The 72,089-nt window shown below is 39.5% G+C and overlaps 1 protein-coding gene and 1 pseudogene across 1 annotated transcript; both read right to left on the bottom strand.

The window, feature by feature from the left end:
* Positions 1–8,284: 8,284 nt before the first annotated feature.
* Positions 8,285–9,353, bottom strand: LOC147892541 (uncharacterized; annotated as a pseudogene).
* Positions 9,354–25,769: 16,416 nt separating this feature from the next.
* On the bottom strand, positions 25,770–34,853 carry LOC147892540 (uncharacterized). Its single transcript, XM_087387432.1, has 6 exons — positions 34,636–34,853; positions 33,671–33,725; positions 32,737–32,829; positions 31,337–32,459; positions 29,283–29,570; positions 25,770–26,104 (listed from the first exon to the last, which is right to left on the bottom strand). The coding sequence occupies exons 1-6, from the start codon at positions 34,851–34,853 to the stop codon at positions 26,094–26,096; spliced, it is 1,788 nt and encodes a 595-aa protein (XP_087243558.1). The 3' UTR covers positions 25,770–26,093.
* Positions 34,854–72,089: the final 37,236 nt, after the last annotated feature.

The raw sequence follows: 72,089 nt of genomic DNA, 5'->3' as shown, positions 1-72,089 counted from the left end.
ACACTCTTTACGGCACAAAGTTTGTCAGAGAAATTTCTTCCAATAACCTCCTCCATAAAATTTATGTAGAAATCATGATAACATTAGAAAAATAAATGACTCATTTGTAAGTATTGCTTCATAATTACAAAATAGTCAAAAGATACATACCTTGTAGCTTTCACCCTTCGCTTCCTTGCTCCACCACCATATGCCAAGCTCTCCATTGGTTGCATGGGCTTGATCTTATGCTTGTAACCTAGAGGGGTTCTTTTTATCCTTTCTAATCTCTTGATCAATGTAGCAAGCTCTTGTTGGATACATCAAGTCTTTTTCAATAGTTTGTTCTTCTCATGTATTAATCTTGTGATTGTCTCTTGTGACCTCTCTTTTGCAATTTCTGAGTCAGCAAGTTTTTTTTGTTCTTGGGTTAGTTGTTCCTGGAGGTTATGCACAGTATCTCCAAGTATCTTTGTCTCTCCTTCCATTTTCAACAAGTGAACCTTTGCAAAGTGTGCTTCAACATTGGAATGGCCGATGCGTTTACAATATCCTGGTAAGCCTTGAAGACCATCTCCTATATATTGAATCAAACTCATCACATTTTCAAACAAAGGTGGAGCACATGTCAAAGGATCCATTGGATAAAGTCCACCAACACTCCATAAGCCGACATGCTTTGTTCCTTGTTGTCATAATTGATCTAGTGTATCTTTGCCAACAACATTGTGGCCATAACATTTACGAGTCGAGGCATACTCTGGTGCAACTTCGATATGCAAGGTGCTTTTTTGTGGCTTGTTGGTGTGATCTTCCAATGGAGCCATGAGAGGAGCATGAGAGGGATTTAGAAATAAGGCCTTGGATTAGTTCAAAGAATAGAATAGAATCAATGGAAACAAATTTGGGACAATGGAAAGATATAATAGGATCAATGGAAGCAATTTTGGGACAAAATGATGAGAAGAAATTGGATTTGGGTGTTGCAAAGTGCTTACGATAGAAGGAGTATGAATGTGGGATTGGAAGATGATTATGGTGAGAAGGAGTAGGATTTAGATGTTGAAAAGTGATTTAGGTGCATAGGCATAGCTTGGGGGAAGGTTTTGAAGAGTTTTGGGCCATTTTGGGCACTTTTGAAAAATTTCAAAATTTTGGGCTAGGGTTTACCCGACTTTTTGGGAATGTGGACCACCTAAAGGTTGTAAAGAGAGTTAACATTTTGAGAGTGGGGGGCCCTCTAACTAGGAGAGGGAGGTGCACATTCGGGGACCACCAAGGACCTAGGGAGATGTACTTTTTTGTCCCCATATGGGGTGATGGGACCCTTTGTAGGCCTTATTAGTTCTTAATCTATTTTGCTAATCCACTCATTATGAGGCCCTTTTTGAGTCCAAAATTCCCCTAATGGCCTATCCATTTAATCACTCCTTTTTTAAAGCCGTTGCAAATAACGTCTTTTTTAAGATGAAAGGATTTACAAAGCTTTAAATTGGTAACAAGTGTCCTCTCCTCCAGTCGTCTTTTTAATTTCTATGAAGCATTAGATGGGTGACAAGTGTCACTCCACTCCCCCACTCACTGTGCTTGGTTGTCATTATGTGGTCCTCTTAAAATCACCCCTTTTAATCGAATCATGCCTTTTTGAAGAAGCAGTTGTCAATGGCACATGTTATTACTAATAATTAGATAAAGGGTTGCTATAAAATCATGATGAGCATGTAAAAAAGTATAATACTTATACGCTTAGATCCATTTTTAAAATTTAGGGATCTTTTGATGTCCGTGGAGTCTCTCATCTCACTGGACCTAAAATCTTTATACTATCATATATAATTCTAAAACGTGTAATCACAAATTTATATTAGAGATTCTATTAGCCAAATGCTAAATATGAATCCATTATTGAAAACCCATAAGTTTTTCCTCAATTTGTATCACCATCAAAATTAAACTAAAATAAAGTAAATGTAAAATAAAACTTATCTCTAAAGTCATTCAAAAAGAATGTTACCAAAGACAAGAAATATCACTTTGCATATGCTTCTTCTGCATGTCATTGCATAGGATTCTATTGCATATGATGGTGAGTGGTATGCCATTTTTTTTTTGGGCAAAAAAAGTAGTTGTTTTTTATATTATGTCTCAATAGACTGATAATCACATAAAGCTCCAATTACAAATGGTTCCACTAGAACATCTGAGAAACCAAAGTAGAAAAAGGGAGAGAAAATGAAGATCATACATTAGATATAGACTGAGGGTCTATTGGTTTTGCTTTGAAGTCTTTGATCAATGCCTTGCCATCTTGGTAGACAGCCCATTTGCCTTTCTTTCTAGCCTCCTTCACCTTTGCAAGCTTTAAGGCTTTGCTCTTTAGCTGAGTTTTTGTAAGTTCCTCTGCAATCCACACTGGAAGTCCTTTCAACTTGTTAGATTGTCTAAGGATCTGTATTCTTTCCTCTCTTGTTCCAAACATGAGAATTGCATGAGCTCCTTCCTGTCCAATGTCAAATTCTACATCTCCCCACTCAATTCCTAGTAGTGGTATTCCAGTTTTGCCGTGCTCTTGTGCAAATGAACCTGGTTAAGAGCACTACAATTGGCGTTACCACCCAGAGGCCAATGCGATGGCAATAGGAAAGAATCAAGTCTTTAAAGTCAGAACCCTGAGCAGAAGACAAAGACATTTACAATGCACGATGAGACAATACCATACTTCCACCCATCGACAGCATGCACGACGTGATAGAATAAAACTTCTCTCTCTCTCTCTCTCTCTCTCTCTCAATTAAAGCTTATCTCGAAAGTCATCCAAAAATAATGTTACCAAAGACAAGAAGTATCACTTTGCAGATGATTCTTCAACAAGTCCTCTCATATGCTTCTATTGCATATGATGATGAGTGATATGCCAGTTGGCATGCTCTTGAGCAAATGAGCTTGGTCGAGCACCGCAATTGGCATTACCACCTAGAGGCCTATTCGATGGCAACAAGGAAGAATCAAGTCTTCAAAGCCCAAACCCTAAACACAAGATATTTACAATGCACGATGAGAAAATATCATATTGCCACCCATCGTCTCGGCAGCATGCAGCGAGACAATACCATACATTGCAAAATTCTTATCCCACCCTAAACTACAACCTGCAATCAAAAAACAAGAACACATTCAAAATACATCGGAGACATTCAAAACCCACAATTAGCATCATTGCCACAATTCACGAGTCACTATCCTCATCATGTTTGTCATCAATGTCCTCATCTTCAAACCCATGAGGAAGGCAAATATCATTTCCTTCATCTTCATCAAATTCATCCTCCTCATTGCTATCCTCCTCAGATGTTGCACCACTAGTCCTAGTTTCATCCTCTTCTTAGGGCTCTTGAATCTCCAATGATGGGACTACTTCAGGTTGGATAGCATCAAGCGGGTACGTTCTAGACCTCGAGTGGTGGAATATGAAGCTCAAAGAGATCCCAATTGGATAGCTCACAATCCATGCATATGAAGCCCAAAGAGATCCCAAGTGTTGTAACAAGTTAGCTCTATCGGTCAACTCTGACATCCATTGTTCAAATGAATCACAATGAAATGCCTCTATAAGAAAACTCCTATTTTTCACCAGGGATTGTAAAGTGTAGAAGTACATAGCAGATCTCGTGGTTTTGCTGGCAATTGCAACATGATAGAACTATCACAAGACATAAAGATTGCTTCGAGACATTTCTTTGATCGTATTAACTTCACGATGTCTTGAGCCTCACAAACAATCTCTTTGAACAATAGCACTTGTTTATACCAATCTTTCAATGCAAGATCTAAAGTATGCGTACAACACGCAAATGCATATAGATTGGTATACTACCTTTGCAATATTCTACCTACCTTTTTACAACTCTTGGCATTATCCATGACAACCTGCACAACCTTTTCAGGCCCTAACTCTCTTATAACCTTTCATAATACACTAGTCATATATGTCCCCGACTTCTTTACATGTGAGGCATCAATCAACTTGTGGAAGGCCTCCCCACATGGTGATATAACAATCACATTCAATAAAGCATGACGTTTTATGCTTGTCCACCCATCTAAGACAATTGTGCATCCGGTGTTATGCAATTGCTAAAAAATGCTATGATTTATGTGCTCTTTCTCTTTTGCATATGCCTTATCTAACAATGCTATACGCAATGTGTGGTAAGAAGGCGGCTTGAAGCATGGTCCATAGTTAGCAATGCAATTCCATGCAGCTCTCATGTCATCGTTACTAGACCATTCTCAGTGGATGTCCTGACCACAGGATTGACCTACCAAGTACATCTATGCATTTTCCAAATCTTGAATCTAGATTCTCTTAACTATCATGGGTTTCCTGAAGTTAGGAGTCATAGTTACTAATCTAGCTTCATGAGCCATAGGTGGAGATCTATCTTGCATGCTAGTGTCCACACAAGGAGTTCTAGCATGGGAGCTTGCAATACTTGTTCTTCCGTCACCATGTATGCTTACAGATTCTACTCCACTTACACCTTGACTTTCTCAAATTGATCTTCTTTGTATTTTTCCTGAAGATTGCAACTTCTTTGCTAAGGTGCAAGTTACTTCAGCAGCTCCTGGGGATGCACAACACTGAATGCTCTTTCTTGAGTCACCAAGCGATCCCTTATGCAAGGCGCTCCCCTAGATTTTTGTATTCCACAATACTTGCATTTCTACTCAACATAGTCACAAACATTAATGACAAAGTCCCATTCTAGACCATGTAGCTTACATTTCCCCCCCTTTGCATGTGGAATACCTCTTTGAGAAGATTGTGACACCTGCATAAATCCTCTCCTCGTATCTTGGTTAACAACCTCACAGGGTGGATCAAGTGTTGGGGTAGTGCCTATTTCAGCAATGAGATCCTCTTCTGAAACTCTTGTTCAACCCCGATAACATTTTCAGGCACGTATGAATACTGGCATGGCCATCACTTGATGCATCCATAGTTTGCCTAGTCACAACTCATCTTGAAGATTGTGGATGAGCATTTCTAGTTTCATGCATTTTTGATTGTGCATTCGTAGTCGCAACACATGCCCTATTTCTACTCAAATCATTGTCATCTTGCCTCCCCCTTCTCTTCATGCCTAAGGCCCTTAGCTTAATACTCCTCACTAACAATTGCATTCATTTTTGGCACTCATGATCGTGGTCCACAAGTTCCCCAAAATGCAAGGAGTCGGAGTGTAGACCACCCTCAAGAACACACAACAAACACTCACATCCACTAGCCCTCGTGTTTGTGGTCTATAATTTTTCCAAGACGCAAGGAATTAGAGGAGAAAATCATACCCACAAGTATAATGAATGCTGACTCACTCTCCCCCACTTAGCCTTACAACTATTCAGATCCAAATTGTGGTTCACTTTCTTTCCCAATTTACCAAAGGGTTTATCTGGATATGAACCACAATCGGATCGAATGATGAGTGTCTATTGCCATTTTCACCAATATATAGCATTGAGCTATGCGGGAAACTAGGAATCTGCAGTCCACACTATCGCCTGTAATTAAGATACTATCGGCGGTATTATTTAAAATACCTCCGATAATATAATATTACCGATGGTATAAATATTGATGGTAATATATACCGCTGGGATAATGAATATTACCACCGATAATGTGTTTACTACCATCGGTTATATAAGTACCACCGGTGGTAGCTTTATCTGGTTTCCAGGTGATTTTTTTGGGTAAACAACGTGATCATGTTGTTTTCATGCTAGTTTAAAGAGTAATTATCGAGTGCTAATAACCCATTAACGCAAATGTGAAAATGTGAATATAATCCTTGGTTCAATTCCATTTTGGCTCATGTGCCCACCAACAAAGCCACAAAGAAGTACTTGGCTGCTCGGTTATTGCAACAACATGATCAAATGTGCTTGATACAATGTCCCATACTTGGCACCCCTAGCCAAAAGCATAGAGCTCTTCTCAAATTTTCAACTCCCAAAGTGGTCTAAAAACTAGCATCGTCTAGCTGACCTGCCGAAATGAAACTCTTGGTCAGCTTAGACTCATGTCACACATTTTTCAAAACAAAAGTAGACCCATTTGCAAAAGAAAACTTTATGTCACCTGCTCCCACTATGTCAACTGAGAGTTAAAATGCCATAGGAAACCAAAATATCATGAACCGTATGGATAGAGATCTAGACAAAGCAGAAGCTATGATGATATAAATTTCAAGGAAAATGTAAGAAAACTTTGAACTAGGATAATCCTAAATTGCTAGTTGATATAAGTATAACTATTCATATTTCTAGTCTTTCAGATGTCTCTTAAAGATTTCAAAAATTCCAAACTCAAAAGCACATGTGATCATTGTAGACAATGTTACAATGTGCAAATTGAAAGCTTAGGGCTAGTTCTAATTAATAATGACTTAGAACAAACAAGGGTCATTAATGATGTTTTCCATGTGGCACATCTTACTAAGAATTTGTTATTAATTGATCAAATAAGTAACAATGAATATGTCTTATTCAATAAACGAGAAGTCTTCATTGCTAAGCATAGTAGCTCACATAGACTTGTATCCAAAGGAATCAAAGATGAGAGATTGCTCAAGTTTCTCAAAACTATGTCTTCTCAACAAGCAAATGATGTGATACATAATAATCCCGACTTTGTTAGTATATTTTGGAGATTTGAGCATCTCATTACGTAAATCAATTTTTGAATATGAATGTTGTATTCGAAAACATAAAATTAATTTTCCTTAGTTTGATGTAAGAACAACAATTGCTTATGGTGCTCATTTTCATAGACATAATAGCAACAAGTAGAAGACCATATTAGGAAAAATGGGAAAATCCCATGAAATTGGAACTCACCAATTTGGTTTTCAAAGATGAAAATGTGTTCTTTTTTGTCCAATGGAGCTCGCTTAAAATTCTCAAGTTTTGTTTTATGTTAGTGGCTTCTTGCATGTTTTCTCATGATTTGTGGAATATTTACAATCGAATTGGACTGAAGGATTTTGTGGCCAATATATGAGCTAAGGTCGATTTGTTTTGCATGCTTTCCATGTTTATGATGTGCTATATATGTTCAATGTGTTTATGATTTTGGGTACTTCCATTACAAAACATTGCACATGCATGTAATTATTTCCATGTGATGACTACAATGAGTCGTAGCTTTTTAAATCTCTAAGAAACTTCATTAACGTAGTTGACTACAAAGTTGTTATATATTGATTTTTTAATCAAGATAATTAAGAATAATAATTATTAATTGACTTAATTATTATTAATTAACATAATAAATAATAAATTTTAATTAAATACAATTCTTACTCAAAAATAGCTTTATAAAACAAGACCATGTTTGAATGAGTGAATATACAAATGTGGAATACAAAGATTGAGTCTAATTAACGTTCATAACACAAGATTGATTTTCAATGAGCAAGCATAAAAAAGAGCACCAAAATGAGGCTAAATGTATAAATTGCTTCATTAAAAACGACCAAGTACAAGAAGTAGATTGTAATGGTTGAGTACAATTAACATTCATGAAAGAAGATCATCCTATCTTTACAATTTGTCTTTGCCATGCATACATTATTATTTTGCTCAAAGGGACTGTATCTTTCTCTAATCATCCAAGAAATTGTCAACACACAAACCATCCTTCCCACTATTGTTCTCAAGCATTTGAAGATTCTCTTGTGCTTTCAAGATTGCATTTTGTGGTATTTTGACCTTACTTCTTTTATTTGGAATTTTGTTGTGCTCCAACTCCATACTATCAACATGCTCCATCCCCCCTATATCACCACTCTTTATTCTAGCAATTAGCATATCGTACTACATCACTACATCTTCCTCTATGGATAGGACTCCAATATTGCACAAATAGCTTCATATAATTTGTAGATGTCTTTTTAGTATCCACATTCAACAATGCAACGCCTAGCCAAATGGGGTATATATTGTCACTCGGCGTAACCAAAATGAAATCATTTTGTTTCACATCCACCTTTGGTTTAAATTCTTCTCTTGGCTTATTACATCCAGGGCCATAGTAATGGTTCTCTAGGTCTTCCAAACCCATAGTCTCAACATCTTCTACGTTCACTCCATCATTAGCCAAGCTATCTTTCCATTGGCTCTTTGGCCAAAAGTCATGACTTTCTCATGCTATATAGTGGGCTTCTCCATGCAAGAAATCAATGTCTCCCAATATTGAATGACAGGTCATATCCACTTTGAGTATGAATCCCCTCCTATGTTGTTACCAAGATGAGATCTCCAATATTCCACATGCTTCTTAATTCCCAAAATTATAACATCTTTATCATTCAAGTATGTTCGTATAGGAACAACATTGGGAATTCTGGATGGTAGCGTTGCTCTACTTTCTGCATCATGTTTCCATAATTGAATACCTTCTAGTGGCTTCCATTGACTTGATTTTGGGTGCATCATATATTGAAACACTGGATTACCATCATGCATGAAAATCTGAAACTACAATGGTTTTGAATGTCCCACTAAAGCCTCTTTTCCTTCGCACAAGTACCCCTTTACAAAATGTTTTGAAATTAGGAACCTCATGAATTACAAATGGACATGGACGAGAATTTTGGTATTCATTGAAGGATCGCATCAGATGAGGAAATGTGAAAGTAAAACTCGTTCTTAGTTTCTCTGAGAATCTATTAAACAATGTATCAATGTCCTCATGTGTATGTCCCACCATCAAGAACCCTAGTTGGATCATTTGAAAGACTCCACGTGCAACCCGCAAGGACAAGAATGCAAACAAGTATCTATTTTTATTCTCAAAACCATAGTTATCTACTTGTAAGAGTAGCACTCGTCGAAGTTGCTTGTACTCTCTAGTGGATGAAGTTATCCTTGAACTTGTTATAGCCTCAATGTCATATTTATTTAGTTCTCCTTTTAAAAGTCCATCTTCATGCATGTGGAAATCTAATGCATCTCTTGACATCAATGCAAAGAATAAATCTTGCCTTTTGCTACTGTGCTTGTTTGAAAGATCACCATACATGTGGTTGTCTAACCTCTCAAGGTTTTACAAACATAGTGACAATGAACCAATGGTGAAATTAGGGTCACTCTTCAATACTGTAAAGAGAAGTTTCCATATGCAAATTGCTCATGTCCATGAGTGAGCATCCCTATTAAGGCTACAGGAAGTTGCATGGTATGATTCAATGATTTTGGTATAGGTTGTAGCATTGGTATGCAAGTCTTCATTTGATCCATCTTGTCATGAATGATGCAAAGATTATGCTTCGGGTCAACCTCCATGCATAATATATGCTTCTGCAAGACATTTGCTGCAAACTATGTGCTCATCTCTTTAGTAGCAACCATTCCCTCTCACTTTCTATCTTCATTCTTTCTAGCTTCATTCTTTCTAGCTTCATTTTAAGTTCAGAGCAAATGTTGCACTTGGAGAATGTACTTGTCTTTGATAGACTAACTTGTTTGAATACAGTTTTCCATAATCTGCTGAATGTTGACCTTGACAAAGGCTTGCACTTAAACCTCTCCATTATTTTGTTGACTTCTCACCAAATATCCACTTGCTTGTATATGGACGGGATGACCATTTGTATCATCATTGTATGACTTTTATGGGGCATTTTATCTGCATTACACTCAACAAACAGTTGAATCACAACTTTCCCAACCTCCACATGCCTCATTTGATTTTGTATTATCTCCTTATTTCCATGCATAGCTTTTTGCGCTCAAAGATCATATTTTTTCTTATACCTATAGAAAGTAGTCTTTGGAATTCCCTATATTGTGTACCCATCCTTGCAACAAACATTCATGTTTCCTATGAAGAACACCAATCCACTCATATGGCTATCAACCCTCTTGGATGTTTGTAGGTTGTTGTAAATGTGATTCATGCGATTAGTAAAACATTGACCCTAGTAATCTTGTCGCACATTCAAAACCATTTCTCGATCAACAACTTAACAACAACGTTCCTTACAACAATCAATACTTGCAACCCTTTGGATAGCCTCTCGATAGCCTGTTGTGTTGTCTTCATGGCCAACCTTGTTTCGCTTTCATTATTTTCCTATTTATCATCCTATATGGTCATTTCTTTTTGAGACATTTGATGTTTGCCCCATGTAAGTCATCAGTAGAAGGGAAAAACTATGCAATATTGTCCTCATTTTTCAGGATGTTCTCTTAGCGGCAACCTACTACCATCCTCCAATGTAAGTTGTTCAATTGGCCATTTTAGCAACTTCACCTGAAGACCATCCTCTATAGACTGATTACTAGCACCATCTTGTATAAACACTTGAGAAGTGGCTATCCGTAGGTGATCATCCCCTAACTCTTTAAAATTGATTGCTTCATATTGATGGACAAGAAGTATGTGACCCTCCCCTCCCTAGTTTTGTTTCCAAATTCTGTGACCACAACAATACTTTTCTCTCCACCCAGTCATCTCTACTTTGCATATGCCCTTCCTCTAGTATCATGTTATAAGCATGTCGTTGCATAGGCCCTTAAGCAAGAGAAATGTTAAAAAAACCAGCCATTGAAGCTAACCACTTGTGATAAGAAACAGTTTATACATAATTCAATCCTTTATAATGAAAGTATGTGCATGCCCATAAACCTGAAGGTGGTGTCACTTGCTCAAGTACAACCTTTGGTATATGCATGCTATTGCCCGAGGTTGCCTCTGATAAGGGTTGCATGGCATTAGAGTGCCAACACACAATACTACTAGGTGCCTCTTTGACATGGGATGCACCCATGTTAGGGTACAGAAGCTCAACATCAAAAGTTGTACATCAAACATTAATAGAAACTAATATCATCCCATTCCCTAACGGTTGAAAGTGGAAAGAACATTTGAATCAATTGAAATAATTGTCCCTTCTGCTACCTTCAATCCATCCTTTAGTAGAGCAACTTTGAAATCTGGTTCAAATTGTGCCATGCCTATAAATGACAATACCCAAATTCATATACTTGGTTATTTTTTAAATATATATATCTCTCTCTCTCTCTCTCTCTTTGGGTCAAATTTTTAGGGGGAGGGATCCCTCACCACTCACTTGAACATGCTAACACATATGATGTAAACACTGCACTTCATGGATGCTGTTGATCTCTCTCTCTCTCTCTCTCACACACACACACACACACACACACACACACACACACACATACAAAAATGGACCTTAGTATGTGCATGCCCACAAACCTAAAGGTGGTGTCACTTGCTCAAGTACAACCTTTGGTATATGTGTGCTATTGCTCGAGGTTGCCTCTGATTAGGGTTGCATGGCATTAGAGTGCCAACACACAATACTACCAAGCATCTCTTTGACACGGGATGCACCCATGTTAGGGTACAAAATCTCAACATCAAAAGTTGTACATCAGACATCAATAGAAACTGATATCACCCATTATCTAATGGTTGAAAGTGGCAAGAACCATTTGGATCAGTTGAAATAATTGTCCCTTCTGCTACCTTCAATCCATTGTTTAGTAGAGCAACTTTGCAATCTGGTTCATATTGTGCCATGCCTACAAATGACAATACCCAAATCCATAGAATGGATATTTTTGAAAAATATATGTCCCTCTCTCTCTCTCTCTCTCTCTCTCTCTCTCTCTCTCTTTGGGTCAAATTTTTAGGGGGGGGGGGGTCCCTCACCACTCACTAGAATATGCTTGCATATATGATGTAAAAATATATCTACATGGATGCTAGTGATCTCTCTCTCTCTCTCACACACACACACACACACACACACACACACAAGCTAAACTCAAGCTTAAGGCAATTGAATTAGCTAAAGTCAGGGCTGCCAGAAAGGATGGAAAATGGGCAGTTTACCGTGAAGGCGTAGCACTAATCAGAGAGTTTAAATCAAAACCCAAAGACTCTCAATCTTAAATTAATGTATGGTTGTTTACTCTTCCAAAATATCATGTAGGTACTCTAAATAATTTGGGTTGCTTTTTGCACTCCTTGGATCTACCATGTGCCCTCCTTAAAGCAAACCTCAAGCAAACGTACTAGAGGATTTCTTGCTGTCCCATAGACCTTTTGGTCTCCAGTGGATGTTAATAGACTTTCTTTCTTTCTTTCTCTCTCTCTCTCTCACACACACACACACACACACACACACACACACACACACACACACACTCAGATATAAAAATGGACCTTAGTATGTGCATGCCCACAAACCTTAGGTTGACTTTGATGATCACTCACACACACAAACACCTTTTGAAGATGTTTTAAGTTTCCAAATGGACATTAGGTCAATTTGTGCTTCATGGATGTTGGTGATCTTTGTCTCTCACGTGGGCACAAAACTTTGCAAATGAACCCGAGTTCGATTTGATGATTACTCACACACACACACACACACACACACACACACACACATTCTTAGCCATCACTAAGACACACAAACATGCATCCTAAGACACACCCATACGAACTATAAAATTGACTTGGGGTCGATTTGAGAAGTAGGGTGTAGAACACAATGGTCATGCTTTCCAAATTGACCCTCGGTCAGTTTGGTGTTCACTCATGCACACATAAACACATTCATTCAAAATTGACCTTGGGTTGATTCACACTTCATGGATTTTACACAAGTGACACAAACAAACTCCAAGACACCTCCACACACACACTAGAAATCGACCTCAGGTTGATTTGAGAAATGAAAGCACAGGGCATTGAACACAATAGCTAGGCTTTACATTCTAAGATGTATTGCAAATGGACCTTGGATTTGAGAAGTGCTATAATTCTCATTACCACATCCTTCCCGATTTAAAATTGGCCCAAGGTTGATTTGCAATCCCTTGCTATGTGTGTGCCTAGGTCAAAAAGTGGGGGCTATGTGCCTTTCCGATTGCTCTTCACATCATTGGGAATCGACCTTAGGTCAATTTGAATAAATACAAAAAGCCAAACTCCAGCCAATGAAAATCGAGTATGCACCAATGTGTCATCTACGAAGATTGCACATTCTCATTTTCAAAAGCGACTCAAGGTCAATTTGAAATCTTTAGTCCCATTGTTGTCATCATTACGTATTCTCAGTTTTATATGTGTATGTGTGCGTGCACATATGTATGTGTGAAGATCACATGGTCAAAGTTCTGAAATCGACCCAAGGTCGATTGGCAATCTTTGGTTCCATTATTGTCTTCACCACATATTCTCAGTTTTGAATGTGTGTGCGCACTCATGCATATGAGGTGTGCATTGTCATCACCACATCCTTTGAGCTATGAAGTCGACCCACGATCGATTTCAAATCAATGACATGTGTATGTGTCTATGTTGGGGTGTGGGGGTCTTGTGCCTTCCTCAAATCTCTTCCATCATTACAAATTGACCTTAGGTTGAATTGAAAACATAGAAAACCATTTCTACTCATTTTTTCTTGACCTTTGATCAATTTGATCATGTAGATTTGACTCGGATTTGACCAATGTGTAATCAAAAACCTACAACGGGTTAAATTAAAACAATGGACCTAAACTACGTGCAACCAAAAATTTTAAAAAGTGATAATATGTGCACAATCAAACTAAAAAAAAGGGGGAAAGATGGAAACCTAAATTCAAAATGTAATGGAAACAAAAAATTTACGGGATTGATAAAATTTTTACGGGCGTGAAAATTTAAAAGAGGGAAAAAAAAATATTGGGGGAGAAAATTTCTTAGGGTTTTTACGGAGGAAAATTTTTGGGATGGCTATAATTTTAGAGGGCAAGGGGGTAAGGGGATTCTTGAGGGAAAAGGGGGCATAAAAGTAAGAAGAGGGCATGGGTAATTTTGGGTGGTAGCAAGCTAAGGGTGTCCACTTTGGACCACTTTCGGGTGAGTGTAACACCCGCTCGAGTGAAAATACAAAGGTTTTGCTTCGGTTTGCAATACCTCGATCGAGGTATTATCTCCAATGAAAATCACACACAAGGACAACTGAGCCAAGCCGATACCTCGATCGAGGTGCTGGGCTTTTTTCACTGAACTGAGCCTATACCTCGATCGAGGTCTGCTGGCATGCCACCTATACATGCCACCTATACCTCGTTCGAGGTATCGTGGCAGTCTAGCTATACCTCGATCGAGGTAGTGTGGCATGTCCAGCTATACCTAGATCGAGGTATGTGCCATCCGATAGGGCAGCTGACATACCTCGATCGAGGTATGCTGGACCGATGACTTGGCCGCATGTCGAATACGTTAATCGAGACATGTGGCATCTGGCTGCTGCTGACATACCTCGATCGAGGTATCATGGCAGGTCAATACCTCGATCGAGGTACATGTACCGATGTCTATGGGCATGTCAAAATACCTCGATCGAGGTATTGTGGCATGTCTATACCTCGATCGAGGTATGATGGAGCGATATGTATGTTGCATGTAAAATACCTCGATTGAGGTAGGGAAACCCTAAATTTTCTTATAAAAGGAGAGTGACCCCCCTCATTCTTCATACCTCAATCGAGTTCCTCCTCATCGACCGATTTCGGATTTGCAGGAGGTTGACAGAATTGCGATAGCGACGGAGAGTGACCGACGGGCAACGACGGAGATGGACGGAACGGGAGAGTCCAGGTAAGGTTTTTTTTATGTAGCTTTTTTTTTTTGCTAAAATTTATTTAAATTTTAGTTTATAAGAATAATTATAAAATATTTCTAAATTTCAAATGCATTTTAAAGTTTTTTTTTGAATTACGACATTTTTTATTTAAAATGTGAAAATGTAAAAATTTTATTTTTTAAAATCATCTTTGAAAAAAAAGAGATTAAAGTTATTTTTTAAATTAGAGCTATTTTTATTTAAATAAAAAAACGTTTAAATTTTAGTTTATAGGAATAATTATAAAATATTTCTAAATTTCAAATGCATTTTAAATTTTTTTTTTTGAATTATGACATTTTTTATTTAAAATGTGAAAATGTAAAAATTTTGTTTTTTAAAATCATCTTTGAAAAAAAAGAGATTAAAGTTATTTTTTAAATTAGAGTTATTTTTATTTAAATAAAAAAACGTTTAAATTTTAGTTTATAGGAATAATTATAAAATATTTCTAAATTTGAAATGCATTTTAAAGTTTTTTAAAATTATTTTTGGAATTACGTAATTTTTTATTTAAAATGTGAAAATGTAAATATTTTGTTTTTAAAATCATCTTTAAAAAAAAAGAGATTAAAGTTATTTTTTAAATTAGTGCTATTTTTATTTAAATAAAAAAACGTTTAAATTTTAGTTTATAGGAATAATTATAAAATATTTCTAAATTTGAAATGCATTTTAAAGTTTTTTAAAATTATTTTTAGAATTACGTAATTTTTTATTTAAAATGTAAAAATGTATATATTTTGTTTTTTGAAATCATCTTTTAAAAAAAAGAGATTAAAGATATTTTTTAAATTAGTGTTATTTTTATTTAAATAAAAAACGTTTAAATTTTATTTTTAAAAATAATCTTTTAAAAAAAAAGAAAATAAGAGTTTAAGGTAGCTTTTATGTTATGTAAGTTATTTAAGTTAGTGAAGTTTTTATTTAAATGTCAAAAAGTATATAATTTGTTTTTTAAAATCATCTATTAAAAAAAAATTATAACTGAAGTTTATAAATTACTGAAGTTTTGAATTAAATATAACGTTTAAATTTTGTTTTTAGAAATCATGTATTAAGAAAAAGAAAATAAGAGTTTAAAGTAGCTTTTATATTATTTTAGTTTATAGGAATATGTAATCTAATTATAAAATATTTCAAAATTTCAAATGCACTTTAAAGTTTTTTTAATAAATTTTTTTAATTACGTAATTTTTTATTTAAAATATGAAAATGTATATATTTTGTTTTCTAATTTCATCTATTAAAAAAAAGAGAGATTAAAGTAGGTTTTATGTTATTTTTGAAATTGGTGCTATTTTTATTTAAATAAAAAAACGTTTAAATTTTAGTCTTCAAAATCATCTTTTAAAAAAAAAGAAAATAAGAGTTTAAGGTAGCGGTGTGCATTTATCAATCTTTATGTGGAATATTATAGATTATTTAGTTGGTTAAGAGTTGTTTCATAATTTAGGTAGAGTAAGTAGGCTGTATAAAACACCACATGGGCATTATCCCTAAAACACCACACCACATGTGCAAAGACCCCAACACTAGAGTGGTTAGATGCATAAGCGTATGATCAGGGCTGCCCTTGCATATTTTACGTTGTAGGCACCCCATCATAGCAGCACACATTTATCAAAGATATCTCGCTGCGAATGGTGGTCGATTGCCTCACAACCGTCAGATAGCCAGGTCATTTGCCATGCAGCTATACGCTAAGTTTGTGCTTGGTCATCGGGTAGACTACCTTAGTACCCGTCCAGGATCAGGAGTGGGACATGGTAGGATGGGGCGCCAGGAGCGTCAGACCGCAGGTGTTTGGCATCGACGCGAGGCACTAGAGTTGCACACCATCCCTGCACCGGCATTGCGAGCTGTTGGAGGATGGATTAGGGGGGATTTTCATTCAGTGGCATCATCCTTGCAGCACATGGTCTCTGCCCTATCGAGATCACTTTCGATTCCACCTCCCCCACCTCGATCATCGATGGAGCCTCCGACATCTACACCACCTCCCACATCTACACCGCCTCAGCACGAGTTGGAGACTCGAGACGCACGGATTGTCGAGTTGGAGGCATTTATGGCCGAGTCTAGGAATGAGGTTAGTTATTCTGATTATTTTAGTTTATTTATTTGTAGCATGTTTTGAACTGAAGTTTTTTGGTTAATCTTCACCATGTACGTGACATGTTTGCATTGCAGGCACATCTATTGCAACAGGATATGGAGTCTCGTGTATGACTGTTGGAGGCAGATTTGGAGGAGCAGAGGATTCAGACATGCATAGCATACCATCATGCGGAGCACTATATTTTGCAGTTGAGACATATTAGTCGTGATCCATCTCGCCATCATAGGATCGACCCCAGCGTGGCCCTATACCCCGCTCCTCCTGTAGATGTGTTGACTAGGACACCCATAGATGCAGTAGTCATAGCCAAGCTTCCTACTACCACTTGCGTCCTTTGCCACGAGGAGTTTGACACCATAGGGTGGTTTGACTAGGGTGCGGCCACATCGCACATCTCCATTGCATGACCCGCCACATGGTGGCATGATCAGTGTGCCCTGTATGCTTTGCTGACATTGATGTGGCCACATACAGAGGACTAGGCATGGATGATCTGTATCCTAGTCATCGTCCGGCCATTGATCCATTCGCCCGCGTGGTCTTGACAGAGCACTACAGGGAGGAGGCACAGAGAGCTTTGCTGATGTAGGAGGGTGCTGATACGTCTGTGGTTGCAGCGTGTGTTCCACGATGCTTCTCATATGGTGATTTCATGCCAGGTGACGAGGCACGAGCAGAGGAGTCATGCCGTATTGAGCGAGAGGTAGAGCTGCAAACATCATTGCAGCAATGGATGGAGTAGCAGCCTGGGCGATGGGGCCGAGACCAGCGTCTTCTACATGTAGAGACGATTACTTGCGCTGGATTTGAGGCACGAGTATTCGCAGATGCACGACTATGGGAGTTGAGATGCGCATACATAGAGGCGAGGGAGGCAGAGATGGCAGCGGTGGCTCGTGCAACATGCCCTTCTCTTCATCAGGATGAGGCTAGCCCATCTGATCTAGCTTTGCCTGAGGGCACATAGCGGACAGTTGGGCAGCGGGTCATATAGGATCCATGTCAGAGGATGACTAGAGGATCATATGTGGAGTTATCAGATTCTGATTCAGGATGATTGTTTAGGCTTCACACATTTCTTGTTTAGGGATGCACTTTTGCACGATGATGATGATGATGTACACATTCATTTTGGTACTTTCATGATATTGTTCTTACTTTTATGATGTATGAGCATTTTTGTACTTTCATGATGTTCTTCACACTTTGTTTATCTCAGTTTATAGTTTGTTCAAATCTAACATAAACATTTAAAATTAGGAGTATGATTTTGAATTTTGAATATCTCAATTCACTCATCTAATACATAAGGTATTTAAAAAAGAATGCCATGTGAAGTAATTGTAAACATTAAGCATTGAAAAAGTGTTCAAGTATAAGGTCTCTCTCTCTCTCTCTCTCTCTCTCTCTCTCTCTTTCTCGTGCTATGAACTTTATCATTTTGAATATCATATTGAATTTCGTATATATCAATGCTTGCAATTATTACACTAAACCTAAGAGCCGTGCGAAGTTTCATCCCCATGTGCGTATTTAAAATTAAGAGTATGATTTTGAATTTCAGATATCTCAATTCACACATCTAATACATAATGTATTTTAAAAATAATGCCGTGTGTCGTAATTGTAAAGATTAAGCATTGAAAAGGTGCTTGCAAAAATGTATGCATTATATCTTCCATGTGGTGCATACCAAATCAGTTGGAGACCAAATCTTACATGGATGTACGTCTAGGGAGCCTAAGAGCCGTGTGAAGTTTCATCCCCAACAGGGTTTAGGATTTAGGGTTTAGGGTTTGGGGTTTAGGGTTTAGTCGTGCTAGTAGGGATTGTAAAAATATATGCATTATACCTTCCACGTGGTGCATACCAAATCAGTTGGAGACCAAATCTTGCGTGGATGTACATCTAGGGTAGCCTAAGAGCCGTGTGAAGTTTCATCCCCAATAGGGTTTAGAATTTAGGGTTTAGGATTTAGGGTTTAGGGTTTAGTCGTGCTAGTAGGGATTGTAAAAATGTATGCATTATACCTTCTACGTGGCGCAAACCAAATTAGTTGGAGACCAAATCTTGCATGGATGTATGTCTAGGGTAGCCTAAGATCCATGTGAAGTTTCAACCCCAACAGGGTTTAGGGTTTAGGGTTTAGTCGTGCTAGTAGGGATTGTAAAAGTGTACACATTATACCTTCCATGTGGCACAAACCAAATCAGTTGGACACCAAATCTTGCGTGGATGTACGTCTACGGTAGCTTAAGAGTCGTGCAAAGTTTAATCTCCAACAAATAAGTCCACATGCATATTTCATTATTACGTGCACCATTTTTCATACGTAGTTGTGCTAGTAGGGATTGTAAAAATGTACGCATTATACCTTCCACGTGGCGCATACCAAATCAGTTCGAGACCAAATCTTGTGTGGATGTATGTCTAGGGTGGCCTAAGAGTCGTGCGAAGTTTCATCCCCAACAGATAAGCTGACACGTGTATTTCGTTAGTATGTGCGCCATAGCTTTGCCACAGTCGTGCTAGTAGGGATTGTAAAAATGTACGCATTGTACCTTCCACGTGGTGCACACCAAATCAGTTCTAGACCAAATCTTGCATGGATGTACGTCTAGGGTATTCTAAGAGCTGTGTGAAGTTTCATCCCCAACAGATAAGTCCACGTGCGTATTTCATTAGTATGTGCGCCATTTTTCATATGTAGTTGCGCTAGTAGGGATTGTAAAAATGTACGCATTATACCTTCCACGTGGCGCATACCAAATCAGTTGGACACCAAATCTTGCATGAATGTACGTCTACAGTAGCCTAAGAGCTGTGCAAAGTTTAATCTCCAACAGATAAGTCCACATGCATATTTCGTTAGTACGTACACCATTTTTCATACGTAGTCATGCTAGTAGGGATTGTAAAAATGTACGCATTATACCTTCCACAACACCACTAAGGAAATTGTTTGCGGAACAACTTGACATATTACAATCAATGTGCAATATGGATTCAATGAGTGATGTGGAGGCAATCTTAAGGGCTCAACAACTTGGATTCTCGAGTTGATATAGTACAAGCAGAATTGCGAGAATTTATCTTCGGCCTTTGGAGGATTGGAAAAGACAACATGGTAGTGAGAGAACAAGTAAGAAATGACCCCATTTGAAAAACGCAATTACATATCTAGTTTCTCTATAAGTGGTGCTACTTTTATTTTTTTCTATTACTCAAAAGAATTAGCATCAATTTTTGTTTTAAATTAGTGTGGCAGTGAAAATAGCACAATGTTTATAAGCTTCAAAGAATTGTACTAACTTTAATGCTTTACTAACATACATTCATATCATTTTAAAGGATGTGATGCCAAATTGTTTTGGAGTTAAGGCAATAGTATAATTTCTCCAAGTTTTGGATAGTTGATTTAGATGAAGTAGTAAGTTGGCCACTTTTTAGTTGATTGCAAGCACAGATGAGTTGAAGATGCATGAAGAGAGGATGTTGGCTATTACATAGATCAATTCTACAAATGTAGCTGCACTGAAGGAATTTGGAAGCTCATTTAATGTTAGCATTATCATTCGACAGAAACCTCAGTACGTGACATTTGGTACATAGGAGATTTCAATCCTCTCAAATCCTAACAAAGCAATTAATGTGACAAAGTAGTGATGGCCATCCTCAAGTTTGATACAAACTTTTTCTTATCTTGATACTTTAGTATTTTGATTGAATCTAATAAGCTAACTTTCGTTTATTTGTGCATATAGTATGGTTATATCACAGCTTCCTAGATCAGCACAGAATCGTGTATATATGCTAGATTCTCTTTTTTCTTCTATACTTAGAGATAAGACAAAGACCATAGATGATGTTTTGTTCCTGGTTGGAACCTCTACATTTGGATGGCGTGCGAGTCATCTTTATGGTATATAAATTCCAAAATTATGTTTACGCTTTCATTGATGAGATTGTGTCAAATAATAATTGTTCTTAATTAATTATGTAGCTCACATTGGACTTTGATGGTTTGGGACCTTGAAGAAGAATTTTGGTTTGTCAATTCAACTACAGGCTTTCATGGCTCGGTGTTAATGTAAGTGGTCTCTTAATATGTATCACTTCCATGTTATGTATCTTATGCAATACACACACTCATTTCTTTTATATGTTATGATGGGTAAGTCGGCACATAAGCTAGTATCTGCTATTGGGAAAATCAAGCAGCATCAAGGTAACTTAGTAGACAAAAAAGATTTTAAAAAATGCTTGGCGGTGTTGCAAAAGGATGCAGACACTTGTGGATGGAGAGAGGGCTACAACTGCATGTTCATCCTCAATGAAATTTTTGAACGGAACTCGCATCTCTCAATGGAAGCATATACAGAGATCAATATACAAACATTTATATGGCTGAGACCATTCAAGATTTAATTGCTACAATTGGGATACAACATGCAATTGAAGTAGGCGAGATTCAGTTTACACCAAAACAATGCAACAGGCCATCACAACTTCCATCAGAGTTGGAGATACAATCTACACTCAAAGCATGTACACCAAAAGCATCCCAACTGAGGGAAAGAAGAGATTGAGTCCCTACTGAAGGAATGATAGCCTATAGAGGAATTAGAGAGCCATTCTAACTCCAAAGCATCATACCCTTGAGAGGAAGCATCACAAGAGTCTATAGGCTCCATTGTGAAGAATGTAAATGAAATTATTTTAAAGTAGTCCAAATTTCTTGTAACAAAAACTGGGTTGAGTCATTATGTTGTTTACGTTAATTATGTTCAATGTTTGAGAGCATGAGGGACATTTACTCATTATGTAAATTTATTCCATGTGTATTATATAATTATATGGATGCCTAATGATGCAGCTCTTTAGAAATATTAAATGTGATAATGAAAATATAATTATTATAATATTTTGGATTGCTGAGAATGAAGCAAAGCGAGAGGCAAGAAAGAGCATTAAAAAAACATTTAAAGCACAAAGCATTCTCCTTTTTTGTTGCCAAGAAAAACACATTAAAAGCATTCGCATAATATCCAAAATGCAACATGTACAAAAAACATGCAAATGTAAGTGAATTTTAGAATTAAAAATTCAAAATAAATGCAATGATAAAGGATTTGAAGCCAAATCTTCAAGCATGTAGGCAATATCTACAATGCAATTTGCACACTAAAAAAAGATTTAGAGCCAAATATTCCATTGACTTTTGGTGATATGTTGTACCTAATGATTATACTAACTTTAATCATGAATGCTTGTTTCAAAATTAAGGCCATGCATATTTGTTTCAGAATTCATGCTTTCAACAAATTCATGTTTCTAAAAAATTCATGTTTTTCACAAATTCATGCCATACGTGTTTGTTTCAAAATTCCTCTTTTTTAGACCTCAAAACTGTTAGTGCGAAAGAAAGTGGGACTTGGGATTTTCCCATTTTTCCTAATACAGTCTTGTAGACATTTTTGAAGGAAATGTGAAGACTTGGACCAAGTAACATATTTGAAATACAATGTTAACACGTTTCCATGGCAGAATTACTACCACCTCAAGCAAAAGCCCTGATTTAACATTCCATTTACTAAGCTATACATGCATTACTCTTTTGGTCATTTTTACTATCATTTAAATAGATTTTATGGCCAATTCTAAATTTGTTTTTAGTTTCAATACATGATCATTCGCTAGGCTCACACAAGCTTGCACATACTCCTAAAATCATAAGAAATACATTTGAATGTTAAAAAGCGTGTTGTGCAAGCAACATGAGTAATATATGTGGAGAGACTAACTATACCATTGTCATCATTAATGTGCAAGAATAAGTGCTATACTACAATGCATTGGCAGAGCTCTCTAGTCAAACATATGCCCTTTATTGAAAATTTGAAAACAATCCACAATGTCTTACGTACCATACTTGCTCGAGGTATTTTCCATGTTAAAATCAAAAGCTATATTGCTAATTTTCAATTGCACAAGTAGGTAGAATCTGTAACCTATAGGATAAAAAACTTGTAGACAAATGTAGTATTCATATGGCCAATTTTGATATTTGTTCTTGCACACCTTCATTAGACACACAAGTGTAGTACAAGTGTCCTATGACATGAAAATATCCTACAAGTTGGCCAAGTTTAAAGGCTTTTCACAAGTTACATGTGGTTAATTTTGATATCCTATCTTCATCGTGTCCTTTCTCATGATCCAAGTTTTTTTAAAAGTGTCCTATGACATGAAAATGTCCTACAAGTTGGCTAGTTTAAAGGATTTTCACGAGTTACATGTGGTTAATTTTAATATCCTATCTTCATCATGTCCTTTCTCATGATCCAAGTTTTTAAAGAATATTCTTGGTATAATTGTATGTCCTAGGATTAAAATTTATACATTTTGTTTCATCTTGAAATCTTGGTGCTCAAAACAAACACGAAAAAAAATAGCTTCAAGTTTTTTGAAAGGTGGATCTCACAAGGTCATATGAGTAAGTGTTTGGATCTATAAATCATAATTACCAGTTTATTATCAAAACAATCTTACTTGAATAAAAAGGTCCAAACTCAAGTATGCATCTAAGCTTTAACCACTATTTTATGGTATCTTTATTGTCTAACAAGCTAAAAATGGCTTGTAACCAATGGATTTTTTTTCAATATAAGTATTCTTATTTTAAGGTGTCTATACAAGTATAAGTATTCTTATTTCAAGGCCTTAAATTGGTTGAATTTATGGATTTTATCATCTTTTTTTGAATCCATCAAAATGGTGGATTATTGTAAGTGTGCCTGTAAAGTAGTGTAGTGTAAAGATAATATATTCTTCAAGAATTGTATTGAGTCATGCATGGTTATACATTATAATACAAGTTATATAACATATATTCCCATACTTTTATAGACATATAAGAGCATTAGATGAGATATTAAAAGTTTGAATGACACATAAGCAACATTGTACCCACAGACTACAATCTTTTAAACCCTAATTGAATGCTAAAGAAATGATTATACCTATGTTGATGTTATATATTATAACATGGAACTTTAAGGAGACTCTAGCTAACAATGACATACACATATTTTATTCTATTTTAAATATCATAACATATTCTTTAGTATTAAAAGTTCCACCCAATTTTATTTTCTTGACTAAAACTATGTTTGAAAAAATTGATGTCACTAGAAGTAGATTTTTTATAGAGCTATATGCTTGAATTTTGTCCAACCAATAGTCTGTTCGAGTCCAAACAATAACCATGAACATGTTGCAAAGAAAATGGAGGCTTTATCATAGCTTTTTGTTTATAGAAGTGTTTTTTCCATATTCTTGAACGAGTCTACAATATATGTCTTGAAGGGAAGGATAGGTTCATACCACAAAATAAAGATACGTAGAACTCAAAAGAAGAAATTTTTATGCTACCTAAGTAATTTCAAGTAGATGGCATGTTTGCTAGAGAGAGAGAGAGAGGGGGAGAGAGAGAGGCTTGTAGACACTCTTACTTAATATTTGTTCTCACAATAAGTTCGCATGGAGAGAGAGAGAGAGAGAGAGAGAGAGAGAGATGAGCAAAGTGTAAAGAGGCTTTCTTGCGAGACTTGCTCCCACTGTCCAGCAACGACAGAAAGGTAAGTTAATATGGCAATCGAACTCATAATTTTACAATTTCACCATATAAGCACGTAAGGAAGCATAGTTCATGGATGAAATTATAGGTCACCGGAAATTTTGTTCCTGTTAACCTTGTGGCATTGCAATTGCTCTCACAAGCCTGACGGTTGATGCTACAGCGATTCCCTGCAGCAATCTATACCAGCGTTTAATCTACAGTAAAATAGCAGGGCTTATCAACGAGAAGAGTCCATGCTGCAAATCAGCAAACGAGCGATGCAAATGAAGTACAGTTTGCTAATTTGATCATGACCTTGTACGTGAGCTCTCGGTTCCATCCAACCGACATATTGAGTGGCTCTAGTTAAAGTTGGAAGATCACGAAACGACAATATTATAATCTTACAAAGCACGCTTAAAGCATTGTAGATGCCAGTCAAAATAAAATACGACAGTGGAAATCGTCCATGACCGTGATGATCGCAATTAGGCAAAGCCCGATCCGGCATCCATCCAGTTAGGGTTTCTCTTTTGCTTAAGGAAGAATGCTATCCAGGAGGCTGGAGCAGTTTGCCATGTATATAGTCAGCTCGTCAACTCCGTATCTATCAATCAATCTGAAAATAGATCACTTTTTGCCCAGGGTCAGACGATGTAATTGCATATAACTTCGACTTCTAATAAGAATAATTTCTAAACGTTAGATGTACAGCAGAGTCTAGGTGGAGATACTCCATCTCAATACTAAATCAACTAAGTGGCATCGACGCCTTTTGCACGCACGCTACTGGACGGGACTTTCATACAAATTTGAATATATACGTATATAATACGTTGCATGCATGCACCCTCTGCTCCATAGTTGCATGCATGCACCCTCTGCTCCATAGAATCTTAATGCCATCAGATTTCCCACTCAGTACCAGAAAACTAGAGTTGCGAGAGTGTAACCTTTGAGATACACATGTTTGAGTCGCGAAAGTCGACTGTTAGATACGTATTACGAATATTTGTGATTATGGGAATCGGTACATTTCGAAAATTGTTAGACTCAGACGCATGTGCAACAATAGAGTCCATTGTCAAACTTGTAAAACTCGATCATCAAAGGGCTCCCAAGTTGCTTCCGACAATCCCTTCACCCACGAGCATATGAAGACAACCATAAGAGGGAATTTGCTGTACCATGCATTCAGCCGCCACTCAAGTAAAGAAGAATACTCACCATCCAGTTTTAGAAACCTGAAAGCGATCAATTCATATTTCCTGCCTCGTTACCTTGCCATGGTGTTACAAGGCCTTCAGCCTTTACTGCCTTATACCTTATTCACTTTTACTTACAAGTATGAGTAATAGTTCTACACAAAACGACTGACCTTGCCATCCGTCAATGTACCAGAATGTCCTTAATGCTTCAAATGCTGCACAAGTGTTTCTCAATTATCAGAAACGTAGATTAGAAAATTCTACGTGTATCTGTACCTCTGCAGGGGTCGAACTTGAGAAAAACATTTCAGCCATTCTGACCATGTGAATAAAAATCAAACTTGCGCAGCGCTCATGAGCATGAGAGCTTCGGCGTGCTCCCCTGTAGTGGTTTTTCTGACGATGAATCACCCAAAGGATTCAATAGAAACTTGTAAGGAGATTAGCTAGCGGAGGGCTGCAAAAGGACAAAATAAGACTATTCTTAGTGTAAGTTCGTATGAAATAACGAAAAGCAACTCAATGTAAACCCATGTGATGCATTCAGGATAGATTCATTTTCATCTTCCTACAGACAAACTACTTCTAGGGCGTGCACGTGAAAAAAATCACTAACAAAGAAAAGGTGTTCATAAAAAACGATTGTAGGTATGTATTGATCGTGTAAATCATATACAACATGAGACTGAGAAATCTCAAAAATTACAAATCAATAAGGGCAAAATATTGGCAGGATCTCTACTCTAAGATATGGGTATGATATTTCTTCTTTGTTCTTGCACATCTCCTCCACAGTAAAAGAGATAAGCTAACACAAATGCCTATAAGGGTATTAGATTCTAATTGAAATGCATTTTCAAGTCAGCCCTGGGCATGTTCACCAGACGAGTGAGTGAGCGAGAACGAGATTGAGATTGAGAGAGAGAGAGAGAGAGAGAGAGAGAGAGAGAGAGAGCAATTGTATAGACAGGCATAGTTTGATATTTGTTCTCACAATGAGTTGGCATGTACACCGGACATATATGAGAGAGAGAGAGAGAGAGAGAGAGAGAGAGAGAGAGAGAGTAAAGATATTTGCTTTCACTCTCCTATGACATCCAGCAACAACTGAAAGGTATGTTAATATTGCAATTGAAATGCAATTTCAAATCAGTTGGCATGTACACCCAATGGAGAAGCTAAGTTAGTATCACTTAAGAAAATATATTCATTTTGTACTAGGCATTTCACTAATGTTCTCACTGCATATTGCTCAATGTGACGAAATTATTTTAAAAAGGTTCACAAGCAGAAGAAAATTATGATTCTGCTAAGTATATATATATATATATATTGGATAGACTAGTATATGAAAAAAGAAGCATTCGCCTGGCTTTGACAACATTCCCACGTCTTTATTATGATGTCATTCTAAACTACCTCGCCAGGTTTGAGGTAGGATTTCATAATGGCTCGAATTCATAGGAGCCATTAAATTTAATAGGAAACTCGAGCAGTTGAATGATCTAACATGCGAAAGTAGAGAACCCATTTGAATATTTTATCTGTCAGTGAAGCTTTGCAGGGCTTGTCAAGCGCTACAACATGGGTCCCTAGATTGAATCATGATGCCTTAGAACCATTATAGCAGACCTCTTACTCCTAGAGGGAAAAGAGATGTAGCAATCTACTAAATATCAATCATACTGTTCCATTTGCACAGAGTTTTTAAGAAACGTGTTAATATATGAATCCTGTGTTTTCTCTGGTTGCCCTCTACAGCAGTTATAACTGCTCTAATGACAGAAGCTCCGAAATATCAGAATACCCTTGCAATCTATCAGGATGAAGTTTACCAGGGATAATGCAGATTGGTGCTGCAAGAAAATCCTGCTGCATACGATCTGCATAGGTCTGCCATATAGAGATCTGTATCAAGACAACTAGTAGACTGTAGAATCACTAACATATTGATCATACTGGTTATTTGCAGAAATTTGTTTCTAAGCTACATATCAATATATCGATCCTGCATTTTCTTTTATTATTCTCTACTGTTCTCCCTTTTGCTCAAAGGCTGGATAACAATATGTGACAAGCATCTTCAAGCCTTTTGCTTTGCTTTCACAGTCTTGTTGAAGCCCAGACCTGCATCTCTACTCCTGCGAATCTCGGTCTTATATGTCTACTACTGATTGTTTTTCATAACTAATATTTCCTCAACAGAAATAGGTTGAATAAATTTGATGCAGCAAGTTGCATATGATACAATCTTATGAACGGAAGTCGCATGAAACTCTCTATCTGCCATATTTGGACAAGGGACAGTTAGCATCTTCAATGGGCTCAATAAAGACTTCCACCCCATGAGGAGGAGGAAACTCTGAGTCAAAGAATCAGCTTGGTATTGCTTTATACCACTGTCTGTGCAGAAAGGAATTGCGCTCCATTGTCAATTGCATGTGGGCAGGGATGCTTGTGTGAAAAACAGAAAAGCCATATATAAGGTATCACTACATCATTCAATGGCTTGAAATTTTGGTTGAAGATTAAAATGTGTTCACAGCACATTCGCCATGTTGAAAACTACTTAGACGTCCACTGTCTTATAGACTTTGATTATGTATGTCAAGAGTAGTATGATGCAAAGAGGATGCAAACCCATCAATCCGTTGCTCAGACATGGTACTTCAGATATTTCATCTACACGACAGGTTATATATGCCAACTAATATTTCAACTGCAAGCATTTTGATGGACTTTGTGCAAACTTTCCCATCAATTCATTTATCTAAATTTCAGATGACTGTCTATATTTCCTTGTTGGTGACAATTTATTCCTTAGTGTATATTAGCTCATAACCTTGAGTGTACTGAAGAAGTTCCTTCAAGTTTTTAATGCAGGAAGAATATAAGGATCTTCATTCTTTGACGAAGAAAGGAATATAGTTTTGTATAAGCAGTTTCCATCTAGAATGTAAGTACATTGCTAAGCTTCTTTAAAACCGGATCAAAGTGTTACGTTTGGCTACTACTGATCAAGCCATGAACAATATGTCCACAATGTTGCTTACAATATACCAAATACTGTGCCACTAGATATATTTTTGTATAAGCATATCCTTGTACCATGTAAGTCACATTGCTATGCTTCTTTAAAACTGGATCAAAGTGTTACGTTGGCTACTAGTGATCAAGCCATCAACAGTGTGTTCGCAATGTTGTGTACAATATACTGAATACTGTGCCACCAAAAGCCTCTCTGGTTGATTGTAAGATCCATGGTCGTACTAGGATGGAATAGATGCATATTTTCATTTCAAGTTTCTTTATTTGCATTAATTAAATCTTTTGTGTTGTTATTCTCACAACCAAATCGAGATCATGTCCACAAGGTCCTTCTTCAACGTTGTTTCATTAGGTTAATGCTCGTTTACTTAATTATTGTAATGACAAGGAGCATTTCACAAGCTTGCAATCAGGTTAAGACTACTCAACACCCAATCTAAATTACAAATGAACATTCACGCTAACAAGTCTAATCCACAAGAAATGTAACTAAGTCTGATTGCATGTTTGTCCCATCTCCATTAATCATGTGACTTGAAATACAATACACAATAAAAATAACTAATTATAATCATCCCCCCTCTTACCTCCTAAAAAGGAACTTCCAGGAGCTCCATAGATCCCTGCCAGATCAATTAAAGCAGACGTTGATGGAGTATTCCTTCCACCTAGCTGAAGCTCAGCAACACTTGAAGCCAGATTGTGTTTGTCTGGACCCTGATCATAAAGCATGCCCTTAAATATGTGACCCCCAATTCTTACAACAGTTTGGTACGCAAATTCATCCTGTCCATCATTAACCCCGGTCACTCTTACACATTTGAAAACTGATTGCGCCTTAACTTCTGGAGGAAGTGTTGCTTTGACTCTATGCTCTGCAGCACAAGAGCAATTTATTCTCTCTCTCTCTCTCTCTCTCTCTCTCTCTCACACGTACGGCGCACACACGTGCACACACACACACTCAATCTCTGAATTCATTTTAGCTTGTCCTAGGAAGGCTGCTTAAATTAAAGTTATTGCCGATTTTATGTTGCCACAACCATAACCACATATCACTGCTTTCAGTCTCGTAAAGACCTTATTATGTAATATGACATGGATGCTATGAACTGCATCTCTGTATGGCTATTCTTTCGGATCATGGTGTTCCAGAGAGCTTAAATGTAGCTCACCGCGTTTTATTTAGATCATAAATCCGAGGGACAGATGAGAGTACAGTATAAGTAATCCTATACTTTGCTTCTGTGAAAGCAAGAGAGGTGACGTTAACAAGCTGAAGTTTCGACATTCCCTGCAACAGCTAGCCAGAATTATTGCCTTAAAATTTTTTATTTTGCCATTCTACCTGCTTTTCACGCTGCCACAATTGTCTGACTATTAAGATTTCATGAGACAGCATGAGTAAGACTGAAACCCTCTCATATTGGAAGCACATCAAGCAAGAAGATCATTCTTTTGCTTGTGCCATGTCCCCTCAAAAAACCTCATTAGATGACTGTCACACTGTTTGCCACAGACCCAACTCGAATGCAGGCATGCTTTCAGGGTCAAAGGATCATTGGGTGTAACCAATTGAGGAACTAAATATGAAAATTTAAGGCATGCTCTATAATGCAATGCACTGAAAACAACTTGCTCAATTCATGGGTTCCACACACTAGCTTAAAGTTTGTGCTAGTACATGGACCCTGTAGTTTAACAAAATTGGGATTTATTCTCCTAGTTGTAGAACATAACCTTAGAACAAAGTAGCTACACCTAGCGGATAAGACTATTCAAGTAGCTGCCATATTGCCAATAAGAACGAAGGAGCTGCTGCAAGGAACTTCCTGAATGTCTTCAATGCATCCAATGAAGGATAGATCATAGTAGACAAAAGATTGTCCACAAAACAAAAAAACTTTTAAGAGAGGTTATTGGATACATAGACGAATCTCTAAGCAGCTGCAGCCAAATTTATGAGATTGAGCATGTAAAACATGGACTCTTCTTATTCTATGACTCAAGTTCGGGATCAATTTAAAAATTTGCTTTGAAGACCTGTAATCCTTGGAACAGTTTGGTGCGGCATGCTTTTTCTAGCGAGCTTAGGCTCAGACCGGAGGAGGAATATGGCCCAAAGCTATTCAAAGAACCCTTACTAGGCAAAGCTCCTTGAACACATTTGCATGCTTCAGTTATGCCCATGCGGCATGTAATAGGTAATGTTCAGAACTCTCAATTCAAATAATGCTCATGGAGAGGAGATAAACGCTCATAGGTTGGCTTCGGGAAGGCTTAGTTTGTCAGTTGAGGAGACAACCATATTTACGCTATGCATATGTACGCACTGGAGAGGTTGAGATACGCAAATGCATGTACTGAGCCACGAATTCAATGCAAGGGAATCAAAGCTTAGTGGGCCTGACCCTTGAAAGCAACGAAAACCTAGAGAAACAGCTACGCCACACAGTATAACAAGGCCAGAACAGAAGGGAGATATGAAGCATGACAACTGCTAGCCCCGTCCGGGAAACACACGTTCTTCATGGATGTCTGATAGATTGCAAGGTTATGTGCAGGCAAAACCGGAGGGACCAAGATGATGGAGAATAAAGGACGATCCAAAGGAAATAGTAAAAGTTAATTGCTAGCTGACCTTGTTGCGGTATGAGAGCCGAGTTGAAATCTGAGCTGCGAGGCGGGGTGCCTGTAGAGTTGGAGGTGTGAGAGGCAGCGGCATTGCTAACACCACCCAAGGCTAGAGTGCGAGCTCGCTTAGACCTGGGCATGGGATGCCCGGCCACAATCGCTGCAAGCTCAATTTGCTGCCTCTCTCGCCTCTTGGCTGCAGGAACCCATGTGCTTCTCACATGAGTTGCGCAATCAAAGCCCCGGCTCTTGCAGCATGTCCGACAACGCAGATGCACGCAGTCTTTCTTCGCTTGATTCCCGCAATCCTGGCACGCTGTTGAACCCGGCGCTGACCTCTGTCTCAATTGTTCGAGCCTCTCTGTCTGCTCCATTTGCAGTTGCTGTTGCTCGACCCCTCCTGCTGCTTCTAGCCTCCGCTGATCCATCCCAGAATTTGCTTGCTCCATTGAAGTCAGATCCACCACCCGCATTGGAGCCGCTGTTCTATGCGCATGCTCCTTCGGATCGTGTTGGTCCTGCACCGCATGAGGCTTCGCCCTGCTGAGAATTCCTTCAACGATAGGCCATGATCCTGTTTCCCCTACCTTTCCTTCCTCATCGGCATTCCTTCTAACAGCAGATGATAGCAGTGGCCCCGGACTGGACGTATGCGACGCACCTGCAGTTGCTGTAGCCTCTTCGTCGCGAATGACTGCGTGTAGCCGCACCTCCCCTCCGACATATGCCACAAAGCTCGGTCCGCAGCGACCACCAGAACCTATATCATCCTCTCGCCTGCTTGAAAACCGGTTCCCATATAAGCCCACAAAATCCTCTCCTCTCGCAACATCTCGGTTGTAAGGATCGTAGCCGAGACTTCTGAACCCTGCACTACCAGGCCCCACGATCAGCCTTTGTCCACCGAGGGTTCCAGCTACAAGAGCTTGGCCTGCTGCGCCTGCAATGCCCATCCCAGTGCCAACGCCGGTTTCTCCACCCTCGAAGGTGTTGTGATATCCATAAGGCAAAGGCCGTTCCCATCCTCCACTACCTTCAGAGGAGGAACCAATTTTTGCGGCTGCAGATGCACGATTGAAACCGCTACCATTGAAACCAAGTGAAAAATCCCGTTCTTTCAGACTCCTATCCTGCAAGGATGATGTCGAAACCCAATCCGGAGTTGAGTCTAGCCTCCTCGGACCGGATGCCCCGCCGCTCCCAGCCACGGCGGGAGCCACAGTTGCCCTCAAAAAATGGATATGTCGCTTCTTTTCCTTTTTCAGCTTTTCTTAGAAGGATGTGCCTCCGTAATTTGGCACGTTACTTACAGAAGGCGGTTTGGAGCGTGGTGAAGAGAATGCACTAGCTCGAAGGGCCGCCGCTACTTGTGAACACTAATCAGGTCTGACAACATATAAACGAAACCAGTGCGTCCGCGGTACGATATATGAGAGAACCAAGCCCTCCAGTTGTCTGGATCCAAGCAATACCATTCGCTTGATGTTCTGCACACTGTGCCTGCATGAACGTTAGCTTAGCTCGCGTTGCCCGAATGTGTTAACAAGCTGCATGCATCAACGACCCACAGCAGAAAGCTAAGAATTTCCTTGCAACAATTCAGGTGATTAGAAGAATATAACGTATACGCAAAGGGCGCAGAAGCTCGCTGAATAATTTCGAAGCGAGAGTAGAAATGTGTCTGCCAATTAACGGACCTAGACTAGCAGGTCACGCACAGGCAGTTGAACTTTGTAAAGCGAGCTAACAGACCCTACTGTCTGCTGCTGGAGGCAATCATCGAAACCCTCACATTAACAGATTACGAAGCACTACGGCCGAAGACAAACGTAGCTTGCAAGCAATGTGCTAGGTGCAATATGGTTTCGAGGGAGAGTTGCTAGGTAGTACCTAACGGAAGAGTAAGGGAAGATTGGTCTGAGAAGACAATTGTATCGGAAAGCTTCTTATGCGGGTGATGATAAGAGTCCCGTGTGGGAGTGATGAGTGTTGAAAGGGTGTGCCGGGCTAAGCTGTGATGACGAGTCACTTAATTGAGTAACTTCGGGCACTACAAGCTAGGTGGTGTTTTGACGCTGATCGGCTAGTTAACTAACAAGGCTTGCAGTCTGAGACGAGGATTAGGGCTGTTTGAGAGCGAGAGGCGCTAAGCAAGGCTATCGATGCAGCGGCTACAAGTTGTGGAAGCTCTTCATTTTTGAGTGACGGAGAGTAAGCAAGCCTAGCAAGGCATCAGCGAGTTGTGAAAGAGCCTGCTCTTAGATGCGGGATGAGTGAGCTACTTGCAGAAGCTGCTGCTTATCTTTGAGGAGCCATGAAGAGTGAGAGCTTAAAGACATACCTTCACCGCAAGCTGCTTATTGAGGGAGGTGCTAAAGCACGGTGTGTACCAGCTCCTGGTGAAAGATGGTGATTAGTACTGAGAGGAAGGTTAGGCTCTAGTTAGATGAGAGTGACGTGGGGTCGACGTTGAAGCGTCCGATGCTTGTTGAGACGATATTGATGGAGAGGAAGTGGGAGGATGTAAGCAAGGGAAAGCGAGCGAACTTTGGAAAGTGAAGATTAGTTAAGCTTGAGAGGAAGGCGCTGATGATGCCGGAAGGGCAGATCCAAGAGCTAGCAAAGTTTAAACGATGCTTGTGGAGATGATGACACAGACGATCTTGGATGCAGACGACGATGATCGATAAGCAGACGCTAAGATCAACAAGACGATGAGACAAGGATTAAGGGAATGCGGAGCTCAAACAGCTATAAAAGCAGCTGATCAGTGATGATTCTTGCGAAGGAGCTGCAGTTGCAGGACGATGATCAGACGATAATGATCAGACGATAATGAGGACTTTGATGAGTGATCAGGCGGGGATGAGGAGGAGGAAGATGGTTAGAACTTAGCAAAGCTGCAGCGGATGAGATCGATGAAGGGACTGTGATGAGATTGATGGAGGTGGTGCGGCCGATGAGACTGATGAGATCGCTGGGTGGGTGGAGAATATGAAGTAGTGGTGGCGGAGATGGTGGCGGAAATGTGACGTGGAAGGCGGAGATTTTGAACGGGGAGGCGTAGATAATCGAAATGATGGGGGTGGATCTAAGAGAGGAGGCGTAGATTTGGTGGACGTGGGTGGTGGAAGTGAGGGTGGCGAAAAACGAGACCTTTGACAAAAAGCGGCGACAGGCGGCGTTGGAGTAAAGGGCACGCGCAGAAATAATAGTTAGGGCGGCGCAGCCAATGTTCGCTCCATGTGGCCAGTGTATCCCGAGGCGCTGCTTTTTTCTTGTCCGTGCGGGCGCGCCCCGTGAGACCCGGCGCCCCCGCCGGCGGCGGCCCCGCCGACGGCGTCGCCACCTCGTGAACGATGGAACCTGCCTGGATAGCGAAAGGGCCTCCACCGCCACGCCGACACACCCCCCTGCCCTAACGCCGCAAAACCGCCCCACCGGCATATTTCAGCCCCCATGGCGGCGGCGCTAATTGGCGGCTCAGCCGCTTCCGTCGCTACGCACGCTTGGCATACCCCCATGTTTCAAAAGGGTCTAATGCAAGAATGGGGTATAGCGGGGAAATTTAGCACTGTTGGAGATTCAGCAAAATGAGCAAAAATGTGGGTCACCCATGGGCTTGAAACGTTCCTAAAATGTACTTGCAATGCCGCGATGGAGACGGAAATAATCTCTCTCCACCCGAGCATTATGTGGTCAAACCTAAATATTACCTTGAATCAGTTTTTTTGTGATCACGTAGGCGCAAGCATCCAAGAGATTGATGCAGAGGTAGGCTCTATTGCCATCGCACGAATGAATGTTGTCCACCGTCAGGACGTTGGCATTTGCGCCAACAAGCCGTGGGAAAGCTCTCTTAGACACCAAAGGGAGAAGCATGTCCGTTAACCTTAGGAAATTTGTAGATGTTAAGCGTAAAAACAACGCTCAATCTTCATCAAATCGAAAACTCGTGTGGTCTTTAACGGGAGAAAGCAATCAATGTGAGAACCGCTTAAAAATTTCAAGCTTCTATTCCCCCATTGACTCACGTAAATACCTCCTATAATTTCGCTTCAAACGTGGGAATGTGCTCAGAGGCATTCTCCAAGCAGCGCATTCCCATGTCTATCCTATTCTTTTAGAGGGATTTACAACACAAAATGCACATGGCAACAAGGGAATGAGGGCTGGAGAAGCTCCTTCCTCTTTTCAAGCTTCTCTCTAAGGCTATCATGTTGCTGTGTAGATTTACAACACAAAATGCACATGGCAACAAGGGAATGAGGGCTGGAGAAGCTCCTTCCTCTTTTCAAGCTTCTTTCCAAGGCCGTCACGTTGCTGTGTAGCTCCCTCAACATTTACATTGGCTAAAATTCAGCGAAGGCTCTGAAAATCGTAATTCTACACTTAACATCAACATTTTGGCATTTTAGTGGTCACTCCTTCCCGTAGAACATGGCAGACTTTTTAATGGAAGCCTATTTCTTGGCTTTCCACAATTTTAGCTTGAAGAAAACCCATTCACGGGAATGTGCTCCACATTGTGTATTTTGGTAAATTTGGGTGACATAGTTGAAACTCTATCAACTTGATTTTGTAGTCAAAACTCTATCACCTTTGATTTTACTAATCACCAATTTGTTTCTTGCAACGCACCTAAAACTTAAGGAACATAAAATGTATCAGTGCTGCCACGCCAAAGAAGCAGACATGTTCCCGCCTGATTGTCGGCAAACATTCAACCATTTGCGTTCGTTGGATTGTGGGAATGTCTCCTCAATTGTCTCAAATTTCAAAAAATGAGCTGTCTTTTACATTCTTCATGAAAATCATGATATATTTCAAATAAAAAATTTTCATTTATCCAAATATATCATTCAAGAGAATGAAACTCTTTCTCCTTTTTCATCCCACCAAGCCCCTAATTTGACGCAATTCACTACTGATTTTTGTCATCAAGTATAGGCAATCCAATATTTGTGGGTTTTCAGAAAAAATATAGGCAATTCCAAATCTTTCTTGTCTAAAGAACTCTAGGATTTTCGAAAATCCTGTGACTATTAATAGTCAAAAGCACAAAGAAGCCAAAAAAAAAGAGCATCTATGTTTTTGCTTATCAAAATTATTTGCCATGCCATTCAAATCTCAGGTCTACATCCGACGTCCAATTTCAAGGCATTGGCTATTGACAAAAAACACCCCAATTATTCATGATATGGTTGTCAACTTTAGGAGATTCTCTCTCTCTCTCTCTCTCTCTCTCTTTACACCTAGATTCTTCATTCTAGTTCCTAGGTACCCTTAGCCCATTAACACACAATCTGAAATATAATGTGATGTATATTGCCTTTTCCCTCTCTTAGACCGTTCTCACATGAAAGAGAAAGAATATGAATGCATCCATCCTATTCTAGTGACCAAAATTCATTTCCCATTCTAAACCCACAAGACACATGGTACGATACAATGGGTGACTAGGATTGACATAGCTAAGCCTGTTCTTCCTATTTTTAATAAACACACACTCTACCTTGGGATTTAGAGTCCTTGGTTCAAGCTCAGGGGTGCATTATTAAGAACAATGCCTATGTATCATGTACATTCAAGGGGTATGAAAAAAACCCCTCAAGTAAAACTTTCCCCGCAATAAAACCACCCCAACCCTCTTTACTTATAAAACTAACATTTTTTTTCTAAAGTTTACTTAAAAAACCCCTCTTGTTATTGTAATGTTGTTAAAATTTCTCTTGAAGTTAAAGTGAAATTCCCCTCCTTTTGAACGCATGTGGTACATTAAAATTCTATGAGGTAAGCCCCCTAAGGGTTGAAGATAAAAAAACTAAGGCTTATCCCTCTATTCCCATTCTAAACTAGTTCTTTAATGATGGGTTAGAGTGCTAAATACAAACCCATGCTATTTCCCATCCTAAACGATTCCATATGCTTTGAGACTTAGTAAGCTTGCTCATTGGCATGGGCGTAGTTCGTCTTGAGATAAGTTTCCAATCCTAGCTAAGTTGGCATCCCTAAACACACCAACACAGTTGAAAGGGGATGAGCAATTATTGCCTCAAGTTGAGAGCTCTCATTGCTTATGTAGGAAGGTGAAAATGCTCCTCTCCAACAAGATACAACATTGCAAGACCTAGGCACTACCTTTCAAGGCAGAACACCACAAAATTTTGGCATTTTTCAAGGCATTTTCCAGACATTAATTGTGTTGGTAACCTCATGCAAAGGGGTGCACAAGCAATTCCATGTACCCCCTTTGAATGATCAATCCCACTCTTCTAAAGACATACATGTGCTCTTTGCCTCTTGGGTAGCCTACACTCGTGCATAAATGCATGGATAAACAACCTTCCCACAACCCTTTCCCTCCCCAAGATCAGTTTATTTCTCACAAAGCATTACTTAGTCTATCCAAGTGTTCCAACACCATCAAATATGACACTTGAATAGGTCCTCTCTCTCTCTCTCTCTCTCTCTCTCTCTCTCTCCAAGAATAAAATCTAAGGGTTGACTACCTCAACAACACTGTAACTCTCAAATTTTCATGAATAGTTCTAATATAATATATCCCTCGCAACATGAGGCTTTTGCAAAAGTATGTTTATCATGCTCATGGAAATCTAAGTGTCCATATGTGTGGGTTCCATATCATGTCACACATTTCAAATCTTGAGTCTCATCATTAAGAAAGATCACATATCTTTCCAAATACACACTAGCTCAAAGTACCCTCCATGAGAACCAAACAAGGAAAGATTTGTCCTTTCAACTTAATGGTTATAAATTACACCATCCTTAACAAGTGGTAGATGGCAAGCCATATGGCTGAGATGTTTGCCTAGTCCTATTATAACCTTCAGATCCTCAAAGCATGCGTGTACGTGGTGACCATGACAAGAAAGGGGAAATGTATAGACCTAGGTTCGAATCAATTTGTGCATGGCCACTTGCACAAAGGGAACGTTAACATAAAACAGAACCACTTGACTTATAGGTGTAGCCATGTTGTCTCAAGGTTTTTCAAGGGGGGGGGTCACTATGTATAAACCCTCTATATCACATGTGCTCAAGGTCTATTTGTAAAATCTCCTTTCAAAATCTTTTTCATTAATAAAATGTACCCTTTATCTATATGAATATATATATATATATTTCAAAATCATTTTAAATACTCCCTTATGTAATTTTTTAAATTTAAAGATTAAAAATATATTTTTGTTGAACTCACATATGGCCCCCCCCCCTCGAGTAAGGTTTCCAATGAAATATCATAGTGCTATGAGAATATCTGAGCATCCAAAACAAAGTACCTAAGAAAGCCATACCATCTGTGTGCATGACAAGTGCACAAAAAATCAAATTGAACATCTACAACATGCTCGATGTACTTTCATGAGATAGTTGTTCTGCTTGCACCATAGGCAAATCCTAAAGTAATTTCTAGGATGCCTAGATAATATATAGGCAATTGATTGGAGCCAAAAGTTACCTACATTTTTACTATAGGAATAGGTATGTAGTCAAGTTGAGCTACATCAATATAAATATTTTTGCACTAGAACTACCTATGTTGTTGTACAACAACATAAACTAATGATGCTCTAATTAAGGCAAGAGTTTGCTATCAAGTGCAAACTACTTTATGGCCTTATTTTTTAATAGTCTAATTAGTAACTTATCAAGAATTGTATTAGTATTTGATCTTAGATTATGAAAAGGAAACATATAGCTTGAAAATGTACGTAATTTTATGCGTGTAAAATTTATTAATACCATGGTTTTTTAAAAGTACGCTTTAATTTAAAAATATATTTTTTAATTTAGAAAGTAAAAAAATGTTCAAAATGCAAAAACCATGTTTTTTTTCATCAATCACATGAAACTAGTTGATTGGGACATCACTACAGTGGTAAATGAAAACACCACATAGTATTTGTGATATCCAATACCAACTAGTGTTTATCTATTACCATGCAATTTTTGATGCCATGCATGTCAAGCATGTGTCCAGGTCACATGGCAGCTTTTTGCCACATATTGAAATGAAATTTTTGCTGTTTTACTATGCGGTAAAAAAATATATAGTGTAGTGAATTTAGACTACATCTATAAAAGGGAGCCCCACCTTCATTTACCACATTCATTAATTCATAATCCACTCCTTTATATTCTTTTATAGTTGTCTTCATCCGATGAGTTTCTAGATTCAACCTTAATTAGTTTTTTTGTAAATTTATTTCTTCATTACCCAGCCCAAATTGACATGGAGAGAGAGAGAGAGAGAGAAAGAGAGAGAGAGAGAGAGAGAGGGAGAGAGAGGTTCAAAGCATGGTGCGTGGCTTACAAATGCTAGCCTGTATCACCTCACTTTGACTTTGTGTGTGTGTGTGCATACACACACACACACACACACACACACACATGTGTGTGTGTGTGTGTGTATAGAAGATATAGGTAGCAAGTAGAGCTGGCTATTATCTAGGTATGTTGAATGTAGTTTCCACAATTGTGGGCTTGTATTGCCTCGATAATGAACTTCTTAATGAAATGTGTGATTAGCAAAGATGATCTAGATCATCTTCACATTGTGTTGTTATTATATGATTCCTATTTTAGATTTAGGCATGTTGATTAGAGCTTGTTATTAATATCCAAGTGTGCGGTAGCTCCCATATTTACATTGTAGCATGTATCCACCTCGATAATGACTTTCTTAACCACATGTGATCAACAAAGCTAATTACTTCATCTTGTTGTTGTATGCCTACTATTTTAGATTTAGGATGTGGATAGCAGCTTGATATTTGAAGGCATGTCTTCTTAATAGGTAATTATGTATATAATAATAGTAACTGTGTTATATCCTTTTGACATCTGTGACTTGAGTGGAATGCTTTATCATTGGATGTCACTGTATAATCATCTATATTCTATTTTCTAGAATGATTTTAATGGTTATGTCGTGCTTCATTTTTATTTTGTACTTTCTTATATCTTATATTATTTTGGATGATTTTAATCGTTACGTGCTTCATTGTTTAGACAAGATTGATTTCTTATACAATAATTGTTTCATTTTCTAATTATTGTCCACCTATCCATCATGGCAGCAAAGTAGGAACCGAAAGACAAGATTCGAATTCCCATTTGTCATCTTTTAATTCTCCATATTGTAAGATTGAGCAATGAGAGTCCATGAAATCCTCTATCTTTGACTAACACCTACAAACCTTGAGGATGAGAAAGTTTAGATTTTTACAATGTTTCAAGGATATATTGCAATTCTTCATTCTTAAGGGCATTAGACAATTTACACATTTTATCCTTGATTTGCTTGGAGATTTCCTCGTCAGGGGGTATTAAACTGTGGCAAATCCTTGACTTTTCTACCAAATGGAGAGGCAAAGATTCAACTATGGACTCTTAGTGGTTAGAGATGAAAGATTTCATTCATAAAAAATTATGAGACAGGAAAAGCAATATATGTGCATTGAAATATCTTGCAGATATGGCTCGTGACACATAGGTTGAAACTCGTTCTAGTTTTGAAGAAGGTAGAATAGAGACGAATATGTTAACCTAATATGCAGGCATGTGTGCTTATGGTGCTTGTTGCATTAGTAGCATCAAAATTTTATGAGTTGAATCAAGAAAAGGAGTGGAAGGAAAGGTCTATTGAGTGCAAGTTTTAGGTGTACAAGGTCTTTAACCAAAAGTGTCATAAAGTTAAGTAGATGTGAAGATGACCAAAAGTGTCATAAAGTTAAATAGATGTATCATGTGAAGATAGAGTTACTATTGATAGTGATGCATAGAGTTGTGTGATGAGAAATATGCTTTTCACACGATGACGAGTTATGGGTTGTTAGTCCATACTTTAATGGAGTAAACATACAAAAGATATTCATGTGTCTCCCTCCCTCCTTCAGAATTTATGCCTCAAGTATAAGAAGATGGTATCCAACAAAAGAGTCCGACTTGGATTGGAGATTACTCTCACAAAGTTGCAGGCCCATGATTTGGGCACATTCGGTTGGTGAGACAAAGACATAAGGGGAGCACAACAAGACTTATGGAAAATGGATAGGATGCTTGAGTTATGGCAAAAATGGATAGGATGCTTGAGTTTTGGCTGTATATGCGTGGTTGTAAAGTTGCTCTCTCGAAAATACCATGTATATTTTCCAAGAGGGAGGAGGCGATGGTTAGGAAGAAGATTTCCTCTTTTCGGGCACCAACAAGACACCTGCATTGTTTGAAAGGAATTTTTACAAAGGGCAATAAGCTTAGTGGCCTCAACTCCCATGATTGGCAAAAGCTCTTACTGGTATTCTATATGTTTCAAATGATAATTGATATTAATGCTTGAATGTTGTTACGATTGCAGTGCAATACTATAAGTACGATCGTGATGCATTATTGTAACTCCTTTGTTGCTTGGATAGTTCATCCTCCCAAGTATAGTAAAAGGATTCTTATTAGAAGATGTCGAAAAAGCTATCTACAAGAGTGGTGGCATGGTGAGGTATGCTTACTATCATATCACCTTATACTCTAATTAACTTTAAATGAATAGGAAATTTTGAATCTTACATGGGCACATGAAATAAATGGATCTCTCCAAAAGAGATCTCTTTATCCAGCATCAAGAAGGCTAGGATGGACTCCATCAAAGATATGTGATTGCTTGAGAAGCACTTTCCCTCAAAGCATTATGATGGCTCGGGTGCATTAGCTTGTACACATAGTAGAGGAGGTCACCATTGCAAGGACTATTCATACTCATTGGATGTTTTTTCTCAAATGGTTTATGAAAACTTTTGAAGGGATTTGTGGGGCAAAAAGCAAGATGGGTGTAGTCAATCACAAAACTATTTTTAGGGACATTTTGGGGCCGCAACGTGACACGATGTGCTTCTGGGTGAGATTTTGAATTTTTAGCGGACCCGCGCTCTCGCCAAATTCTTTTTTGACACAATCTATTTATTCTAAACACCATAGAGTTTGACACATGGAAACTCTGCCTTGCTTTGTGCAATGTAGTCTCTCGCCTGACTACATTGTGCATCTCTCCACTACTTCGTGCAGCGCATTGACCACCTACCATCGCGCAACCTCTTGCCGCAGCTTTGCCACTTATCATTGGGCAGCACATCCATGTAAATCATGAAAATTCAAGGTTGTCTTGGGGAGACCACCGTGCAACTTGAGAAATTATTAAGGAGGGTGCAGAAGCCAAGGTAGAGGAGGCAGGAACAAGGGCCATGCATGCGCTGAGGTCGTTGTAAAAATGGTTGATATGGAAAGGCATCAAAGAGAAGAAGCTGACAAGCACATCAAGGAGCTCTGAGATAGGCTTGAAGATGTCAGAACAGATGGGGACATCATGGAGAAGGACCTAGCAATGATGCAAAAGCATCTTGAAGATCAGAGAGCAAAAAAGGAGGCTCTTTACAAACGGCTTTGCAACATGTAGAATGCATTGAACATTGAAAAAGACAAGATTATGGAGGAATTGAAAAGGGAGAATTAAGAAACCAAAGAAGTGATGCAGGAGTTGCGAGATAGATTCAAGGCCAAGAAGGGTGGGGCAGAGAGAAACCACAGTGTAGAAGACAATGAGGCAGCTCTCTAGGCTAGGAAGGATGCATAGAGTAGCCACAGTGGAGCAAGTTGCAGCAGCCACAGTGGGGGTTGTTATTTAGAAATAGTTTTTCAAGTTTAAAGATTAAGCTACAAGACTCGACACAACAAGATTATGATAGGGTTGTGCACGAGCTTGCAATGGCTTTCAAAAGTTTTAAAACAGTCCGTCATCTCATGAGATCTTTCCAAACTAGAGTGGAACTCTTGGAAACTGCCCATGTTGATACTATTGAGCAATTTAAGCAGCTTCAAGAGATGCTGAGGGAATCAGATGAAGCTGTTGTACCAAGTGAGCAAAGAGTGGAGGAGATGAAGGAGAGCATCCGTAGCCTTAGGATGAGGGAGGAAGGAATCAAGAAGCAACTTCTTCATGTATAGATCCATAATTTAGTATTGACGGCTGTAATAGTTAAATTGGATGCCTATCCTGTTATGCACCAGGGTCAAAAATGCATGGTCTACCATACCCCTATCATAGATGACTACATGACCTGATGGCCTGCTTGCTACCACCTTGTGCATGTTTTTTGATTTGGGATGTTTGTGCATGCAAAACTTGGTATATAGAGTATGCCATTGCCATTACCCAGGTCATGGATAGATCAAATGTGCTTGCCTACTACTACAAATATCTATGATGAGAAGCATTGCAGGAAATATAGGTGATACCAAGCATTGCAGGTGCTAGCTAGTACATGGAAGTGTTAGATGAGAGTGCTAATAAGCATTGTAAGTGCCAACAAGGATTATAGGTGCTAACAAGTAAGTGCTAGCAACTATAGGTGGTGCTAGCAAGAAGTGATTGTGCTAACAAGCACAAGCATGTCTTGCCCAGCACATGCAATTATTGTTAGCACGTGCTTGTTATTTCATGTGCTAACAAGCACATATAGTAACAGGCATCGCATGTGCTAACTAGCATTTGGAAGTGGTAGATGAGAGTTCTAATAAGCATTGCAGGTGCTAGCAAGCACAAGTGGTGCTAGCAAGAATTATAGGTGCTAACAAACAACTGACTAGCATATGGCAAGTGGTGCTAGCCAAGAATTATAGGTGCTAACAAACAATTGACTAACAAGGATTGTAGGTGCTAACAAGAATTGTAGGTGCTAGAAACTATAGGTGGTGCTAGAAAGAATGGCATGTGATGACAAGCACAAGCATTTCTTGCCAGTAAATGCTAATGAACACATGCAATTCTTGCTAGCACATGCCTCTTATTGCATGTGCTATTAACTAGAAAAGAAATCGAGGCATGAGGCTTGACGCTAGGCATGGCAATGCTAGGCATGGCGACGCTCAAGGGCCATCGAGAAAAAGGGGATGTGAGGGGAGAAGCATTAACATGGGTGGGGAAAGGGATTAAGAGGGGTGGGAATGAAGAGAGGGACAATGGCACAAGCGGGAAGGGATAGGGGGAAGAGGAGCATGTACATGATGGGAGGTGGAATGTAGAGATGGAGACATCAAGGAAAGAGAGTCATGCTTTATTTGAAAGGAAGTATGGGGGGAAATCAAAGTACTAGCTAGGTGGCTTTACAAAGATTGAGCGTGTTACATCAAGGAATAGCCCCCACCTTTTATAGCCAATTAGAGAGGGGGTCTCTCCCAATAAATGCATCCTCCCACATGCATGGTGTGTGTGGAAGAGTCTCCCATGTGGGCTAGGTAGGTATGCACTCTCAATTGTGTGTGACAACCCTTTGTCTCAATTTTCCACATAAATCAAACCCCATATCCCAAGTCTAAGATACTCCCTTGGTCTCCTCCCAATTTTATAATATGTTCAAACATCTAGGAGGACAAGTGGAGGGTTGGCATAAGAAGTCTCGCCACCTCATCCTACTTTCCCCATTATTTAACTTGCATTCTTAGACTATCTACACCCCCCCCACATGGGCCTATCCTACATGGAGGGAATAATCCAATATAATATCCATCTCCACCTATTTTATATTACTTCTCCCATGGTCTTTGGGCCGTGTCTCACTAAATGTAGGCATGGGACTTCCTAGGTGGAGGGGTGGCACATGGAGGAACCATGCCGCCTTACCATTTTATAATATAACCACCATGGATTATGTACAACACACCTTATGGGTCCTCTTACGTGGAAGGGTGGCACATGGTCATGCCCTGCCACCTCAACCCTGGGCCCTATGCACACCATATTTTATTATACTATTGCCACACATACAAGCACACACATATATTTATGCCTTTTACCTTGGTCAAATTTATCCATAACAGTCCCCCCCCCAGGCAAGGAATGGATAGCATTTCCATGCTTGGGACCATCACGAACAAAGAAGGGCTTTAGATAATGCTTGTTGATCACCTTCTTGCCATATGGCTCATGCAGCTCCTGTACTTGTACATACCTACCTTGATGACTTTCGATCCATAGTGGAAGGAACTTTTTATCCATGTGGTTGTCCAATCTGTTATCAAAGCATAGCACAACATCCCCCTCAGCAAAGTGTCTTTCCCATCCCTTATGAATCTTAGCATAGAAGCGGGCCTTTTGTCGGTTCTTTTGGATCTCTGTTTGATGGAGTGCAAGGCGTCAGGTTTCATCTAACTTCTCAAGTTGTACCAACCTAGCCTCTACATGTTCATCTTCTATCATCCTCTGTTCTTGTGCCAATCTCAAGCCGGAATCTCAATTTCTAGTGGTAAAACGGCCTCAGTACCATACACCAACTCAAAGGGAGTGTGACCTATAGACGTTTTATGGGTGTTGTAAGCCCACACAGCTTCAGTGACCTTCAGATCCCATTGGCTCCTATTCCCTGTGGCCATTTTCCCCATGGATTTACAAAGGAGGCCGTTGGTCCCTTCCGTTTGTCCCATATGCATTGGATAATATATGTTAGAAGTGCGATGATCAATACCCATGCAATCCTTGTGCAACTCCACTACTTCATTTAAGAAATGGACTCCCATGGTTAGATACTATTTCCATGGGTGTCCCAAACCTAGTGCAGATACGTTCAAAATTGAAAATTGAAACTGCCTTACCATTTGTAGTGGGGAGGGCGATAGCTTCAGCCCACTTAGTGACATACTAATTGGCTACCAGAAGATACTTCTTTTTGTGGGTAGTCATGGGCAGAGGCCCAACAAAATCTATTCCCCACTTCTGAAATGGATGGATGGACATCAGTGGGTGATGTTGCCCAGGATGCAAATCCTTCCTACCAAAGAATTGTCATGGTTCACAAGTTTTGGAATACATAAAGACATCCTTGAACAAGGTCGGCCAATAGTACCCAGCATGTAAAATCTTCTTAGCTGTATAGTCATTGGCATAGTGGCCTCCACAAAATCCATCATGATAATGCTTCAGTACCTTAGGTACTTCATCTGCATCAATGGCCCATCTTAGTACCCCATCCATGCCATGCCGGTACAACACCCCATCAAAGAGAGTATACCACCTACTATCTCTGCGGATCTTCTTTCTCTCATAGCTAGTATTTTCTGTAGGAAAGGAGAAAGTGGTTAGAAATCTGTAGATACCACCATACCATGGATCCCCAACTTCTGTGGCCGCTACAAGGGTTACATCGAGGCACTCATCTAAATCAATCAAAGCATTCTTCAAGTTGGAACAACCCCCTTTTACAATTTTGAAAGAAAAATCATATTCTTGTAAAACTGCCAACCATTTGGCCAACCAGCCCATGGGATTTGGTGATTGAAGAACTTGCTTTGCAAGACCATTGCTAGAGATTATAATGAAGGACTTTCCAACCACATATTGCTTAAATTTCTCAATGCAGAACATCAAAGACACGGCATGCTTGTTGGCCTCAGAGTAGCATAATTCAGTTTCGAGCAATTGTCGAGAAGCAAATCGAATGAGATACATGAACCGATCCTCCCCTTGTTGGAAAAGAATACCCACCAAAGTGTGCTCACCAAACCAAGGATAGATAAAGAAATTCTTTGACCAATCATGATTGCGTAGAATGGGTTCTGAAGCCAGAGCACTCTTGATTTGTACAAACCCACGATCACAATCCTCATCCTAAGAGAAATCAATCCCATCTTTTAATAGCATAGTCATGGGTCGCATCAAAGCAGCATATTTATCAATGAAGCGGTGATAGTATCCTGCTAGATTGATAAATGAGCGTACCTTACGTTTAGTTGTTGGTGGGGAAGCTTGAGGATAGCTTCTACCTTCTTGGGGTCAGGCTTGATGCCCTTGGATGAGGACAATATGTCCCAATAGCCTCCCTTGAGTGGCTCCAATGGTGCATTTATCAGGGTTGAGGTTGCCATTCGCATCATTGGCCCTTTGGAAGGCCAACCTAACCTTCATGACGTGCTCCTTTCATGCTAAGAATATACAAAAATCATCTAAAAATACCTCCAAGAAAACCCCCAAATAAGGAGCAAACACCATCTGCATAAATCTTTGAAAGGTGGTAGGAACATTGGTGAGGCCAAATGGCATTACTTTGAATGCAAACATCCCCGAGGGCATGGCAAATGTGGTTTTAAGCACATCCTCTTCGGCAATCCTGATTTGATAAAACCCAAAGTAACCATCATAGAAAGTATACATCTCATGACCACCTACCTTCTCAAGAATGAGGTCTTGAAAGGGTAGAGGATGATGGTCCCTCTTGGTGGCCGCATTGAATTTCTTATAATCGATGCAGACCTACCACTTGTTTTTCTTTGGAGTGACTACCACTCGTGAAACCCATTCAGTATTGTGAACCGGAACAATAAACCCAACTTCTCTAAGTTTGTGCAACTCTAAGCACAAAGCATAGATCTGTAGGGGCCCTAATCTCTGATACTTCTGAGCCACTAGCTTCACATCAGGCTTCAGCTCTATCTTGTGTTCTATGGCAGTCACATGGCGAAGGTGGTGGTAGCTAGTTGCAAAGAGGTTAGGGAAATCTTTGAACATTTCTAGAAACTTGTCTTTCTCACTCGGAGTGAGGTCTCAGGAAAGCATAGATTCAAGCTGTTGAGGATAGCTGTTACCTTTTTTGCAGGTGGCGGGGTCAGAGACACCCCCATCATGTAAACTTCTTCCTCTGAGAACCCCCCCCCCGTCTGATTATTCCATTGATTCAGACACCGAGGATGAGAGAGTATCACTGTCTTGCTCCTCTTCTTCTTCTGGTTCAGCACTTGGCACTTGGTTGCACTGGGATCTTCTCCTTAAAAGCACTAAAAGACATGTGTCCTATCTTCGGATAGCTGACTACATCACTCTTTCTCAACCATGGTCTCCCGAGTATGGTTGGGTAACTCCTACCTATATCTTCAATGTCCACTACATAGAAATTAATGGTGGTGGTCAACCCATTGACAGTGATGGGCAAATCCTTAACGACTCCCAGGGTGGTGAGCCATCGACCATTTGCTACCTTGATTCGAGTTGAGGAATGCCTTGTGCATTTCAAATTCAACTTCTTCATGATACGGGGCACCATGATATTACATGCAGCTCCCCCATCAACACACACACTTTTGATATGGCAATTATCTATGATGACATCTACTATATGTGGGTGCTGATAAATTTCTTCAGAGAGAGAAGAAACCTCTCGTACCTTTGCCTTTCTCTTAGCTCATAGAAAATCTTAAAAGGACCAACACTTATTGGTCGAGGCATGATATTACATGTCCATCTTTACAGACAAGGGTTAGAGACACGGTGCTGCATGAGGTTGTTCATCAAGGCAAACAAGAATGCCATGACAAATGTCAACAGTTGAAGAGCTTGCACATCACCTTCAACTTCTTTTAGTTCTTGTAGTCGCCATGCTATTTCTTCAAGGGGTGTGAGGCGATCTGTCATCCTTCTTTTGAGCAATGTCCTTAAGGACCTTTCTAATGATGTTCCAAAGTCGGTAAACTCGTATCAAATATGCACAACACTTAGTTTCATGATGACCACAACCTTTGCATCCCTTACAAATGATCACCCTCATTCATGGCTTGCGGCTTTGTTGAGGTGGTGCTTCCACTCGCTTCATGCATGATTGAAGTACAAGCTTCTCGTGCCAAGAAATCAGCAACTAAATTTTGAGCTCGAGCTAGGATATGCTGAATTTTTACCTCTTCAAATTGTTTGCAAAGTTCCAATGCTTGTTGATGTCATGGAACCAAGTCTTTGCTCCGCACCTTCTACCTTCCACTAACTTGTTCACACACAAGTTGAGAATCTCCTTGCACCTCAAGTTGCTTGATGTGATGTTCTTGCACCTTTTGTAGCCCAAAAGTGAGTGTCGAATACTTAGCTTGGTTGCAAGTACTTGTAGGTGCAGTCTTGCTATAACAATATACCTCACCCCCCGATGAAGTGAGCTGCATACCCACACCAGCAGCCTTGGTTGAAGGTTTGTATGCTCCGTCGAATTGAAGAATCCAAGATGTCATCACACCAAGACTAAAATCCGGACATCCCAAGTTTCTTGGTAGTCCAATATAGGTAGAAGGAGAGGGTGGGGAGAATTCAATACTTCAGCAAGATGTTCTGCACCAAATAAACTTGCAATCCTTTGTTGATAGTTTATCTTTAGACCAAAAAGAATTAAAAATTGAAGCTCAAAATGTGGCACAAAGGGTTGATTAGGTACAAAGGGATTCCTTGGTCGAAACATTACTAACTGTAGCCGAGCCCTAGAAACCTTTGTAGTGAGGTCGAGAAGAAATCATTTAAGACGAGCTTATCCACAGGAATTAACAAGAAGATGTGCCAAATCTCCCCCCAAGCTTGTGGATCATCCCACCCTTGGAAGAATGTCACCCTTTTAATTACCTATGATGCAGCAAGTAGCTCGATCAGCGCATAGTGGGTAGAATTGGAATCAAAGCCCTCCTAGTGTATCACTAGTTCTTTACCTTGAATCATCCATGGTGTATCATCCCACCCATCGTCTCCTTGAGCAATGCATTGTACAATCAATTGTTGAAGATTGACATGAAGATCAAGAAAGAGATCTCACCAATTGGTAGCCGTAATGAGTGGAGGACCAAGTGCCAAATCCTTGAACCTATCCAAAAGTGACATAAATATCCACCCAACTCGTGTGGCATGCGTACTTGAAAAATTTTCAGAATCTATAATCTAGTATGAGATATGGATGGAGCACATGAAGCGAAGTACTTTTGCTTTTTACAGCAAGAGGAAACTCCCTACGGTTAGAGAGTTACAGTTCATGAGATTTCAAGATATAAGCAATATCATTACACTTTAATCACTTCCTATTTGCTGACCCACTGGTAAGTCTTCCTTTTGTGAATGGGTAGGTCTTGGGTTCAATTCCCACTCCTTAATAAGAGGAGAGGAGAGGAGAGGATAAGAGAAGAGAAGAGAAGAGAAAGAGAAGGAGAAGAAAAAGAACAATAGTATAGGGGAACGCACGAAGGAGAAGAAAAAGAACAATAGTATAGGGGAGCGCACGAAGTCTGTTACAAAATTTTTTTTCAAATGCGTAGAGCTCGTGACCAAAAGATGCAAATACCATGACCGAAAGATGCGTGGTGCACTGGAATCCAAAAAATCAACCGTGACCTGTCTACGATGTGTGAATGCATGCGCAGATGTGCTAGTCGTAACTAGGGGGCACACGGATGTTGTAGTTTTGCAGTTGCGCCTGGTACGACCAGAAGATTTGCCAGACAGAATGCGAAAGAACTGCGAGCAGAAGGCACACAGACTGGAAGCATAGAAGCAAGGGAGTTTTGCAGCCACAGAGATAGAGAACCATGAGTAGAAGACATGCAAATTGGAGGCATAGAAGCAGAGAACCGTGCCACATAGAAGATGCTATAGAACTACACCCAAGCGTAGGAGTAACAAATTTTATGGCACTAGCCATGGAGACTTCGATCCCAGTAGCCACACAAATTCTATTAACTAGAAAAGAAATCAAGGCATGGTCATGCTCGAGGGCCATAGAGAAAAAGGGGATGTGAGGGAAGAAGCATTAACATGGGTGGGGAAAGGGATTAAGAGGGGTGGGAATGAAGAGAGGGACTATGGCACAAGGGGGAAGGAAGAGGGGGAAGAGGAGCATGTACATGATGGGAGGTGGAATGTAGAGATGGAGACATCAAGAAAAGAGAGTCATGCTTTATTTGAAAGGAAGGATGGGGGGAAATCAAAGTACAAGCTAGGTGGCTTTACAAGATTGAGTGTGTTACATCAAGGAATAGCCCCCTCCTTTTATAGCCAAGAGAGGGGGTCTCTCCTAATAAATGCATCCTCCCACATGCATGGTGTGTGTGGAAGAGTCTCCCATGTGGGCTAGGTGGGTACGCACTCTCAATTGTGTGCGACAACCCTTTGCCTCATTTTTCCACATAAATCAAACCCCATATCCCAAGTCTAAGCTACTCCTTTGGTCTCCTCCCAATTTTATAATATGTTCAAACATCTAGGAGGACAAGTGGGGGCTTGGCACAAGAAGTCTTGCCACCTCATCCTACTTTTCCCATTATTTAACTTGCATTCTTGGACTATGTACACCCCCCCACATGGGCCTATCCTACATGGAGGGAATAATCCAATATAATATCCATCTCCACCTACTTTATATTACTTCTCCCATGGTCCTTGGGCCATGTCTCACTAAATGCAGGCATGGGACCACCTAGGTGGAGGGGTGGCACATGGAGGAACCACGCCACCTTATCATTTTATAATATAACTACCATGGATTATGTACAACACACCTTATGAGTCCTCTTACGTGGAAGAGTGGCACATGGTCATGCCCTACCACCTCAACCCTGGGCCCTATGCACACCATATTTTATTATACTATTGCCACACATACAAGCACACACATATATTTATGCCTTTTCCTTGGTCAAATTTATCCATAGCAGTGCTAACAAGTACCTACAATTACAAGCATTGCAGGTGCTAACTAGCATGCTAACTAGCATCTGACAGTGGTAGATGAGAGTTCTAATAAGAATTGCAAGTGATTATAAGGATTGCAAGTTATAACAAGCATTGTAGGTGCTAACAAGCATTGTAGGTGCTAGCAATTACAAGTGTTGGCAAGGAATTTCATGTGCTAACTTACATATGGCAGTGCTAGATGAGAATGATAATTGCAAGTGATAGCAAGGATTGATAGTGCTAAGTTCAAGCATTGCAGGTGTTGGCAAGCATTGATTGTGGTAGCAAGCGTTGTATGTGCCAAGTAGCCTATGATATTGGTAGAAGAGAGTGCTAATTGGAATATGACAATCATAACTAGGATATGGAAAATTCAGCCAAAGGTGATTGGAAACCATCCCATGATTTCAGTTAATAACACATGACATTGGAAATCAACATATCATACTATAACTATCATGTCAATGGTGGTAAGTTGCTAAGTAGGCACTATCAATCATGCAATTTAGTAGGTTGTACTTGAGGCTCCTCGAGAAGGTGCATTGGGTGCTTGATGTAAATATTTCTACCAACTCTTTCATGGCATACATCCTTCTTGTTGGGTAAAACACGCATCTTGGACTCCCAAAATGATCGTACAAGTTATTTTGTTTTGTCAATGATTGGTTAGTGTGGTGTTTCTTCCAACATGTAGCTAGTGAGAATAGTCCATTACCATTATCAACCCATGCATAGACTATAGATCTTTCCTCATACAAGCTATGCTTAGGAACTTGAAGTACTCTTGAGAACTTTGCTAAGGGATGCATTGACAAAATGTTGACCCTTAGTTAGTTTGATTGCCCAACTTGAGGTTAACTCGAGTTACAATTGACCAAGAACCAAGGTTTTTCCAACCAAGCATCCAAGCGATGAGTCTCCCAATGACAAGGATGGCAAAAGGAACCATGTAGTTGGACAAATAAGTGACAACAATTCTCAGCAGTTCCTAGGTAGGTTTTGGAATTTAGCTCATAGAACCACCAAGACTAGCAAAGTCATGGATTTATTTAAGTGTGCAACCCAATACAGAGCATGTTCAGACAAGTTGTCTAGTTCTAGACTATTATTAGAGTAGAGTCTTAGATGCTATTGAGCCGGTTTTTCTCAAGGTAGAGGTAGTGCCTCAAGCCAAGGTGAGCGAGTGTGAGGGTTGTTGCACCAAAACTTTGTTGCTCTTTGCAACTATAGCTCATTATAATGGGATCCAATCCCCTTCCTCTATTATACAAAATTTTTTCTATTTCATGCATTCCTTGTGTTTTCTTGCCTTTTCTTAATCCACTGTCTTCATACGGTCAACCTTTCCTTTCAAGGGGAGCATTGCGCACCACCCAGGAATTCACAGTGGGATGTTCTTATTGAAGATCATTTTCATTATGGAGTTGCAATATATGCATCAACTCTCTTGGATGCATTTCTCCATTTCCTACATAATGTATCAAAATAAATTTATGCATCAACTCTCTTAGATTCATTTTTCCATTTCCTACATAGTGTATCAACACAAATTTGAGCTAAAGGAACCCATAATGTCACATAGCAATATATAAGTGTTTTCAAAGGTTAGAATGTGTGATGCCAATTATGCTCCCCATTTCATAATCCCTTGTGACATTGTCCCATACTATAGGTTCAATGGATCTTCCCATATTGCATTGGCTCACCTCATTGGTAGCTCAAACCTAAACCCCAAACTTGCAATTCAATGCAAGATAGAACTAAGGAATGCTTTGAATGATGAATAATATAAACAAGGAAACCATACAATTTTCTACATTAGCTACATAATGCAGAGTCTTTAAAAAAAAAAAACAAGTGGAAGCACCAACATCTCATGATTGTGGTGAGCATACTTACCAAGTCTTCAAGAAAGCTTTATTGCGAGGAGATCTAACAAGATTGTGGTGGCACCTTCAATGTAGTAAAAGATGATGTGTTGTTTGAGAGAGAGAGAGAGAGAGAGAGAGAGAGAGAGAGAGAGAGTCCACATGAGAGAATACTATGCCTCAACAAGGATTCTTCTTGATGGAGTAGGTAGAAGGAAACCTGCACCTACGTGTGAGTGTGAGTTTGAGAGAGATAGTACAAGCACTGCAATATTGACTGCAATAGTAGTAGAGTGAGTGAGAGGGAATACAATAACTCCTGGCGATGGAACAAGCAGGAGGAAGGCTGCATCTCTGTGTGTGAGAGAGATGGTGATGGACTAGGCAAGAGGAAGACTTCACTCATAGGCATGTGTGTGTGTGTGTGTGTTTATATTAAAACTTCCAATCAATAATGGAGCCATACAATTTATTCCATCAATTGGATAAAAATTAATAAAAGAAAAACATATAAGGAAAAAAGTTTGAGACATCTAAGTTGAAAAATGCAACTAAAGTTTGCAAAAAATTTGATCAAAATTAAGAATTTCTAATACTATTGAGTTTGATGCAGCTTTAGTAGTCCACACATCAGAGTGGATTAATTTCAATGGCTTCTTACTCTCTTGAACATGTCTAGGAAATGGTTTCCTTGCTTGTTTTCCAAATTGACAGGCTTCACATACCTTATGCATTTTTGCAACCTTCAATTTAGGCAATCTTGCAACAATGTTTTGGGCCTACATTAATTTAAGTTGCTGTACATTAACATGACCAATGCGTTTATGCTAGATATCAATATCTGCAATGCAAACATTGTTGCACTCAATTTAGGCATGTCCGCATCCAATGTAAACATCCTGCCCTTCTTCTTTCCTTTTGCTGCCAAGTGACCGTTATTTTTTTATATCCTCAACAAAGCATCCATGAGGATTAAATCTGACCTGCAAGCCCTGCTCAACCATTTGACCAACAGAAACCAGGTTCTTGGTGATATTCGAGACATGAAATACATTAGACAGGTATTTCTTTTTCCCATCCTGCATAGACAAAGGAATTTTACCAATCTACACAATAGGATGTGCAGTATCATCACCAGTCTCCACAAATCCTGGTTTATCCATTTTCCTTGCATCCTGCATCCATTCTGCATGACCTGTCATGTGGTTTGACACACCTGAGTCAACATACCACACATCATTTCTTTCTTCTACATTTGTCACAGAATTGGTCATGTGCTGCACCATAAATAGATGCTCATTTCTATCATCACCCTGTCTACTAGAAGATGCATAATAGCCTTGCTGCAGTTTTCCATTCATAATGTCATTCTGATTTTTGTAGCAGTCTTTAGCCATATGACCCATTTTACCACAGTAGTAGCATTCAACATTGCTGTTTGCATTTTGGCCTCTCTGCCATCCACCACGACCTCTTTGGCTCCCCCTACCTCTAGAGTTACCACATACTCTTCCATAGGATTGATTTTCTTAAGTTTGCTGCATATTCTGATTTTTATCACGGCCTTCAGATGGGCCTGCTCTACCTCTGCCTCTACTTCTTCTAGCATTTGAGTAGAAGACAGTTTCTTTTGAAGTTCCTCCTGAAGAAGATGCACCACCATTTCTCTACTCTTCAAAAATTAGAAGAGCAAACAACTCCTCAAAGTTAGGAAATTTTTCAGGGACGGCAATGGATGTTTGAAATTGTGCATAATCCATTCCTAGACCATTGAAGGTCATAGAAACTAAATCATCATCTTCCACTAGCGACCCAATGGAAGAAAGTGCATCTGCAATTTTCTTCATCTTCATGTGGTAGTCATTGATGCTCATATTTTCTCTCTGCACATTGTGCAACTCCTGCTTGAGCTGAATTTTCCTGGCTTGTGTATTTGTGCTGTACATTTTTGCCAAAGTATCCCATGCCTTCTTTGGCATACTTGCATCCTGAAGATGCACAATCATAGAATCTGAAATACTGATAGACAGCTAGTACATAACTTTTCTAGCTCTCTCATGCCATCCTTTAAATGCCTACATTTCCTGTTGATTGGGAACATTAGGAAGAACTGCTTCTTCTTCATTTCCTGTAATGAACTCCCAATAGCCTTTTCCCATAAGGAAATTTGTCATTCTAAACTTCCATGCTTGGAAGTTGTTCTTGTCAAGCTTTTCAGTGACAATCTATGAAAGAGAATCAGACGCCATTAAAAAACACTGTAAAATATTCTGTCACTGCAAAAAACACAGCTTCTGCCTCACACGGGCAAATCTACAAAATTGACGAAAGTAGTATTTGTCCACACAGTCACTTGCTAGTGACGATTTTACATCAACAGGAAATAAGGATGATTCTATAACTCCCAGTATCTCTGCGCATAGGCATATGATGCAATTTTTGCGGTAACTTTTCACTGACCTGCAGAGTAGTGGTCACACAGCAAAAACATGGCCTTTTTCTCAGTGCTCGTGGAGAACTTCTGCCTCCAAAACGGGCCCCGAAATGGCCTCGAATCAAAAACATAAAGTCACCGAGGGCTTTGCCCACACCCGCAGCATATATTGCCCTCTTGCCACACCACGAAGGGTGTCTCAATTTGAGACAGTGCACTCTTGCACTTTTTGGCTGTGCTACCTATAGGGATTTGCTCCCAAACTCGAAAAAGGAAAGCAACACTGGTTTTCTTACCAGGACACCACAAACTTGGTTTGATTTTTTGAGCTCCTTACCACGAACCAAGCTCTGATACCATGTGAAGATAGTGGGAGAGAAGGAAGGAGTCTCACTTGTGGCTTTCTCACATACACAATGGGGGAATACACACAAAGGTGGAGGCTGAAAACAGTTTTCCTCTTCTTAGTTGTGAAAGCCAAAAGAACTCTAGTACAAAGAAATAGAAGAACCCTATATGTGGGTCTCAAACCAAACTCAGCTAACTAAGGTGGCATACTAACTGAGCCACGAACTAGAGTACATAAGGATAGCTGTCATCCAGTTATTATTCATGGGTGGTGTACCAACCGCATCTACAGCTAACAAGTCGATGACATAAATGCATAACGGTCACCTTAGCATATCATGAGTGGAGCTCGATATCTCAACATGTAGGTCTTTCCTTACATTAGTGACATTGGCAATAGCATTGCACATACTTGGCACCTTCTATACAAAGTACATGTATTAAATCGAGCAATTATTTGACTATGAGCTGACCTTGCTCAATCTTTAGTAGCATAAATGTAACTTGTAATATTTCAATTCATTTTTCATCCAGACATAGATCATTCGAGGATACATATGAATGGATGTCACATCATATCCTACAATATTAGTTGCACTCACTCATATTTCTTTGGTTTTTTCCCACACACAAAAAAAGTACCTTCTATTATTAATAGCTATCTGTGAGGAGCTAACACAAGAATTGCCTACCTTGCAGCTTACTTCTCCAATTCCTAGTTCACTTCCTATGGGAGTCTATGCCAACAACCAATGTGGTGGGCAATACATATCAACAAATCCTTAAATCCATGAAAAATGTAGAATGTACTATTACCGCCGAAAAAAATTCCATTGTAAATGTAATAAGTAGAAGTGAATATTTGTGTGTGGCATTAGTAGAATATAATATGGAGAGGAAAGGGTCCAAGGTTGAGGTGGCAGGGCATGTCCATGTGCCACCCTTCCAAGTAGGAGGACCCATAGGTGTGTTGTACATAGTCCATGGAACAAATAATATAGTATGGTGAGATGGCATGGAATCTCCATGTGCCACCCCTCCACCTAGGTGGTCCCATGAAACATTAAGTGATATATGGACAAGGCCAAGGGGACATATTGTATTTAATTGGTAGAGATGGCAGGGCATCTTAGACTTTATATAGGGGCATGCCATCTACAAACCATAAGTCCGAGAGCTTGTTCAAATGGATCATACATACACTCATATAATTTTTTCATGCATTTTAATTATCTTTATTAATTTAACTTGTTAATAAGTTAAGAAAAAGTTAAGATTTTGAAGGACATTTCTTTAAAGTAAAATTTTATCCTAGAGTAAGATGCAAGTTATATGTCCTATTTTTTCCTTTTTTAGCGCAAAAGGATTATGTGAGTAAATAAAATTTTTATGTGGTACTGCCATAAAATAAACTTTTGATTTGGAAGGGATCATTTCAAAATGTAAAATTTCCATTTGGGAAGGATTTTAAGGATTACTCCAAAGATAGACATTGGAGTCCAAAATTATCTAAATGTGTGTTCTTTCTATTGTCAATAAAAGGTGCCATTTGCATAAGAGATCCCAGGCACAAATGATATCATTGCCACATGGGATCCTATTTGTCAAGAAGTTAATAAACAATTTGAGGATAGCTTGCAAGAGAGTTAGATGTGGGAGATTTCAAACAAAAATTCGTTTCTTTGCGGGGATTGTGGGGTTAAAGGCTCATGTTCCTAGCTAACCTTGATTATACACATGTCTATATACTCAAACATATAAAAATAAAATCATACAAAAGATTAGGGTGATCTTGGACCCACCAAACTACTGGTTTCTATTTTTCTCCTTCTCTCCCTTCCCATAGGTTTCCATTGTGCATTGTCTTCGAGACAATTCAATCTGGGAAGAAGTTGTGAGAGAGTATCATCTTGACTATCAGGACTCTAGTGGAGCTATCATTCAAGAGAGAGCTACAAAGACGTTTCTCTTGGTGCTTCGGAGTTGTAGAAGAGCTGCAAAGTAGCCTCGAGTGGTTTCATAAATTCTCTTAGTAGTTTTGGAAGGTCCTAGAGTGGTTTTGCAAGCCCATAGGTGGCATTTCGATGAGGAAAAAGTCATTTTTGGAACTTTTGTGACATTTTTTCTTTTTTGGTGAGCCATTCTCTCTGTGGAGGAAGTTTTGGGTATTTCTCTGGACTATTTGCTCATTTTGTGAGCACTTTGGAGGCTTTGAGGGCACTTTTGGGGCTTAAAGGCTTGGCTCATGAACCCGCTGCATCTTTTACATCTGAATACTTCGAGAGCTCACCGCTCAAGTAAACACCTTTGAGGAAATTCCAAGCTTCCATTTAGCTTCCAGCCAGACCAAGAGAAGGATCAAGAGCAAGAAAGATCCATGAAATCAAACATTTTGATCTTCTATGAGCTTTTCGTATGTCCAGATGCCCATGGTTCGAACCCGCTTGCACAGGCCACCATTATCGAATCTGTCTATTCTGGTGGATCGGGGATGGGCCAAAACTTTTACTTGTAAAGTCTTGCACGATTTGGTGAAGGATTTTTTGAGTTTTAGATCTCTGTATCAATGTTTTTCTTCTCTATTGTAGATTTCTTTACATTTCTACATAGGTGCCATGCGGCATTATCGCTAAGGTATAAGTTACTTAAGGTTTTTTAATTGCTGGTAAACTGCAAGGGTTGACTCCCCAAGACTACGGAAGATTTGTGGAAGAAATTATGTGCCACTTATGAGAAGGAAATTGCCTCTAATAAAGTTTACCTCATGAAGAGGTTGTTTGAGCTACAGATGAAGGAAGGGGTCTCCATTGCTTCTCACTTGAATGAATTCATTATTATTTTCAGCTAACTTCAAGCTCATAAGCTGAATTTTGATGCGGAGACTAAGGCATTATTCCTCTTGTGTTCATTGCCATCCTCATGGGATACCTTCCATATAGCTATCAGTAACTCTGCACCTGGTGGAGTACTAAATTTCGATGATGTTGTGGGTAGCTTGTTGGCCAAGGAGATTAGACAAAAGTCTATGGATGGCAGCAAGCAAGATGCATAATTAAATGTGAAAAAAGGCAAATCACAGTTCAAGGGAAGTCCGAAGAAAGAGGGAAGTCTTGTAGAAAATTTAGGGGATGGAACATTGAGTGTTACACTGTGGCAAGAAAGGCCATATGAAAAAGAACTGCTATGGCCTTAAAAGAGAGAAAAAGGAGTAAGAAAAAGAATGCAAATTGGGGTACAAATAAGAAGGAAGAGAGTCCAAGGGAGGACAAAGGAAAAGTGAAGAACAAGGAGATCAATGAATTCATGATGGTAGTTACAATGACATTCTCTTCATGTCTAGTCTACCTACATAGTTGCCTATTACTTCAAATAATGCATATTCCTAGGATTGGATTTTGGATTCTAGTGATTCATTCCATGTTACTTCCCACAGGGAATAGTTTTCCACTTATAACAATGAAAAGACAGGTTGTGTGCATCTTGGAAATAACTATGCATGTGACATAGTGGGAGCAGGTGACATAAAGTTTTCTTTTGGAAATGGGTCTGCTTTTGTTTAGAAAAATGTGAGACATGTGCCTAAGCTGGCCAAGAGTCTCACTTTAGTAGGTCGGCTAGATAATGTTGGTTTTTAGACCACCTTTGGCTTTCAGAGTTGGAAAATTGAAAAGGGCTCTATGGTTTTGGCAAGGGGTTCTAAGTGTGGGACGTTGTATCCCTTACATGTGTCAGGGGTGTTTGATCATGTTGTTGCAATAACCAAGCAGTCAAGTACTTCTTTGTGGCATTTTCAGTTGGGCCACATGAGCCCAAATGGAATGAAACTCTTATGTCATTTGGGTTATGTACTGCATTTGAGATTTTTTGATTTTGAATTTTTCAAGCATTGTCTCTATGGGAAGCAGACCAAATCAACCCATAAAAGAAGGAGAAAGAAAGATCTTGAAAAGCTTGATTTGGTGCATTCAAACATATGTGGTCCCATTCCTACATGATCATTAGGCGGGGCTAAATACTATGTGACATTCATTGATGATGAGACCAAGAAAGTATGGGCTTATACTATAGCTTGGAGGAGCGATGTGTTCTAGCTATTTCAAAAATGGCTGGCTCTAGTTGAAAATCAATCAGGTAGAATGCTTAAATGCCTATGGATTGACAATGGTGGAGAGTATCTCTCTAATGACTTTCAACATTATTGTGATACACATGGGATCAAGAGGGAGCTCATGTCCCCTCATACTCCAGAGCAAAATCTAGTTGTTGCAGAACAAATGAACTGCATCATTCAGGAAAGGTCGCAATGTATGCTTTCCAATGCAAGTCTTGTTGCTGGTCTTTGGGCTAAGGCAATGGAGAATGTAGTGCATGTGATCAATAGATCACCTAGTAAGAGTTTGGATGGTGGTATTCCTAAAGACACATGGATTTGTAAGAAGCCCCTTTACCCATTTGTGTATATTTGGACTTCAGCCATATGCACATGTGCCAAAAGAGCTTTAGAAGAAGCTAGATCCTAAGTCTAGAAAATGCATCTTTTTGGGTTATAATGAAAGTGGAGAGATGGGCTATTATCTCTAGGATCCAGAAGCATACGAAGCCATGATGTGGTCTTCAATGAGAAGAAGATGCATAAGATCACTGCCTCACACCCAAATAGATGATCCATCATTTACCCTTGATTGTATACCTGTGGGAGTACTTGGTGGTACCATTTCTTGCACATTTGGTGCATGGACAGCTTGCTGTCTATCAACATATGTAGGTGGATTCACATCCTGGAAAGTGATTCTCCTCATTTCCACATCCCTCATGGGTGTCTTATGCATCTTCTTCTCATTGAAGACTACATCATGGCTGCGTATGATCTTCTTTGCTTCTAGATCTCAGAGACGATAGCCCATCTCTCCACTTTCACCATAACCCAGAAAGATGCATTTCCTAGACTTAGGATCTAGCTTCTTTCAAAGCTCTTTTGGCACATGTGCATATGCCTCACACCCAAATATACACAAATGAGAGTAAGAGGGATTCTTGCCACTCCATGCCTCTTCAGGAATACCACCATCCAAACTCTTACTAGGTGATCTATTGATCACATGCACTGCAGTCTTCATTGCCTCAGCCCAAGAACCACCAGAAAGACTTACATTGGAAAGCATGCATTGCAACCTTTCTTGAATGGTATGGTTCATCTTTTATGCAACTAGATTTTGCTCTTGAGTACGAGGGGATATGAGCTCCCTCTTAATCCTACGTGTATCATAGAAATGCTGAAAGTCATGAGAGAGGTATTCTCCACCATTGTCAGTCCGTAGGCATTTAAGCATTCTACCTGACTGATTCTCAACCAAGGCCAGCCATTTCTGAAATACCTGGAACACATCACTCTTCCGAGCTATAGCATAAGCCCACATTTTCCTAGTTGCAACATCAATGAATGCCACATAGTATTCAGCCCCGCCTAATGACCGTGTAGGCATGGGACCACATATGTCTGAATGCACCAAATCAAGCTTTTCAAACTCGTTCTTTCCCCTTCTTTTATGGGCTGATTTAGTCTGCTTCCCATAGAGACAATGCTCACAAAATTCAAAATCAGATAAACTCAAATGCGGTACATAACCCAAATGGCATAAGAGTTTCATTCCATTCTGGCTCATGTGCCCCAACCTACAATGCCACAAAGAAGTGCTTGGCTGCTCGGTTATTGCAATAACATGATCAAATACCCCTGATACATGTAAGGGATACAAAGTTCCACACTTGGCACCCCTGGCCAAAAGCATAGAGCCCTTCTAAATTTTCCAACTCTGAAAGCCAAAAGTGGTGTGAAAACCAACATCATCTAGCTGACCCACTGAAATAAGACTCTTGGTCAGCTTAGGCACATGTCTCACATGTTTCAAAACAAATGCAGACCCATTTGCAAAAGATAACTTTCTGTCACCTGCTCCAACTATGTCACATGCATAGTCATTTCCAAGATGCACACAACCTGTCTTTCCACTGTCATAAGTGGAGAACCATTCCCTATGGGGAGTAACATGGAATGAAGCACCAGAATCCAAAATCCAATTTGCATCATCTGAAGTGGTAAGCAACTCTATAGATAAACTAGACATGAAGAGAACATCATTGTCACTATCATGTGTGACTGCATTGATCTCCTCGATCTTCACTTTTCCTTTGTCCTCCCTTGGACTCTCTTCCTTTTGATTTGCACCCCAATTTGCATTCTTTTTCTTATCCTTTTGCTCTCTTTTTAGCTTGTAGCAATCCTTTTTCATATGGCCCTTCTTGCCACAGTGGTAACACTCAATGTTCCGTGCCCTGGATTTGCTACGAGACTTCCCTCTTTCTTGGGACTTCCCCCTAAACTGTGATCTGTCCCTTTGCACATTTAAGGCTGCATCCTGCTTATTGCCATCCATAGACTTCTGTCTAATCTCCTCGGCCAACAAGCTACCCACAACACCATCAAATTTCAGTACTCCACCAGGTGCAGAGTTACTGACAGCTGTACGGAAGGTATCCCATGAGGATGGCAATGAACATAAGAGAAATATTGTCTTAGTCTCCGCATCAAAATTCATCTTCTGAGCCTGAAGCTGGCTGAAAATAATATTGAATTCATTCAAGTGAGAAGCAATGGAGACCCCTTCCTTCATTTGCAGCTCAAACAGCCTCTTCATGAGGTAAACTTTATTAGAGGCCGTTTCCTTCTCATAAGTGGCACATAGTTTCTTCCACAAATCTTCCATAGTCTGCTCATTTACTACTGTGAAATAAACTGACTCTGCAAGATGAAGTCTAATAGTAGACTTTGCTAATGCATCCAACTCATTCCAATCATCCTCAAACATATTTGCAGGCTTAGCTTCAATCCCTGCCAAGGGTTTAATCTGCTTCTTTTGAATAAGCACATCCCTTATTTGTTCTTTCCACAAAGAAAAGTTTGTCCCATCAAACTTTTTAATGCTAAAGAACTCCTTTTCAGACATGGAAGAGGATGCCATGATGCAAATGAAACAAAATCCCAAATGCTAGTGCCTGCAAGAGAGAATCACACCAAATACCAGGTGCACCCAAATGTGTATGCCACAATAGAGTGAAATATCACCAAAACTCAAAGCTCAAAGCATCAAAAGATGCATCTAACTCATGTGCATATACTATGCATCCATATGAGCAAATCTGGCTCAAAAGAAAATGCCAGTAAGTGCCAAATGACTCAAGCATAAACACCGTCCACTAGCATATGCATCAATAATATCTCATCCAAGAGAGCATAGCACTATCAGTGCATCACCTGCAATGTGTCAAAGCTGTCCCTCAGCATAAAATAGCATCCATGTGCAAAGTGTCCATAAAAAATAGCATCCCATAAGGCAATTTGGGCCTATCAGCGCATCCAATAAGGACCGTAATGCATCCAAATGGCCTATAAATCATCCACTACAACCCAATGCACACCACGAATGAGCGCACACTACTCAAACTGCAACCAGAGTGATTTGCATAAGGTATGCTCAAGAAATGATAGTCCCACAGTAATGACCGCTACTGAAAATAGAACCTGAGATGCCTCAAAACATGGGCATCATTGCATAATCAGACTCAGCAAGAAAATTTGCAAATATCTCTCTTCTGTCGAAACTCCAAAATCCCAACCGATGAGTGAGAAATGGGAGTCAACACTTATCTACTGCCATGTGGCATAAATCTAAGGTTTTAAAACCTTAGAATGAAAAATGCATAATAGAGAGATGAAATCGAATACACAGAGATCTATAACTCTGAAAATCCTCCACCGAATCGCACAAGAACTGATAGGTAGGGGTTTTTGGGCATCTAGAACGCAATGGGATAGACAGTTTTGGAAACCATGGTCTCAATCACTGGGTCCAACACACAGACTGAAAAACGTTTTTGGAAACAGAGCTATTTGGAAACACCACCAGAGTATGAATGATGAGCAACATAGAAGTTTTAGGACCTCTTGAGTCCACTGGAACTGACAGATCTGCAAATGGTTGCTCCAAACTTGACTTCTAACACCCGAGCAAAAAACGCAAAAACTGACACAGTGAGTCAGAAATCCAACGAAATGATCCCAGATTCAAGAATGAAGGTGTTTCCAAGCTCCTTAAGTGAAGTGGACACCAAAAGCAAGCAATAGTTGCCTCTACAAGTCAATACGGAGTCTCTGTCATCGAATGAAATAGGGAAAAGCTCAAAAAACGACTTTTTCTTTGAAACCACTTAACAGGCTCTCAAAACCACTTCACAAAGCCAAAGTGACTTTTCCAAAGGATCCTCCAAGGTCTTTGCACACTCAAATGCAAGTAAAGTCACCCACAAAGCTTCCCACAAAGCTTCTCCTTCCTCCCACAGAGCTGCTGAGCTTCAAGCATTCACACACGCTTAGCTAGATCACCCGGGCTCTAATACCAGTTGAGAGTGCTCTCAACGGAAGCAAGAACGAAAGAAGGAGAGAGAGAGAGAGAGAGAGAGAGAGAGAGAGAGAGAGAGAGAGTCACAAGTTTTGGTGGGTGCAGAACCACCCTAATCTTCTTTTCCATTCATTTACAGCAAGCTAAAATGCCCCTAGGAAGATCAACTAGAATGTCTAGACTGCTTGAGAGACTTGTTCCAAGAGAAGACTATGTGATGCTTAATGATTGTGGGGAGCCTTCTTGCTATAGAGAGGCTATGATGCACGAGGATCAATGCAAGAGGGACAATGCTATGCAATTAGAGATGAGCTCACTCATGAAGAATAACACTTGGGACTTTGTTTCTCTGCCACATGGAAAGAAAACATTCCCATGTAAATGGGTCTATAAGATAAAAGTCGCAGGTGATGATGTGCTTAAATACAAGGCTTGTTTGGTTGCTAAAGTGTTCAAGCAAAAGAAGGGTGTGGAATTTGATGAGATCTCTCCTCTATTTGTGAAGATGACCACACTTAGATGCATAATTGGACTTAGCAAAAGAGGATATGGAGCTTATGTAGATGGATATCAAGACAATTTTCTTGCATGGGGATTTGCATGAGGAAATTTACATGGTATAGCCGAAAGGCTTTGAAGAAAAGGGCGAAGAGCATTTGGTTTGAAAGCTAAAAAATATTCTTTATGGACTTAAGCAAGGACCTAGAGAATGGTATTAGAAGTTTGATGCTTTCATTCGGTCCCAAGGTTTTAGAAGAAGTGAGGTTGATTACTGCTGCTACACTAAAAGGGCTAAGGATAATAGCCTGATATTCCTAGTGATATGCTATTTGCTAGCAAGAACACTCATGAGATTGATGCATTGAAGGACAAGTTGCATGAGGCCTTTGACTTGAAGGATTTGGAACATGCAGGTCATATTCTTAGTATGCACATCACGCATGACTAGAGTAGGAAACTCCTCTGGCTTTCACAGAAGGAGTATGCTACAATAGTGTTGCAATGCTTCAATATGGAGGGGGAAGGCAGTAAGTACTCCATTGCCTCCATATGTGAAATTGAGTCAAGAAGATAGTCCCAAATCAGATGAGGAGAGGGCCATGATGGCCAAGGTTCTTGAAGCATCAGTGGTTTTAAGTCTTATGTATGCTATGATAGCTACTAGACCGGACATTGCATTAGTAGTGGGAGCTGTTAGCCAGTATATGGCTAATCCAAGAAAGAGGCATTGGGAGATAGTTAAGTGCATCATGAGATACATGAAGTGTACCATAAGTGGGAGGTTGTGGGGTTAAAGGCCCCTTTGCCTAGGTAACCCTTGTTGGACACATGTCTATATACTCAAACATATACAAAATAAGTGTTGAGAGTTGTGGTGACATGAGCACATAATTAGAGGCTAAGGTATGGCATAGGAAATAATTAAAGTAGCCACCCTAGGATGTGGACTACATGATGTGGAGATGTGGATTGAGGATATCCACAAGGAGACATGTGGATGAGAGGATGCCACATGGTTTGACTATTCTACAGGCTCTCTCTATATAAGAAGCCCATCATGTATTGTTGTGATTACACACATTTTGCAATAGATTGAGTGTTTGCTATCCTATGTCTCTCTTGTGGTGCTTTGATCCCCCTTGATCCCTCACTTTGACATGGTATCAGAGTCGATGGTGCTCCCACTCCCTTCATGAGTGATAAGCCCTCCATTTGAGGCATCTTCTTCACCTTGAGAGTTTTGTCTTGTAGAGCTAGTCTTCCTCTCCAATTTAGTTTAGAAAGTTCATCATTCTAAGCTATGGAGAGAGAGATATGGTCATTTTTGTGTTGAGGCTCCTTCTATGAGATGGAGAGGTTCAGTGTGATGGATTTTCCAAGAGATATGAAAGAAGAGGACTAGGCTTCATCATAGCTCCAAGTCGCCAACCCAGAGCTTCAACAACCTCCTTCAACACCATTTGATCTGTAGCACCCTCCTACATCCCAGTGCTCCCTCAACATATTCTTCTATAGCAATGGTAATGAGGTAGCCACCTCACATAGCCCCTCATGCTTGACATAGTTTGCCATCTCCAACCAAAAGAAGCTTCCCATTGCTCCATTAAGCCATATCTCCTTGTGGATGCCTCAGCTTCTCCTTTGAGCCACCAAGCATAGGAAACAAAGCCTTCGACTGAAGCTATGCTCAGCTTCCACGATTGACTATCTCATAGGAGACCGCCTTCAATAGCACCTTCTCCCAGCAACCTCTGATCTCTCTTCATGGTAGAGCATTCCCCCGTCTGCACAGCTCCTCTAGCCTCTTCCAAAAGTTTGCATGGCTCTGTAGTGATTGTGCAACAAACTGCAGTCTCCAGCTACACCATAGTTCTAGACTACGAACAGATGGATTACATCAACGACCAATAGTTCGAGCTATCGCAACTTATGCAAAGTGGCTACAATGACTATAGCAATGCATCTCCCGCTTGCCATTTGATTCTACAACTCCCAAGCTACCTAAGACAATGCCATAGCCACTCACGATGGACTTTCCTCCAACACTCACGGACTGGGGACTCAGAGCCAATAGGCTTTCCACGACTGACTCTAGCAAGTGACACCTTCTACAATGTATGCCTCTTCGTTCAGCTTACCTCATCAATCGATCTTTGCCCCAACATAGCTTCCTCAAATGATGCCGTGATGCCATTTCGCTTCTTTGCATCACCATCTTCTTCAAAGTCTCTGACTTTGGGAAAAGACACGTGGCATTACTCATGATATGCCAGGGTGACCGTTGTGCATTTATATCACCGACTTGCTCGGGGGGGTTACTCATCATATGTAACCCTATCACGTGAGTTCAACAAAAGGATATTTTTTATTTCTAAAATTTACAGAATTAAATATACATAAGGGAATATTTAAAATAGTTTTGGAAAAAATTTACAGATTTGTATAGAAAAGGGGTACATTTTATTAATGAAAAATTTACACAGATAAGGGATTTTAGAAATATGCCTTGAACGCACGTGGTATAGAGGGTTTATACATAGTGACCCCCCCGAGCCGACTTGTTAGCTGCAGATGCGGTTGGTACACTGCCTATGAATAATAGCTGGATGACAACTGTCCTTATGTACTCTAGTTCGTGGCTCAGTTAGTATGCCACCTTAGTTAGCTGAGTTTGGTTTGAGACCCACATATAGGATTCTTCTATTTCTTTGTACAAGAGTTCTTTTGGCATTTACAACTAAGAAGAGAAAGCTGCAAGTGAGACTCTTTCCTTCTCTCCCACTATCTTCACATGGTATTAGAGCCTGGTTCATGGTAAGGAGCTCAAAAAAGCAAACCAAGTTCGCAGTGTCCTGGTAAGAGGACCAGTGTTGCTTTCCTTTTTCGAGTTTGGGAGCAAATCTCTATAGGTAGCACAGCCGGAAAGTGCAAGATGCATTGTTTTAGATTGAGACGCCCTTCGTGGTATGACCAAAGGGCAATATATGCTACGGGTGAGGGCAAAGCCCATGGTGACTGTATTTTTTTTATTTGAGGCCATTTTGGGGCCCATTGTGGAGGCAGAAGTTATTGGCAAGCACTGAGAAAAAGGCCCTATTTTTGCTGTGCAACCACTGCTCTGTAGGTCAGTTAAGAGTTGTCGTAGAAATTGCATTATATGCTTGTATACTGGGAGTTACAGAATCATCCTTATTTCCTGTTGATGCAAAATCGTCACTAGGAAGTGACTGTGTGGTCAAATACCACTTTCGTCAGTTTTGCAGATTTGCCCGTGTGAGGTAGAAGCTGTGTTCTTTGTAGTGACAGAAAATTTTGCAGTGTTCTGTAATGGCATTTGATTCTCTTTCATAGATTGTCACTAAAAAGCTTGACAAGAACAACTTCCAAGCATGGAAGTTTAGAATGACGAATTTCCTTATGGGAAAAGGCTATTGGGAGTTCATTACAGGAAATGAAGAAGAACTAGTTCTTCCTAATGTTCCCAATCAATAGGAAATATAGGCATTTAAAGGATGGCATGAGAGAGCACAGTGCTTCATGTTTGTAACAAGTTTCTATTCTGGCACCATTACTCTTTTGCAAGCATGTGAATTTAGGCAAGGAGAGTGTAGTTGATGTATTCATACATAATTCTTGAAGGCATAGGATTGTGGCACTTGGCAAGATTTTGTCATTAAGTATGTTGTCATAATGTGAAGTTAGTGTTCTTGTGTTTAGGCATTGTAATGTCTTATGTAGGTTATATTTTGTTGACAAGTTTATTTGATGTGGAATCCATTGCCGCTCATTTTGTAAACATTCAAATTCTTTTAGAACATTGTGATCTACTTTGATATGTTTTGGTTGTAGTGGGTTGATGAGGAATAGGTTTTCTAGGATTGTACATGTGATAGTGCTGTGTACGTTAGGCCATGTGATTTGATGAATGAAGGACCAAATGCTAGGTAATCCATGGATAGTCCTTGTGAATGATGTATTGTTCTAGTTGTAGGTTGTTGAATGGGGAATTGAGATTGGGAAACTATGTTCAAGTAGTTTTTGCCTACTTAAAATTCCCTTGTAATTGGTTGTATTGGAGTCTAACTAGAGCCATTGGAACATTCTCTTTGTATAGATATGAATTTTTAAAGTGAGCTTGTCTTCCCGTTCTTTTGTCGTTAAACAAAATCTAGACAACTTGGTATTTTATGATTGTCTGAACGTTTGAATATCCCATCGGCACCATTGACCAACCCATTAAAAATATCCAAGTTTCTGGAGCATATTTCAACAATCATTCCTTGTTTCAAATGCCATTCAAGCCAACTGTGTTCTTAGGATTTGTTGGTATTGTTATTGTTTTGCTATATGTCTTGAGTTTTTTGTCAATGGCATGAAGAATATGGGGATTTTCTTATAGTAAGTCAAACACTTCTTTGTTGTGCATGTCTTTTGTAGCATTAGTGTAGAAAAGGTGTGGAATATTTTGCTTTTACAATGGTTTCCTGAGGTATTCTTGGTTTACATGTGAGATGTCATCTAATGCCCCATTCTTACTTTATTGAGTAGTTCTATGAATTGGTTATTTGTTTGTCACATTGGAGTGTTAAGCTCATAGAGTACAACGTTCTCTTTTTAGAAAGATATTGTCATTGATGTGTTTGATGATTGGTCCATGAAAAGCCATGAGACTTTTGTAGGGCTAGCTTGGCATAGATCTACACACAATAGAACATCGAGTCCTCTAAATGGTTGTAGGTGGTTGTGCTTTATTTCTCTTAGGTGCATGTCAACTCTGCTGCAACAAATGTGCTATGGCCAATTAGCAAGACTTCATCAAAAATAGCTAGTTCGAGGTCTTTGTATAGTTGTGATAGGTCTTGTAGTTTTTTTGCTAATAAACTTGTGTAGTGGGATGCCATTAGTGGTAAATGTAGGGCTGAATGAATTGTTATGCCACCTATACTGAATGCATCTTTACCAGTATAAGATAGTAAGAGGACTGTTGGGAGTTCCATATCACTAGTTTTTTTGTGCGATTAATGTCTTAGAAGTGCTTGGACGATCGCCATTAGTTTATATGTTTTACATGTTCCAGCATTCCGTGTTAAGAACATCAGATGGAATGGCTTCGAAGGCTTATTTCTTTTTTTGAGCATGATGTCTTCCAAAAGTAGGCGTTGTTCAATAATTAGTTTCCTTAAGGTAAGGTAACACTCATTGTTAGGTACTATAACAAGTTTGTATGTATTTGTTGTGGAATTGATTTGGTTTAGTTGGATTTGACATGTTAATTCCAATGTCATATGTGTCATTGTTTTTTAATGTTGATTGATTGGATGAGGATGTGGAAGTATTGGAGGTAGTCATTGATTCTTGGAATGAGTTTGTTGAATTTTTCCTTGTTTGGGTCTATGATATGTTTGTTGTCATAGTACATGTCATGCCATGTAGGCCTGCTTTGGTCAAGTGTTGGCTCAAAATTGTGATATGATAAGAATATAATGCATAGCTCCCTATAGTAATTAAAAAGATCATTGATATCACTGTAGTTGTTGAAGCAGATAATTTTGGGTTTTCCCCCTTGTTTTGCATTTGTTGCAGAAATTGTATATTCACTTGCAAATGTTGCTAGGCATATGTCATAAAGAATATTGGCACATCTCAAGTACTTAATGATTATGTCATCAAAGAAGATGTTTGTGCTTTCTAGATGTAGTTGTTCTTGTCACTTCAGCAACAATGTTCTATTTTCAAGAGGATTTGCGTTAATGTACTAGAAGTTCCTTGTGGAGGTTGAAAGTGGCAAGGGCAGAGTGTATATATAGCTTGTTGTGAACTTATATGTTGAGTGTTCAAAATTATATTTCTGACACATAAAATATGCTTGTTTGGTAGAGCATTGGAGGTTATGCTCTATGATAGAGCATCTTTCACAACCTCTATAGTTTCCCTGTCTATTTTGGTCATGTATGATGTGCAATATGCAGCAACTCGATGGGAATTCAAAATGAATTGGACATTTGTGTTTGCACCCCATAACATTGACAAAGTTAGATTGAAATTTCTCGTGTACATATCTTTTGATTGTCTTCTAGGGAATAATGTTGGGTGGGAAATAGAAGATCATAGAGTGAAAACGTAATCCTCCTCAAATAATTGTAGAGCACTTAAGAATGTGGTATAGTCTAATGACAATGTGCTATCTTCTATTTGGAAAGATTTAATTTTCTTCATGGTTTTTCTGAGAGTTTTGTCACTAGAGTTAACTGTCAAATGCAATAACACTTTTTTGTTTGCCATAGGTGGTCATGGAAATCCAAATCTGCACTTGTTTTTCTTTTTGTAGCATGTTTTATGATGTTTGTACATTTGCATCTCTCTTTCTTTGAAACGGAACTTTGAAATGTCTATTGAAATATATGTATCCATGAAAGCATCAATCTCAATATTGGATGATATTCCAAAAGTGGGTGCATTTTCTACCCAAATAAGGCCATGATCATGTTGGCTTTCTCTATTCTAGAATGAAGTGACAAAGAATAAGTCCATCACATTGCCTATGATGTTGTGATCTTTTTAAAGTAAGGTCTTAAGTGCTTAGAATCTATGAACATAATATTGAGCGGTAGTGATAGTGTCTA

This window comes from Dipteris shenzhenensis, chromosome 16 (genome assembly GCF_047967505.1).
Source record: "Dipteris shenzhenensis isolate YYH24624 ecotype China chromosome 16, Dip_SZ_1.0, whole genome shotgun sequence".
NCBI classification, from domain to species: domain Eukaryota; kingdom Viridiplantae; phylum Streptophyta; class Polypodiopsida; order Gleicheniales; family Dipteridaceae; genus Dipteris; species Dipteris shenzhenensis.
Note: the sequence above shows the minus strand (reverse complement) of the source record. Positions and strands in the feature narration are given on the sequence as shown.

Excerpts from the sequence above, each read along its gene's own strand:
- LOC147892540 (XM_087387432.1), bottom strand. The coding sequence starts at position 34,853 with ATGGGGGTATGCCAAGCGTGCGTAGCGACGGAAGCGGCTGAGCCGCCA. Across the intron at positions 33,726-34,635 it reads GCCGCCGGCGGGGGCGCCGG|GAGCTGGTACACACCGTGCT; the intron begins GTCTCACGGGGC and ends ATCTTTCACCAG. Across the intron at positions 32,830-33,670 it reads ATAAGCAGCTTGCGGTGAAG|GCACAGTGTGCAGAACATCA; the intron begins GTATGTCTTTAA and ends ACGTTCATGCAG.